The sequence below is a fragment of the Coenobita brevimanus genome, chromosome 55, assembly GCF_032717465.1.
Source record: "Coenobita brevimanus isolate Jiangsu-jjx chromosome 55, ASM3271746v2, whole genome shotgun sequence".
NCBI classification, from domain to species: Eukaryota; Metazoa; Arthropoda; class Malacostraca; order Decapoda; family Coenobitidae; genus Coenobita; species Coenobita brevimanus.
Window position 1 is genome coordinate 61,169,348 of NC_137008.1, and position 60,948 is coordinate 61,230,295.

The 60,948-nt window shown below is 40.7% G+C and overlaps 2 protein-coding genes across 6 annotated transcripts in view; both read left to right on the forward strand.

Annotated features, from left to right (window-relative positions):
• The window catches only part of Sec61alpha (SEC61 translocon subunit alpha), a 34,922-nt gene extending 14,495 nt beyond the window's left edge, over positions 1-20,427 (forward strand). Inside the window, exons 6-10 of the mRNA XM_080273751.1 lie at positions 1,178-1,276; positions 4,028-4,168; positions 9,164-9,415; positions 11,377-11,545; positions 19,788-20,427. Of these exons, the coding sequence (XP_080129877.1) occupies positions 1,178-1,276; positions 4,028-4,168; positions 9,164-9,415; positions 11,377-11,545; positions 19,788-19,882 (756 nt within the window). The 3' untranslated portion in view covers positions 19,883-20,427. The remainder of the gene's footprint in view (positions 1-1,177; positions 1,277-4,027; positions 4,169-9,163; positions 9,416-11,376; positions 11,546-19,787) is intronic.
• Positions 20,428-31,885: 11,458 nt separating this feature from the next.
• On the forward strand, positions 31,886-57,165 carry Rm62 (ATP-dependent RNA helicase Rm62). Of its 5 annotated transcripts, XM_080273578.1 has the most exons (12): positions 31,886-32,065; positions 35,116-35,376; positions 38,363-38,549; positions 40,643-40,882; positions 41,662-41,814; positions 49,278-49,450; positions 50,013-50,123; positions 50,382-50,443; positions 50,550-50,609; positions 52,689-52,925; positions 55,937-56,071; positions 56,757-57,165. In XM_080273578.1, exons 1-12 carry the CDS (start codon positions 32,046-32,048, stop codon positions 56,762-56,764), a joined length of 1,647 nt encoding a protein of 548 aa, XP_080129704.1. In that variant the 5' UTR covers positions 31,886-32,045; the 3' UTR covers positions 56,765-57,165. The 5 variants fall into 5 exon arrangements, with proteins under 5 accessions (XP_080129704.1, XP_080129701.1, XP_080129700.1 ...); XM_080273575.1 differs by lacking the exon at positions 50,013-50,123 and adding an exon at positions 49,649-49,759 and having other exon boundaries at positions 55,937-57,165; XM_080273574.1 differs by having other exon boundaries at positions 55,937-57,165.
• Positions 57,166-60,948: the final 3,783 nt, after the last annotated feature.

Sequence of the window (60,948 nt, forward strand, 5' to 3'; positions counted from 1 at the left end):
TAGCAGGTAATTACGGCTCTCTAGTTGGATTGAGCCAGTGAAGGTTTATATCCAAGGGGTGGTTGGGATTTATTGCTCACATAATGCCACTCAGGGATTAGTGAGGCTTGGCACTCTCATCTTAAATGTCAAGACCAACTTGCCTAGCCCTGGGCTGCTACACTTCTCATGGGGCAGTGTAGGATTGGATGATGGTGATGATGATGACTTCTTTCAGTCATTATTTATGCTGTACATGTTTTTCATCTCATCCAGTCCTCATCTGGGGGGGGGGGGTTCAGGATGATGATTGCATAGCTTTCAATGTGTATTTCTTGACATTTTTGTCATGTTATGCCATTCATCTGTGAAATCTGTCCAAATTGTTTCCAGTTGGATGTATCAGGACTTGTACCCATTCTTTCCATGCAACTCAACCAGATACCATTCTTTCCTAGTCCCATTTCATGTACATATTTTCTTCCCATTCACTATTACTTAAACATATACATAGTCATTCCAGCTTGTCCTTGCCTTCAACTACATAGTGAGGTGTAGTTTTCTGAAGACAGGTTTGTCAAACAGAACATTGCATCCTAGGAAAAATTTGAGTAGGGATGGGTTCATATTGGTCTGTTTATGGTGGCTACCCTTTAAAGGATGCAGGATCTTTGTACTTCCCCACCTCCCAACCCATTCCCCATTTCATTTATAAAGGCTCCAGCATGCTTGCATGTGATGTGCTTGGTCACCTAATGACAGCTACCTCTGCTGCACAGTCTGTAGCAGCCTCCTATTCAGTCCCTTTTCCCTGAGGACCTGGTCCTTAATGGGTTTGCCTTTTGCAATCCTTCCCTCATTGTTCACACCTATCATTCTGCACCCATTTGCCATAATTCTCTCTCTCTCTCTCTCTCTCTCTCTCTCTCTCTCTCTCTCTCTCTCATTGGATTTTAAATGTATCAAATAATATACAAAACCCAGTTAATTGTTTTCATAATTCTCAAATTTGTATTAATCATACAATAATACTAAATTTCTCTCAATTTTCAGTATGGTTATTGAACTTTCAAGGTGGCATTTGAGAAAATATTAAATATAGTATGGTACAGGGAAAGGGTAGAGTCAGTAACTGTATTTCACATCCTGTTTTGCAGCTGATATGAATGTGGTAGCATTAACTTTGTTATCTTAACAGGTGCGTGCCTTGCGTGAAGCGTTCTACCGCCAGAATCTGCCAAACCTCACCAACCTCCTAGCTACCGTCCTAATCTTTGGCATCGTCATCTATTTCCAGGTTGGTAGTTCCCACAAGTCTAACCTTCTTGAGCTTTTACTGTACAGTTTATCAAGGGTCTGTTGGCACATTGCTTTTTGAGAGGGGTATGGCGCGTAGTTCTCACAATGTCCATCTCAGCAGTTACTTCAGCAAACAAGGGATGAGGCAATGGCACACCTAGTGTCTGACTTGGCTCATATCTCTGACTATTTGTGAGTACGTTTAAGTACTTGGGTAGTGTGATGAGTAAGGATGGAGGTTTGGAGGGTGAAGTGCTTGAAAGGGTACAGCAGGGAAGAAAGGTTGCTGGTTCTTTGAAAGCAGTGATAAGTAACAGGGAAGTTAGCATGGAAGTGAAAAAGTTACTACATGACAGTACTGTATTGTGATACCAACTCTAACGTACGGAAGTGAAGCTTGGACATTGTTGGAAGGACACAAGTCAAGAGTGAGAGCAGTGGAAATGAGTTATTTAAGAGGAGCCTGTGGAGTCACGTGGAGAGACAGGCTGACGAATGAGGATATAAAGGAGCATTGTGGTGTGGATGTGGATGTGATAGGAAGTGTTATGAGGAACACACTGAGGTGGTTTGGCCATGTGGAGAGGATGGAGGGTAAAAGACTGACGAAGAGAGTGTATGTGAGTGAGGTGGAGGGGGGAAGAGGGAGGGGGAGGCCGAGGATGAGATGGAGGGATGGGGTGGAGAGGTATATGAGAGAGGGGGCTGTGAGTTGGGAGCAGGGCAGTGAAATGGCGGGGGACAGGGCGACTTGGAGGCGATTTGTTTGTGGCCACCCCAAACGGGATTGAGGCGTCTGGCAATAGATAGATAGATAGATATATATATATATATATATATAGTGTACAGTATATGTATGTATGTATGTACTGTATATATTGTATATGTATGTAGCTATACCCCTTTATGCGATACCGTGCCTTAGCGATGAAAGAAAATTAACATCCTTCCCTGCCCAGTGATGGCTAGGCTCCGGTTGTGATGGGCTTTTTGTGTGTGTGTGTGTGTTTAGGTTGATTTTTAACATTTTTTACTTTGATTAATGTGCTTCAGTCATAGATGGGGTGAACACTGTCATTTTTGGGTATAGTTTACTAAGTTTGTTTTTTGCCAGACATTTTTGATGATTTTCAGATTTTATTTTTGGGTTTGGGTGAGTTATAAACTGCTTTTAGGCTTGGTTTTGCCTGTTTTAAAGCTCCTTGGGAATATAGGTGAGATTAAATCTTGTTTTCGGACTCTTTTGTGTGGGTTTTGGACATTATTGGGGAGGGGGGAATCCCAAGGCTTCCAAATGTATCCTCATATTTTCTGTGTTATAACATCCCCATTTGACAATACCCCAGCTCAGTGATGGGTTTTCTCAGACACATCTCATTGTTACAGCAGGGACAACCTGTAAGCATTTTGATGAATTGGAAACTTGAAACCAGGGTGTTTGCTGTTCATACGACAGATAAACTGAGTCTTCTTTTGCAGGTGTCATTTAAATGTTTCTGTACTTGAGTACAGTATGGCTACAATTATAGCATCATAAGAATTGAGTAATGCTAAAAGTAGGATGGTTAGTAGTAAGCTGTAGATATTTTTAGGTATGGTTTTAAAATAAGTAACATGTTCTAATATGACGGAGGAGAAATTGAAGGATGGACTGAAAGTGTTATAATGGTGATAGATATTAACCCCTTCGTGCACCATGACTCAAAATGAGTTAAAACGGTGTTAGTCTGAAGAGGAACCAATGATGCACTCGTCAGTGTTGGTCTGAAGGGATGCCAATTAGGCAATTCTGAACAAAAAATCAGCAAAAATTATGTTTTAGCATGAAATGCATCAATATTTGGTGCATCATAGGGGAGGGTGTCTATTTCCAGGCCAGCGCTCTCAAATAGTCAGCATTCTCTCGGTTTTTGGTCGTGGAGGGGGAGGCTTATGATTTTTGGAGATTTACGCGAAAACTATTGGTCATATCAGAATTCCAACAACACCACGTGAAAGCTCATGAAATTCTGCTTCTAGAAACATGCTTAGCTCTTGCACTATGCATGCTAAATTTTGTGCTAGAGTGTAGGGCAGTTATTTTCACTGTTGAACAAGTGTATTCTCACCTCATTTTGGTATTTTCACGGTACTTTTACTCATCAGTTTTTGTGTTTTTTATTAGCTTATCGGATAGTATAAACATGAGAGAAGATGATGTTATACAATTTATGCCATTGTAACCAGTTTCTGGGGCAAATACATGGGAATGTTTTCCATTTTGCACGAGTCCAGCCTGCCATCTTGGCCTTTTCTCTGATCATGTCACACACACTTAAAGAAAACGTACAGTACGTGAGGGGGTTAATTACCACCTTAAGCAATTTGATTGTGTTGGTACCTACAATTGAGTCTTCAGCAGTTAGGATTACAAATGAAGAGTTGAGAAATGTCATCGGACTTGAATGTATGTGTTGTGATGAGAAGGGGTAGATTGAGATAGTTCAGGCATGTTGAGAAGATGGAGGAGGACTGCTGCATGTGGAAGGTGAGGGATGCAAATGTTGGTGTTAGGGTTGCAAGTGGCAGACTGAAGACAACCTGGTACATAGTTAATGAGTATGACCTCAGGGATAAGGGATTGAATAGGGAGCCTGCTGGAAATCAAGTAGTATAACCAAGGCCAACACATGCAAACATGTTGGAGCCTTTACAAACAAAGTGAAATGTCATGACCAGAAATTTGATAGAGACTACTAATGTATTACAGGGCTTCAGAGTAGACCTACCTATCAAGTCTGCTCGCTACCGTGGCCAGTATTCTTCCTACCCCATCAAACTTTTCTACACTTCAAACATTCCCATCATCCTACAGTCTGCTCTTGTTTCAAACCTGTATGTCATTTCACAGGTAAGGTTATTGGTTCATTGAGCCAGGTTACAGTATGATGTTCACAATATAAATTAAGCGCACATGAAATCTTTGAATGCTGTTATTCTCAGATTCAGCTTTTCATTGTTTTGTGTTTTGCTCAGCCTCAGTATGTATAATTTGATTGATTCATGAGAATGAAAAGCAAGGAAAGTAATGGCTATAAACAATCCACAAAATCAGTGAAATAAGTAAAATACCACTCAAATACAGTAGCTTATAAAATCAGTATGCAATTTTAATCAGTACGTTCATCACCATTACCATAAACTTACTCCCACTGATCTGGGTTTGATAGGCTATAGAAGTAGGAACAGGAAAGTTCATAAGAATTAATCAATGGGTCTGTATGTGCAGCGGTTCACCATTGATATTACAGCCTTAATTTGCATTACAGAAGAGTGGGTAGGGTCCATTCCCTGTGAAATGGACCACTGCAAAGGAAGCTGTCCTCTTGTGGTTTAAAAGATTAAGTTCTGGTTACGTGTGTGGGGTAGAGACCATTCCATTGATGGTCAGGTAAAGAGATGCAACTCTTTTCATCCACATCTCCCACAGTATCTATAATGAGATGCCTTAATTTGGAAGGGGATGGCAACAAAATTACCATGTCTCTGTTCTCTTTCAGGCTTCCATTCCATATTGATATAGCTCTCCACTTCATCAGTCTTCCACTTATGTGATATTCATCCATTTTGGTTTTATTTCCTCACCTCCCATGCATCACCCAGTTATATACCCATATCCAGGCATCTTTTATGGCCTTTCATGCTGGCTTTCACCATCATTTATGTGCATAAATCCCATCATCATCATCATCATCATCCAGACCACCCTTCCCACCCAAGGGGAGGGTGAGGAGCAGCAATGTCCAGACAGCCCAAATTTGCCCAATCCAATGGACCACGGCTCCATTCACTCATCATTGAAGCCCCCGGAATCCTGGCTCTATCAAATATGCCAAAAACATTCACCACGTTCTATAGCTTCACACAGACGTTTCCAATAGAGTCAATCCGGATGCTGCCACGTTAAAAAGGGGTGCCAAATCCCTGCTTATGCACTTCTTCTCACAGCATTCATCCACCCAGCTTGAACTCTTGTCAGTTCCCTAGCCTTACCAACTTCCAAACCTCTCTTCCTCACACACTCATCCACAATATCTCTCCACCTTCTCCTTGGCCTGCATCACCTCCTTCCTCTTTCAGATTTGCTCAGATGCACCTTTTTCACCACTTTGTTGTTATCCATTCTCTCCACATGACCATACCATCTCAGTACATTCTTTGACTCTGGTGTCCACCGACTTCCTCACTCCAGATCTTTCACAAATTACATTATTTCATATCTTATCCACCCTCTGTACTTCACATACATTCCTCAGCAGTCCCATCTCCACTGTTCTTACTCTTGACTTTTCATTTTCATGCCGCACCATAGTCTCACATCGTTATGTTAAATTTGGCACTCCTTCATGTAAGCCTCATGCAGCTGCAACACTCAAGCCTTTGTTTCTTATCAAGGCTTTCATTGCATCAGCTACTTTTCTTCCTTGTGTCACTCTTTCCATTTCTTTTGTACATTTTCCTCTTTTCTCTCACTATACCCAGATATTTGAACACTCTCACCAATTCCAGTCTTTCTCCATTAACTGTAACATCGCACTGGGAGTCATCTTCTGTCTCAATAATCATCACTTTACTCTTTTCTGCATTTACTGTCAAGGCACGACGCTCACAGACATCAGCAAGACTCTGCCCTAGCCTGCCAAGTTCATGTCTGGTATCTGCAAGCAGTACTGCATCATCAGCATACAACAGATATGAGATATTCCATCTGTCACCATTCATTACCAGCACCATCTCTCTCTCCCCATTATTCGTGTTTTTACTTCTCTCATCACCCCATCCATATATATATATATATATATATATTGAACAACCATGGAGACATCACACTACCTTGTCGCACACCCACATTGGTCGTGAATGTTTCACTGAGTTGCCCATTAACCCTTACACATGCTTCATTACTATAATAAAAACTCTTGACGGCACCTAGTAGCTTACCATCTGCACCGTACATGCGCAAAACCTTCCACAATCCTTCTCTGTCTGCTTTGTCATATGCTTTTTTCAGATCCATGAATGCCATAAACACCTTATGCTCTTTCTCACAGGCCTTCTCTGCTATCTGTGTCGCGGCAAATATTTGATCCAAACACCCTGTTCATCACTCACTAGGACTTCTGATATCCTATAATAAGTCCCTGTACTTTCCAGGGCTCTTGCTAACTTCCGATGGTTGCAAGCCATTTGGCTTCTAAGGTTTCAGATTTATGAGCCAAATAAATTTTTAGTAACCAAACTGACTACGAGGCGAAATATTTTATGAGCAATAAATATATTTAATTATTTACACATTTTGATTATTAGAATCATATAATGAGGTTTTGAACATTCACAGTGCCGACAAGGAAAGACTTAATAATCAATCACTAGTGCTTTCTTGTTCATTTCAGTTCAGTTTCGTTTTTAAAGGCTCCAACATGCTTGCATGTGTCGGCCTTGGTCACCTAATGGCGGCTCTCCACGCTACACAATCCATTGCAGCCTCCCTGTTCAGTCCCTTAACCCTGAGGTCGTAATGACCTCGTCCCATGTCTTTCTCGGACTATCCCTCATAACCCCACCCCAAGTATTAACACTTCTCACCTTCCTCACCCAACTATCATCCCCCATCCTCTCCACATGTCCAAACCATCTCAATCTACCTCTCCTCCTCATAACACCAATACACTCCAGTCCCATCCTACCTCTCAACTCTTCCATTGTAAACCCAGCCCCTCCAGGCCTTGGACGCAGGGACGCACTGCACATCCAGCTAATCATTGTCATTTCTGTACGTCTGAGCTGGCGGATATCTTCCTCCTTCACTGCCCAGGTCTCACTACCATACTGGGTTTTGAAGTGGATGTATTTTCTCCTCACCAAAAGGTGACTTTGTTCGCTGAAGGGAAAAAATACTCGTATTTGCGAGCTGTGGCTCGCCAAATAAGAGCCCTGCCTTCCCTACCACACTCAATAAACTTGGGCCACAGTAATTCTTGCACTCACTTCACTCACCTTTATTTTTGTGCAGGAGTACAATCACAGCCTTTTTCCATGCTGCTGGCAATGTTTCACACATCCATGCCTTCTTACATATCTCCAACAGGCACTTCATTCCACTCTCTCCACTACACTTAATCATCTCTGCATACACCTCATCAACCCCAGCTGCTTTCCCATTTTTCAGCCGCTTCACAGCACACTTCACCTGTGTGAGTGTCACGTCTCCTGGCACTGCATTCCTTCTCTGCACACCCCCACAACCAATCATGTTTACAGCCACTCTGTTCTCTCTATTCCCATTCATCAGGCTTTCAGAATATTCTTTCCATCTGGTCCTTACTTCATCTCTTTGGGTTAATAATCTACCACCTGCATCCTTCACACCATCACATTTCTTTCTGCTTTCATATCTACATTTCTGTTAATAAAGAATTTTTGCACAACTGTGTATAGCCAGAAAAAAATAGATTCAGTTGCTGTTATTGTCAGTCTGTTGCTTGATACCATATTTCTGTAAGGGGTGGCCACAAGTAAATTGGTTCCATGTCACCCTCTCCTCTGTCATCAAGGTCCCCTCTTTCCAGCATAAACCCTCCACTCTCATATCTCTCCACCCCATCCCTGCATCTCGTAACAGTAGACTTTACTACTTCACTGTTGTAACAAGTTGCAGATAAAATTTTAAATGACTTGACAAGTTGCATAATCCCAAAATCACCCCACCTTGCATGTTATAACTTCAGAAGAAACATTGCTATGTTGAGAGTACATAGTGCAAGGTTGAGAGCAGAGAAGGCCTATAGATAACATAGTTTGTTCACTCCTTTCTGCATGCTTCTGCCATTGCCACATTCTGTGGCAAATTTTTTTTTTTTTTATGCAGCACCATATCAGTTCATGTGTACCACACTTTTACTATTATCATTCTTGGTCATCAGTTTTTTCAGTGCAGCCTTTCCATCTGCTGCTTATTTCTGTGTTCCATTTATCATCATTCTTACATTTTAAGGTTTATTCACAGCCTTTTTACAGGTTAAGTTTTATCTACACTCTTGTATACAGTTTTCTTTGATGGTTTATTATTATTCAGGAAATTCACATTAACACTTTCAGCTGTGTCCTGTGATATACTATGTATTTCTGTAAGGATTCAAGTTCCACCACAAACTATGCCACAAAGGTGAAGGGATTCAGATTCAGCACTCATAAAAAATACACTTTGTATTTTGTGCTTGTCTGCCTTAAGTGTTGTCAAACCAACCTTGGAACTGCTCAGGATTTAGCTCCAAAGCTCCTTCTCTCTCTCTCTCTCTCTCTCTCTCTCTCTCTCTGACACACACACACACACACACACACACACACACACACACACACACACACACACAGAGTTTGAAGGTTTTAATTTGCTTCAATAGTTCTCTCTCTCTCTCTCTCTCTCTCTCTCTCTCTCTCTCTCTCTCTCTCTCTGACACACACACACACACACACACACACACACACACACACACACACACACAGTTTGAAGTATTTGCATCAATAGTTCTCACTCTTCTCCTTCAGTATTTTCTTTCATTATCTCAGTTCTTGAATTCTCCTATTACTGTAATTTTTCCTTCCTCATCTCTTTCTCCCTCCGGATCTCATCAGTTTGTTCTTTTCTTACCAGATAACACATTGGCAATCCTCCTTAAAAAATACAACTTTCCTAAACAGGCACTCTGTGTTTGCAAACCCAGATTTTTTAAATATCCGTGTTCTGTTTAATTATTCAGTACACCTCCCAGTTTTTCCATGTTTTTCATATACTTATTAAATTATGTGTTATTCTTGTTTAATAGCTGACTACATTATCTTTGTTCAGATGCTGGCAGTGAAATTCCAAGGGAACTTCTTCGTTGGTCTGCTGGGGGTTTGGGCTGACACTGGATCTGGTGGCCCTGGACGTGCATCATACCCAGTAGGGGGCTTGTGTTACTACATGTCCCCTCCAGAGTCCTTTGGCCATATTTTGGAGGACCCCATCCATGCAATAGTCTACATTGCCTTTATGCTTGGATCTTGTGCCTTCTTCTCAAAGACTTGGATTGAGGTCTCCGGTTCCTCCGCTAAAGATGTATGTACTGTATTTTGCTTGTTCTGTATAGTTATCATACATTAATAGGATTTAATGTGGTGATGTTTAAAGTTGTGATATTTAAAAAGGGGCACTCACCATCCACTCACTCGATGTAGTGCTGCTGTGGGTGTCTCCCCTTTCCTCCCTTCCATCCACTTCCATCTTTCATTGCTTTATTCCTTCCTCTTCCTTCTGCCTACAGGTGACTTTACACTCCCTCTTGTGTCTTTCTTTCCTTCATTCTTTCCTCTTCCTTCTGCCCATGGGTGACTACACTGAGTGACAAGCCAAGTGGCTTCCTGTACACCAGGAAACCATTTACTATGCTGGGTGATGACCATATAACCAAATTATGGTGCCATGGGTTTTAGTGGGTAATTAAGGCTCTCCAATCAGATTGAGTTTGTGTAGGTTTATATCCAACCAGTGGTTGCGGTTTATTGCCCACATTATGCCACTCATGGATGAGTGAGGCTGGTCACTCTGATCTTAAATGTCAGGGCCGATTTGCCTAGCCCTGGGTTCCTGTGGTTCTCATGGGGCAATATAGGCTTAGATGATGAATGAATGAATGATTTTCTAAAATACAGTATTAAGGTAACTCTCAATGATTGTTTTCAGTACAGTGCAGTAATATGATTTGTGAAAGGTGCAGAGTGAGGAAGTCTGTGGACACCAGAATCAGAGTGAGTGTTCTGACCTGGTACATTTATATGGAGAGAATGGATAACAACAGAGTGGTGAAAAGGTATATCTGAGTAAATTTGAAGGAGGGAGGAGGAGAGGTAGGCCAAGGAGAAGGTTGAGGGATATGGCGGATGAATATGTGAGGAAGAGGTGTACAGAAGTCGGTGAGGCTAGGGGACTGACAAGAGATCGAGCAGGCTGGATGAATTTTGTGAGAAGTCGTGCATGGTCAGGGATTTGGCACCCCTTTTTAACGTGACAGCGTTCAGATTGACTCTGTCAGATACGTTTATGTGAAGCTGCAGGGTGTGGTGAAAGTTTTTGGTGTGTCAGATAGAGCCAGGATTCCAAGGGCTTGAATGATGAGTGAATGGAAGCATGGCCCATTGAATTGGTCAAACTTGGGCTGTCTGGACATTGCTACTCCTCACCCTGCCCTAGGGTGGGAAAGGAGGTCCTGATGATGGCAATGATGATGACAACACTTCCGCATTTTAAATAAAAGAACTTTGTTCTTTGACTCGTACTGCGCTAGGGACATAGATATACGTCCGCCCCTAAACTGCCAGCGACGTAGGTCTACCTCCTGCACCGTTGAGAAGTCACTGCAAGCAACCAAAGTAAAATGGAGGGTAATAATGTGTCTCGCTAACTTCAGACATTTTTCCACTATGCTTCCTATGCTGATTTAGGAGCATGGGAGGCGAGTGACAGCCTTCCCAGGCTCGCAGCCACTCGCTCTCACAGTAACCTCGAAAATTTCAGAGGTTGAGTGGCACCAACCTGACTCAGTTCAACTAACTTTCTGGCTTTGGTGATTACTTTTATTAATGCCATGGATCTTATATTGATGTATTAAGCCCATTTAGCTACAGAGAAAAAATACAAAATCAGTTCACAGGCTCACAGCTGCTCTGCTTTCTCGGTAACCTTGAAGATTTCAGGGGTTGAGTGACACCAACCAGACTCGATTCAACTAACTTTCTGGCTTTGGTAATTATTTTTATTAATGCCAGGGATCTTATATTGATGTATTAAGCCCATTTAGCCAGAAAAAAATAAAAAAAAAAGAAAATGAGCTGACAGAGAGGGGTATCTCCCCATCCCCCCCACAACACAGTGTAGGTTAAAAGAACTCCTCAGCCTAGTCACACTCTTACCCTGTCTTTTTGCAGTTCTCCCTGTCATGTGAACATAAGAAACCAGGTTAGAGGATAACCAAAGCAGTGTTCATTACGGAAGACTATGTTATACCCAGTTTTTCAAAACAGGTTGCCAAACAACTGAAGGAGCAGCAGATGGTGATGAGAGGCCACAGAGAGAAGTCCATGATTCATGAACTGAACCGCTACATTCCTACAGCAGCTGCTTTTGGTGGCCTGTGTATTGGTGCACTGTCAGTCTTAGCTGACTTCCTTGGTGCTATTGGGTCAGGCACAGGTTAGTCATCGCTCGCCATTTTGTTTTGAATAGCTTTAATTTTAACATTGGTTTCCTCACTTCAGATGTTGAACTAAGGTTTAATGTTGTAACACATTGATGGTGTATCCTGTGTGAAAGTTTGCCTTTGCTGTCACATCTCGCAGTTTATTTTACCTACATTCCTCATTCCAAGAGTTTGATTGCAGCTTTTTGTCACTCCAGTGGTACAACTTTACTCATCCAGAAAGTTTCTTCCCTAATTTCATTTTTGGCATTAATTATACATTTGTAAACACTGACCTATTTTCAGAATTTTTTGTTTTCCTTCCATCTCAGCAGTCTGTTTTCTTTCTGTTGATGTACTCCTTGTTTATTCCCATTTTCTTAGCATCTAAGCCTCTTGCATTTTCCCTGTCACTTTTTAAGTCTTTGTTGTATCACACCATGTTATTCCATTCCATTATTGTTAGCTGATATGCTAGCAGTGCCATGCACATCTTCAGCATCCTGGATCAAACTACAGTATATTTATGCATGTTACTGAAGTGATGTAGTGCTAGATGGGGGCATTTATCATCTACCAGTTCAATATAGTGCCATCTCCTGGAGACTCTTCACTGAATGACATGACTAATGGTTTCCTTTAACCCAGGAAACCTTTTACAACACTGGGTGGTAATCATATAGCCAGATAACATGATGTGGAGCCTACTTTGGAGCCACTCATGATTGGTTGGAGGAATGCAAATGTGGCCTTCATCCAGGAACCAAATCTTCACACACTCTCCTGCACCTTATATTGGGGAGGCACTGTCTGCTGCAAACGAACATCAGTTCACTACATGGGTTGGCCTTGCAGGAGTGGGTGCTTGCCTCTGTTTGATTGGTCTCCTTGAGCAGACAGATCATAGTTGCTCTGTTATCACTACCAAATTGATGATTTGTAGTATTGTTTAGCGCCCCTATTTAGGGCAGTACTCCCGAGGTGCATGGCAAGCTGGTGATAGGGAGAGCTGGAGCTCCCGTTTCACCAGCCCTCAGGACTTGATCCTGACCATCTCCCTTTGCTGAACATTTTCAGTGCATTCATTTACACAGAGAGTAGGCCAACATGCTCTCATAATACCTCTGCCTTCAATTGTCTACACCACACCACATGCACATAACATACCACACCTTTTATTCACTCTCCTTAGCAATGGCCACTGCAGTGTTACTATCAAATGAGGTGGTACCTCGGATTGCCACCACCGGCAGGGTAGGGCTGGTGGCACGGGGTTTTCCCGGTCGCCATCAAGCGACTGTGCCAGCAGCGACTCTTGCAATTTCCAGTGATGCTCGTCAGCGTAGAAGTGAAAGTGCGGCCTTATTTTTTACCAACATCCGTGGCCTTAGAACAAATTTAAACTCAGTTCATTTTTTCCTTCATTCCATATCCCCTCTGGCCCTTTTCCTCACAGAACCACAAATCTCACCCTCTACTGATATATCCCCATTTTGTTTTCCCGGTTACCATCTCCTCACAGACTCCAGTAACAAGGGCAGCACCTGTTGTTATATCAAATCCCAAAATGCAGTTGATAAAGTTATAAACTTCACTTCATGCAGTTTTGATTACTCATTGTATAAACTAAATTGTCAAAATATTACCAAATATATCTGTGTAGTCTATCGCTCCCCCAATGCTTCTTCGGAACCCAGTGTATTTGATTCCATATCCACACAGTTGAGTAACCTTAACCTTGCCCTTAGCACTGAAATTACCCTTTTGGGTGATTTTAACATACATAATGTTGAATGGTTATTGCACTCAGACAGGACTGATGACACTGGTCTAGAGTACGAGTTGTTTGCAGAATCGTTTAATCTCACCCAGCAGGTAAAGCAACCAACCAGAATACCTGATAATCCTGACCATAATGCCCATCTCTTGGATTTATTCTTGACAAATAATCCAGATCAATACAGGATAGAGGTTCTGTCACCACTTGGATCCTTTGACCACAATCTCATCAAAGCCTCATTAGTAAACCCCCCCACACCTCCCCGTTCTGAACCTGTCAGGATGACCCGATGGCACTTTGATAGGGCAGACTGGGATGAATTTAGAAATTATCTTGCTGACATTCCACGGCAGTCTTTCTTCTCTAGTGATCCCAATTCTTCCCAGTCCCGCATTTGTGACTTAATACTATCTGGTGTGGATTTATTCATACCAAGTCAGCAGTTCACTAAAAGATTAAACTCTCCAAAATGGTTTGATGGCAACTGTGCCAGAGCAATGGCCAAAAAGTCATTAGCGTATAACTCTTACTTAAAATCAAAAACATCTGCATCACCCTCTGTTTAAAATTGCTAGAAATCATGCCAAAGCTGTAATAAATCTAGCTAAATCTAACTTTCTTCAAAAGCAAGCATCAAAACTACTTTACAACCCTAATGACAATAGAATATTCTGGTCAACTCTTAATTCTTTCAATAAAAACTTTTAACAAGTCATCATCCATTCCCCCACTAAAATCTTCAGATGGCAACATTGCAAATGACGTGTGTGCAAAAGCAGATATTTTTGCCAGTACATTTGCCAAAAATTCTACCATAGACTTTGCCAGCCAGAACGTCCCAGTACTAGAACTTCCAAAATTGTTCCACTTAAAATACAGACAAGATACATAAAATCCATCCTAGACAATTTACCTACAAATAAAGCTCCGGGCCCAGATGGAATTCTGCCAGTTGTTTCGAAAAAGTGTTCCCCTGAGCTTGCCGCTGTTCTAGCTAAATTATTCAGACTATGCATACGTACTTCTTCATTCCCAAATTCATGGAAAGTAGCCAATATCCACCCAGTTCCGAAGAAAGGAAGTTCCTCTGACCCCACTGATTACAGACCAATAGCAGTCACATCTTCTCTTGGTAAGGTATTTGAAAATTTAATTAATAAGCACACTGTTAAACATCTTGAATCCAACAACTTAATTAGTGATAGACAACATGATTTTTGCCACAAAGATCCACCATTGACATACTCAATCTCCTAACTCATACCATCCATCAATCAGTTGACCTACATGGAGAAACTCATGCAGTTGCCCTTGATATTTCTAAAGCTTTCGATAGAGTATGGCACCATTCCCTGCTGTCCAAACTCCTTTGCTGTGGACTAACGTCTTTTGTTCCTTTGATTTCCTCATACCTTAGTGACAGGAAAATAAGAGTAAAAGTAGATGATGTATATTCCAATTTCCACTCAATTAACGCCGGCGTGCCGCAGGAATCAGTTCTGGTCCCAACCCTGTTCCTGGTTCATATTAATGATCTCTTATATGTCACCCACAATCCCATCAACTCATATGCAGATGACTCAACACTACATAGTTCATTCACACTTGGACATCCATTTACAAAGTCTAATATCTCTACCTCTCAACTCAGTACAACCATCTCCAAAAATCAAGACCTATCTACGATCAGTGAATGGGGACAAAACAACCTTGTCTCATTTAATGCTAGTAAAACTAAATATATACAATGTACTAATAGACAGATATTGCCAGATTCATATATTACCTTCAGTACTACTAATATTCCCATCTCCAAAAGTATTGAAATTCTCGGCATCTCACTTACCAGTGCCCTCAGCTGGACCTCTCATGTTAGATCACTTGCTAAAACCACTTCAAAGAAACTTGGACTAATGTACAGAGTCCATAACTTCTTCACTGACGAGCAGTTAGCTGTAATTTATAAGAGTCATGTGCGCTCTTAGCTTGAATATTGCTCACCCCTGTGGAATGGATGTGGAGAGGTTGCATTAAAACAATTAGACAAAATTCAGAACAAGGCTGTTAGAATTATTAACAACCCTGCCATTACAAATAAACTACCTCCCCTACAAGTAAGAAGGAATGTTGCCTCCCTTGCATTATTTTACAGATATTTTTATGACAAATGCTCAGACGAAGTTGTGTCCATGGTGCCATCTCTCCATGCCTTCCCTCGTGCTACATGGGCATCTGGTAGGGCTCATGACCGGAATGTCACCCAGCCATATTGCAGAACTTCTGCCTATCAGAATTCTTTCATTCCCCTTGCTGAATCTCTTTGGAACTTACTTCCTGAGTTGTTTCCCTCCAAACTTCATCCTACAGCTGTTCAAGTCTAACTGTTACAGATATTTTATGAACAGAGGACACCAGTAATCTGATTTATAGATTTTTTTTTTTTTTTTTTTTTTTTTTTTTTTTTTTTTAAGGCCATTTGTATGTTCATGCTGGGATTCATAAACAGTAGAATATATCTCATGTACTATTATGACTACCCATGGTTAATTAAGATTTTTTAACCCAGATGCAAGAGATAAATCTGACAGTATTCTTTTAGAGAAAAAAATATGAGCTTAACTGGAAGTGGAAAATGTGTAACAGGTACTTATCTGGAAGCATTGATGGGAAAAGGATGTGTGTCTGCATCTGCTAGGATTTCTTCAATAAGTATGCATCTTGAGAGCATTGATTCATTATCCAATCCTACGTTGCCGCATGAGGAGCGTAGGAGCCCGAGGCTAGGCAAGTTGGTCCTGACATTTAAGATGAGTGTGACCAGCTGCACTCATCCCTGGGTGGCATTACATGAGCAAAAAATCCCAACCACTCCTTGGATAGGAACCTGCACCAACTCAATCTGATTGGAGCACCATAATTACCAACTAAACCACAAGGTGCCATAATTTGGTTATATAGTTACCACCCAGCATAGTAAATGGTTTCTGGTGTACAGGAAACCATTTGGCTTGTCACTTAGTGTAGAGTCATCAATAGGCAGAAGGAGAAGGAAATAATGAAGGAAAGACAGACAGAAGAGGGAGTGTAAAGTCACCCATTGGCAGAAGGACAAAGACAGAATGAAGAAAAGAAAGACAGAAGAGGAAGGAGAGAGGGAAGGAAAACAGGAAAGGTCAGACATCCAAGAGCAACACTACATAGTAAAGTGAGTGGATGATGAGTGCCTCCACCAACCACGTGCCAAAATAATTCATTTTTTCATCAGTTGCATTATAAACTGTTTTCTCTCTCCAAAATCATCATGGTAAAAAAAAAAAAAAAAAAAAAAAAAAAAAAGGCTTTTGCAGAAAATGTTGTCCTCCCTTGATGAAGAATGAACATGAATTATGAACCTGTTGTATGTTCTGTTTTCACATACAAATGAAGCTTACAAATGTTTCTTATGATTTAAGAATTATTGTGGATGATCAGTCATTTCTAAAAACTTTTTATTAGGGTTGGAAAACTAATGCACTACAATCCCGGATATCTGGTATCCAGGTAACCGAGATTATCAGACAACTGAGAAAATTTACGAACTAGCAGATATATAAAAATATATATATATACCAGTAACAGTATGTGCCACTTTGAATGTCCACCCCTCACAAGAGACAGAGTGAAGTCAGGAGACATGAAAGAAAGGCATTTCTGGTCAAGGTCATTTCATAGGTAATCCTCTTCCCAGCCCTCCTCCCCCCTCTATCACCTCTAATCCAGCCACCCTCCACACCTCTATAAATCACTAGTCTGTTTACTGCTTCCAGTCAGTAAACAAGTACTGTCACTGTTGTGTTTTCATGTGATACAGTGATTTGTACACGGTGATGCCTAAAGTGTAGACTAGTCTTCATTGCATGGTGCCTACCTTGAAACAGAAGCAGAACATCTGCAGTAGACATGAAAAACACTGTATGAACATTATAAGACACTTAGGTGGGTGGGGTCGCTCACCAGCCACTCACTTGATGTAGGGCTGCTTTGGGTATCTGCTCTTTCTTCTTCCTTCCCTCCTCTTCTGTCTTTCCTCTCTTCATTCTTTACTCTTCCTTCAGCCTACGGGTGACTTTACACTCCCTTTTCTTTCTTTCCATCATTCTTTCCCCTTCCTTGCATCTGTGGGTGATTCTACACGGAGTGACAAGCCAAGTGGTTTCCTGTACACCAGGAAACCATTTACTACTCTGGGTGGTAACTACATAACAAAAATATGGTGCCTGTTGGCTTTGTGGGTAATTAAGGCACTCCAGTTAGAGCCTGGTAGGTTTATATCCAAGAGGTGGTTGGGGTTTGTTGCTCATGTAATGCTACTCAGGGATGAGTGAGGCTGATCACTCTCATCTTAAATGTAAGGACCAACCTGCCTAGCCCTGGGCTCCTACCCTCCTCATGGGGCAACATAGGATTGGATGGTGGATGGATGGATAAGACACTTAGAACAGAATTTAACTTAGGAAATACCAAGGCCCAGGGACCCAAGCACAAGGAATTAAACTAAAGAAATAAATCTTGAGCATTTATTGGTGACCTGATGATTTGGAAAGAAGTGTTGTATGTTTTGCAGATGATAAATACATGGGAATTGCAAGCACAGTAATTTTATCCATCAAAACAAACCTTCATGTCTGTCAGCTAGATTTTATCTTCTCTGCCAGTGCAAATGCATTCAGAGATTAATTTATTGCTACATCTGAGAATGCATAGCTCTTGACCTAGAAGGTAAAATCTAGCTGATAAAATGAAGGTTCGTTTTGTTGGATGAAATTACTTTGCTTCAAATTCGCATGCATTTATTTTATTACTGTATTTACAAAACAGCTGAATGGAGTGAATGAGGGGATGGAGTGACTGCAGTCAGGTGAGGAAGAAATAGGTGGGCCCTGACAAGATGCACAATTGTGAGCAAGAAAATCATGAAAATTCTAGTGTACAACACTTCTTTCCAAATCATCAGTTCACCAATAATTGCTCAAAATTTATTTTTTTAGTTTATCTTTCCATGTTTTTATGAATAACGAACAATACTTCACAAAATGGACTTAACGTGTGCATACTGCATTAGTGCAATCCCGTGTGTTATGACTATCGGATGTGTTTAAGAGGAGGTAATGTTTCAGATGGAATCTGTTAATGTGGCCTTGGATGCAAGTAGTAGTATATATACTGCAGTGATACAGCCTGTTTATAAGAGTATATATCAGATATCTGGGGAAAATTGGTAACCAGGAAGGCAAATTCCCCTAGCTTCCCTGTTAACTGGGATTAGTACTGTCTTTTACTCCAGCACTAGGTAGGGGGGCGCCGTAGCACAGTGGTAACGCACTGGACTTGTGATCTGGGGATTGCAAGTTCGAGCCTCGCCCGGGCTGCCGTGCCGGGAGGGGTAGCTCCCTCCTGTAACCCTAGCGGGGCTGTATAGTCCAATACAGGGCTTAGCTCAGGGGAACTCCATTTCTCCCATTTTTTCCAGTACTAGGTCAAAACTTAAAGTAAGTCATAATTGCAAGAGCCCATTTTGAGTGTCCTCTTTTCTGATGAAAATTCAGCTTTTCAGTGCTTTTCATGATGTACTAACTTACATGAATGGTCACTCATCTATTTGGGATTCCCCCCCCCCCCAAAGTAGGTCAGAATGAATAGTAATTATTAGTAGAGTTATATACCATTTAGATTTATCTCCAGAATATATACGGGCTATTTGCCAAAAAAGTTAATGAATTGGCAGTGAATGCCACTTTTTGTAATGTTTTGACAAGGTTAGATAATGCTGTGCCAAGAAATTTGGTGCTTTTTCTCCATTGAGAACTGAATTGTTTCACAGTGAATCTCCATTATGCTAATGTATATGCTTGTGGTCAGTGGGGGCACCCATCATCCACTCATTCAGTGTAGTAGTAGTCTATTTCAGGGTAATTATACATTGAGTGACAAGCCCAGTGATTTTCTGTAAACTGGGAAATCATTTAATACCCTGGTTGGTAACCTTATAACCAACCAACAGGTGTTCTCTACGTTTAAACAAATAGGTTGGCAGAGGGTTAGTGCCCCTCCCTGGAAAATAACTAACTGAAAATACAGTACAAACAAGAATACTCAGACATGAAGGTGATTTGTTTGTGGCCATCCTTTATGGGATTAAGGCATCTGGCAATAGATAGCTAGGTAGACTCGTATGTAGTAAGGGTTGGAGTGGAGAGGTATACGAGAGTGGGGGATGTGCAACAAAATGGCCGGAGACAGGATGACATGGAGGTGATTTTTTGTGGCCACCCCTTATGGGGTTAAGACATTTGGCTAATAGATAGATAGATAGAACTGATAGACTTGTAAATAATATGTTCTTCATTTTTCTGTGTTAAGAGAACAAACTAAAGCTTTTGTGAGTAGTTACTAAGGTATATTATTCATTATTCTAAAATTTACTGTCTCTGTTTCAGGTATTCTTCTAGCCGTGACCATCATTTATCAGTACTTTGAAATATTTGTGAAGGAGCAGAGTGAAATGGGTGGCATGAGTACACTTCTGTTCTAAGCTTGCATCTCAGGAGTTTAGTTGAATATATTGTGGAGAGTGTGTATGTTTGTACATGTGACACGAATGAGAGTGGTGTATCCTTGGTGGGTCGAGAGCAAAGGAATCATTGAGAAGAACTTGGCAGTTTCATATTGCAGACTGTATTCTGGGTAAGTAATTACTGTTGTTTGGGGATGATAAAAAAGGCTGCTCGAGATGGAGTGGTTCCCTTCTCTCCAAGGTTTCACAATGTATAAACTTTTATAAAGTGTGTACGGTATGTGATTTTTGTTGAGGTTTCAAACCTTGTTTTTTTTTTTTTTTTAATTTATTTTTTTATTAAATGAATATTTATAGAGCAGGTTTGTCAGATAGACCTGTTAAACATGTTAACTACTAATTTATGTCTGTTAGTGTTAATGGAAGACGTGAGGCAGTCTTGCACTAATGATAGTGCTCTGACTCTTGGGGGGGTGAGAGAAAAAAAAAAAAAAAGGCAAGTTTTTCTGATGTTTATACTTTTTACATGTATGAAGTAGTGTAAGAACAATTATGGAAAAACATGAAACTTCTATCAATGTTGCCTATTTCTTAGCCCTTTGAGAAGAGTACTGTGAAATGACTTATTTTTATTATAAATATATATATATATATATATATATAATATATATATATATAATATATATATATTGAACTGAAGGACCAGTCAGAGCCAGGTGTTTAAGCTTTCTGTACAGTTTTACCTAGTGGTGAAACATAACACAGTAAGCACAAATGTTGCTGCATTGTTTTTTTAACACTTCATGAAAACCATTTGTCTGGAGCATAGGTCAGTCTTCAACATGTAACTGATTGGACCTATGTAGGCTAGTCTGAGGCCCCTACACCTTGATTGAAATGGGATTGGCTAACATTTTACTGCTTGAAGAACTCTCTACCAGACACATGTAGGAGTACTTATAGCTGCTAAGCATTCCATTTATTACCTAATGCATTTCAGGTGGGGAGATGTAAAAGTTAGACTGGTCTCAGGGGTAAAGAAGTCTGGTGTGCTTCTGACTGGATATGAATGTAAAGGGCATACAAGTATATGATTGCAATTAAGGGTGGAAAGAGACATTAGTAGATCAAGAAAATAGCTAGATGTATTATATGAATAAAAAAAAACAAGAGCTATGTTGGTGAAAGGAGAGGTTTAATTTGGTGGGGGTAATATAAATACTTCAGTGCAGAAAAAAAGGGGGGGGAAGTGGATAAATAAATGAAGTTAAAGTAGTATTGCATGGGGATGGAAGGTGTCTGGTGCTATGCAGGTGTTTATAATAAATGGTTGGCTTGAAAACAGGCTGCAAGAGGATTGCATGTGACTGTGACCACAGTAACATTTGGAAGGAGAAGGAAGGTGTCTGGTGCTATGAAGGCCATAATAATAAATGATGGGTGTGAGTATGGAGGCTGCAAGAGGAATGCCTGTTGTGACTGTGACCATAGTTACATTAAGGTGGGAAACTATGTGGCACGCAAGTTAAAATATCGGTAAGAGTGGTGCAAGTGGGATATATGTACTGTATGCGGAGTGCAAAGAGTGGATGGGATCAGAATAGTGATTTGCGAAAATTTTGGAGTAGGGAATTTTGTTGATAACGTGGTGGAAGTGAGGAAGTCTCTGGACACCAGAATTGAAGAGAGTGTACTGAGATGGTATGGTCATGTTGACAGAATGGATAACAATAGAGTGGTGAAAGAGGTATATCTGAGTTAATTTAAAGAAGGAAAGTGGCAAGGTAGGCCAAGGAATAGGTGGAAGGATATGGTGGATGAGTGTGTGAGTAAGAGAAGTATGGAATTTGGTGAGGCTAGGGAACTGACAAGAGATTGAGCTGAGTGGATGAAAGAAGTGTATGATCAGGGAAGGCCAAGGAGAAGGTGGAAGGATATGGTGAATGAGAGTGTGAGTAAGAGGTATGGAAGTCGGTGAGGCTAGGGAATTGACAATAGATTGAGCTGGCTGGTCGAACGTTGTGAGAAGTGTATGATAGGGATTTAGGCACCCCTTTTTATTGTGACAAGCGTCTAGATTGAGTCTATCGGATATGTTCATGTGAACCTACAGAATGTGGTGAATGTTTATGGCGTATCAGATAGAGCTAGGCTTCCAGGGGTTTCAATGATGAGTGAAAGGAAGCATGGCCCATTGGAGTGCACAAACTTAGGCTGTCTGGACGTGCTGCTTGACATCCTGCTCAGGGGTGGGAAAGGAGGTCCGGATGATGATGGTGGTGGTGGTGAAAGTGTGTTTGCTAAGACAGTATGGTCATAGGAAGAGAACAGATGAAGACAGCATGGTGGAAGGTATATAGGAGAGCTTGAAAGAGGGAGGAGGCATGGAAGGTCGAGGAGGAGGTGGGAGGTATACTGAATGTGTATGCAAAAGCAAGGTAGAGAAGTTAATAAGGTAATGAATTGTTAGAGCTTGATGGTTAAATGATCTGCATACAGAGGAGCAAATGATAGAGTAGTGAAGTAGAGCAAGGATTCTGGGGGCTTGACAGGTGTCTGTATGGTTGTCAGACCACTTTAACTGGGCATCATGTTGAAAGTTCTTACACTTCTGTATTGTCGTTTTAATGTTTGTTGGATCTACCTCACCACAGCCTTTGATGGGAAAAAAGTCCAGATATGACGTGTGAACAGTAAGATGTGTAAGTTGAGGAAATGAGGACTAGCAATGGAACTGGATGGTTGAAATATGTACATGGAACAGACAAGGGATGCACTCCCCTTTTAGCTCTTATTTCATTCACCCATCTTTGAAAATTTGTTCAGCAAGTATGATGATGGTGGTGTTGCCCCATGAGCGAATTAGCCCAGGGCTGGGCAAGTTGGTCTTGACATTGAAGATGAGAGTGACCTGCTTCATTCATCCCTGAGTGGCACTACATGAGCAATAAACCCCAACTACCCCTTGGATAGAAACCTGCACAGGCTTAATCCGATTGGAGTGCCTTAATTACCCACTAAACCACCAGGCACCATAATTTGGTTATATGGTTACAACCCAGCGCAGTAAATGGTTTCCTGGTGTACAGGAAACCATTTAGTGAAGAGTCACCCATAGGCAGAAGAGGAAGAGAGTATGAAGTCACCCATAGGCAGAAGGAAGAGGAAAGGGCAGGCATCCGAGAGCAGCACTACATCGAGTGAGTGGATGGTGAGAAAAATAATTTCAACTCAGTGCGCACGCACGCGCGCACACACAATTTAAAAAGTAATACAGGAGTTTACATGAAAGCACATCAAAGTACAGTAACGTGTGTGTGTGTGTGCTACAATATAGGCTATGGGACTTTTATTATTAATTGAAATGTATTTGTTGCTGAGGTATATTACAACATTTCACTCCCATTCAGTTACTGTTTAATGCCAAATCATACCGTCTCCTTATTAAGTAAAAAGAATTCAGCTAATCCAAGGCTTACAGTAGTCTACTGTTTGTGAAGTATCTGATGTATCATTTTATTGTATGATGTGGCTTCGATGAGAGAGAGTACAGGCTTAACTGAACTGAGAGAGCTACGGCCCCAGACTCAGTGGTGCCAGTTGTATCCATTCATTGTGTTTGTTTAACCACTATAACGTTAGTTCACGCCGCAAAAAAATAATAATAATTTCTTATGACTAACAAGTGACGCATTTTCGTGAAGATCAATGCTGTCAGATTTAACAATCGCAAGATATGTTTTGAAAACTGGCACATGAGCGTCTACGTGGCATATTGCGTAACTGTGACGTCAGAGGTGCGGAGAGGCTGGGGTGAGGGTGAAGCGAACTCGTCGAGCTGACGCAACTTCCTACGTACCAATGGAGGATTTTCCCGTATCCCTGGTTTTTCTTGAAATTCCCCTTACTCACACCATGAACTGAGTAGTTACCAGGCTAAGGCAATTCCGTATTCTTTCCCTTCCCCTTGCAAGCAGTGTCACTCTGAAAATTAAGATAACGATTAACATCCATCCATCCATCATCCAATATACTACGTTGCCCCATGAGGAGCGTACGAGCCCAGGGCTAGGCAAGTTGGTCCTGACATTTAAGATGAGAGTGACCAGCCTCACACATCCCTGAGTGGCATTACGTGAGCAGTAAACCCCAACCATCCAACCATCCCTTGGATAATTATAAACTTTCACCGGCTCAATCCGATTGCAGCGCCACAAGTACTCCAGGCGCCATAATATGGTTATATGGTTAGCACCCAGCATATTAAATGGTTTCATGGTGCTCAGGAAACCATTCGGCTTGCCACTCGGTGTAGAGTCACCCATAGGCAGAAGGACGAGGAAAGAATGAAGTGAAGAAAGACAGAAGAGGAAGGAATGGAGGGAGGAAAGGAAAGGGCAGACACGTGAGAGCAGCACTACATAGAGAGAGTGGATGGTGAGCGCCCCCACCTACCACCTTAACGATTAACACTACGATTAACAATGATTAAAATCGAATTCCTAATAAATCTCTCCACGTTATGTAGTTCCAAGGCTATCAGGTGTATCTGTATCTTGTAAAAGTCCTTGAATTGAGTACGCAGCATAACAGTCGTCGTACAGTAAAATGGTATAATACAGGCATACCTGATGCTGTTAACAATTTGGCCAGATCTTGGCGCAGTAATAATGAGAGACCGTTCATAGGTACTGGTAGGCTACTGTACAAATCTGACAGGTAGTGGTCCAGTAATAGTGGGGGCATGCAAGTACAGGTATAGTTAGAGAGTTAGTGTGAAATAATAGTGAGGCCTTGCGAGTATCGGTACCAATTAGACAGGTGCATTATGTTATAGAATGGGCTTGTGGGTTCTGATGCCAGTTGGAGAGGTGCTGTACGTACCAGTAAAGTAGCGGGGTCATGCAGGTAGTGGTACAGATTGTCAGTGACGAATCCAAGCAGTGGAATACAGGGATACTGTACAACGATCCACAGTACTCAAATAAGTAGTGTAGCTTAACCAGTGACGCAGCTATGGGGGGGTGGAGGGATCCGAGCCCCCTTTTCAGACCCTCGGTCCCCATTAAATTTTTTGTATCATTCAATGTATACACTCTGTACAAAACTGGGCCCCCATAAAACAGACCTTGGTCTGTCCGTTTATGGAGACCTGGCTAATGCTACTGAGCCAAGCCTACGAGTTTGTGGGATGTCTATCAGAAGGCTGGCAAATTCGTACTAATTATAACTACTAGGAGTTTCTCAGCAGAATGAATTCTTTTGGTATTATTCTCATAATGAAAAGTTTTGGAAAAATCTTTTATTATGAACCCTGGAAGACAATGGTGCAGTGTATAGTGATGCTTGAAGTTATAAAGTAGTGCAGTAGCTCATTATTTAATCTGGGACTCCGAGTACTGCTGGTAAAAGTTGCATTGGTTGTTCTAGAAAGGCAAGACCGATCTGTTGTCAGGTTCGAGTTTATCTTTGACCAGTATACAGTACAGTATACCTCAAGATTTCGCAGTGCACACCGTAAGGCAAGCTACATGCCGTGTGTGTAGTGTATATATATCTATATCTATATATCATATATCTAATATATATATATATATATATATATATATAGATAGATAGATAGATAGATAGATAGATAGATAGATAGATGGGTGGATGGATAGATAGATAGATAGATATAGATATATACTGTAGATAGATAGATATAGATATAGATATATACCGAGAGAGGGAGACTGGAATACTGCATATATTGGTCTGCCTCCAGTTTGTCACACCAGCCCTTACACGCATAGGTCCATCACTTTTTTTTTTTTTTTTTTTAAGCATTTTATTATAGGCTACTGTTCCTAGTCACCACCACTCTCACTGGTCTTTCCTTAGCCACTCCCTTTTAAAATGAAAAGGTTTCTCGTCCTTTTCCCTATAGAGGTCTACCCTAAGCTCAGCAAAAAGGCGTGATGGTAGCAAGAATGAAATACCAAAGCGTCCTCGTACTGACAGAGTTAATGGAGATTGTTTCTAACTCTTTCACTGCGAGATTTCTTCCATAGGCTGAACATATTCTTTGGGCGGTCCCAACAGTTAAAACAAAATTACTTGAAGTTCATGGAGTATCGTACTGTAGACTGATATGCCTGATATGCACGGAAGGCTACCTTGATCAGGAGCAGATCCACCGTAAAACAAAGGGTTAGGAAATAAATAACTTACTGATGAGTCTCGATGTTACCCTTAAACCTCGGGGGACGAAGCATTATAATACCTTTTTAACTCTGGCAGTTTAACGTCACTGGGAAACCTGAATTAGCTCCCGACGTCTGAAGGTTAAAAAAAAAAAATAATAATAATAATAAAACATTAAAAAATGTACAGTCAACGCAGTTTGGTAAGGCAGCCATATACATGAAAGATGTCTCAGCTGGATCATAAGACGTCGCAATAATAAAAGTTAAAAATTTATGAACTGGATTATATTCTTGTACAGTGTCGCGTGAAATGGGTGCCATAGTTTAGGAGGCTACTCTTGAGCTCATTCTGAGAAATGTCCCCAACTGGAGGCCCCTCCACGGGGGGAATCACACCAGCCCCGAGCCGATACATATCTACCCCGGCTCGGAATATGACCTTGACCTTGACTTACTTTCACCAATTTCGAACTCGAAGCAGATTTTCATCCCTACTACGCACCTGTAAAATTTTGTGATGATACCTTGAGCGGTTGCGAAGTTATCGTGGTAACAGGCACACAGGCAAACTGAAAATACTCGTAGATTTTCATCTCTACTACACACCTGTAAAATTTTGTGATGATATCTTGAGCGGTTGCGAAGTTATCATGATAACAGACACACAGACCTTGACCTATACTTTCTCCAATTTCGAACTCGTGATTTTTTTTTTCCCCCTTTCTACACACCTGTAAAATTTTGCGATGATGAGTGGTTGCGAAGTTATCGTGCTAACACACACACACACACACACACACACACACACACACTGAAAATACCAGCTTCACTATCGCGGTCGGTAACAAGAAATTATTAACAGTACCTAAGTGAGCTGGTAAGGAAGGGGTACCAGGAAGCCTTCTAACGAAAATATAATGGCTCACTGTCTATATGGGGCACTTTCTCATTAGCATGTGGGACTAGGTACAGCGTCTCCCTTCGCAATTTCTATGCGTATTACACTCGAACTCCATCGCCATGTTGACGCTTTTTTTATTCTTGCTGCCTTCCGACGATTGAAGGCTATTATATTCAGGAAGGATGTTTTGTACTGTAAGTGATGGATGTAGGCAATATCTAACTTTTCCCTTTCGAAAAATCTCTTATAAGCGAAATGGAATAATCTGGAGGTGATAAGTTTGAAATACAGAATACATCATGGAAGTGAAGGGATTATCTGTAATTTACATTTACTCCTGCTACCACCAGACAGTTTCATTCAGTTTCGAGGAGATATTTTGAACTGGAGAGGATCGATACAACTATCTTCAACCCCTCCACTGCTAGAGGTGCTTCCTAACTCGAATATAATTACTTTATATGATAGTAGCAAAAATATCCAGTAAATAATGCCCCCTCAATGAAAGGGCTGATATTCTCTTGCATAATATTTAAGTCACTAATATCGACAGAGATATCAAGGAGTAAAATCCAAAATAACTGATGATGTAGGGGCATTACAAACTCCCTCCAGACAACTAGAGATCGACCCTGTGGATATTTTACTCACCTCAAGGAGGACGTGTTGCTGTATGGTAAAAAAAAAAAAAAAAAAAAGTGAAGCTCTACATTATAATATCCTTGAGAAAAAGTAAATAATTACCGTCTTTCCTACTCTGATTATAATCAGACTAGGAAAGGAGGCTCGTAGCATAGGAATTGAAGTCTGTAAAGTTGGGAAGTGGTGTGACGCCATATTATCAAAACAGAGATGGTAAAAGTATTTCTAAGATGTTTCTGAAACTCATGATAGGATCCACACATTTGCAGTATTGCTAGGTGTTACAATATATATATATATATATATATATATATATATATATATATATATATATATATATATATATATATATATATATATCAGAAGCACTAGACACACTCGGAGGAAGAAAAGTACAAAAACAACAGATACCGCACATCACAAGTGATTTAGTTGACACAAGAAATTTACGGTATCTACAAAAACAAAAGATACCGCACATCTCAAGCTATTTAGTTGACACAGAAGAAGAAGTTTACGGTATCTGCATCTTCCACATATAGGCCTAAGGTTACATTCCACCATAGGCAGCCACACACACACACAAAATGCACCTACATCTTCAGACTCCCATTCCTTCCTTATTTCTTGCAAGAATTCAATCACCTCCCATCTCATGTACTTAATAGTTCCTATATTTAACGTTTTAAAACCTAGAATTATCACTCGTTAGCCTATATTCCTATCCCCAATCACCCTTGCAAGGTCTCCGCTCACTCTACAGTCAGTGAACAGTCTTTTCAGGATCCCTAAATCAAGAACAAGAATTAGTTTCAGAAACTGGAGCTCGCATGTACTTTCATATTCTCAGTTTTATGAATAAGGCTGTAAATTTGTAGGGAAGTGTGTTGAGAGGGGATGGTTAGGTGAATGAGCAGGGGAGGAGACCGTGCAATAGGGTAAGGGCGCCGTCACACGAAGGCCGGAACCAGACTTATTCTGACGTGAATTGTCTGATTATGTACGTTAAGAGGAATGTTGGAATAAGAACACCTGGTTTCACTGTGTCAAATTCTGACCAATCTATTTCACACTGTTAGACATGATGCAGGTAACAGTGAGAAGCATTTGGTTCAAAATGTGACCCAGTGAAACCAAGCGTTCTTCCTCCAACATTATTCCTTACGAACTGTACATAATCGGGCAATTCGCGTCAAAATTAGTCTGGTTCCAGCCTTGGTGTGGTGGCGCCCTAAAGCCTTGTACACACCGAGATACAAAGTCTAGAGACAGTCGAGCGACTATTTATCTCGACTTTTGCGAGACAATCCAGATACAGACGGGCGACAGTCCAGAGACACTTTGGAGACAAGGCAACTTTGTCTCTGGACTGTCTAGAGACTGATGCGAGACAGTCTCTAGACATTTCTGCTTCTTTCTCGCTGGTCTGTTGCTAGACAATCGAGAGACAGTCCATAAGGTGTATACGGTATATATATATATATATATATATATATATATATATATATATATATATATATATATATATATATATATATGAATAATTGCCAAAACCAACAGAGGAATCACGCCATCCATCCATCATCCAACCCTACGTCGCCCTACGAGAAGCGCAGGAGCCCGGGGCCAGGCAAGTCGGTCCCGACATCCAAAATGAGAGTGACCAACCTCACTCATCCCTGAGTGGCATTACATGAGCAATAAACCCCAACCACCCCTTGGATAAAAACCTTCACAGGCTCAATCCGATTGGAGTGCCGTAATTACCCACCAAGCCACCAGGCACCAAAATTTAGTTATATGGTTACCACTAAGCGTAGTAAATGGTTTCCTGGTGTACAGGAAACCATTTTGGCTTTTCATTCAGCGCTGAGTCACCCACAGGCAGAAATAAGAGGAAAGAATGAAGCCTTGAAGGAAAGAAAGATAGAAGAGGGGGGGTAAAGTCACCCGTAGGCAGAAGGACGAGGAAACAATGAAGGAAAGAAGGACAAGAGGATGGAAGGAAAGAAGGACGGAGAAGAGGAAAGAGTAGATACCGAAGAGCAGCACGACATCGAGTGAGTGGATGGCGAGCTCCCCCACCTACCACTAGGGGAATCACTAAAGCTAATAATTATGTCGTGACAACCATATACGTACATAATTATTCAAGGATGTATGTAAAGCGTGTTAATATACCATAATTATTATATGTGTGTGTGTGTGTGTGTGTGTGTGTGTGTGTGTGTGTGCGTGTGTGATTTTTGTTTCTGTTCCGTCCACTCCATTTAATATGTACAGTATATAGGAATATGACTTAAGGCGAGGGCGATCTCTCTCTCTCTCTCTACCTACCTACCTACCTACCTACAGTACCTATCTGCCCGTCTATCAATCTCTGTCTTTATCTGTCCATCCATCCATCTCTCTCTCTCTCTCTCTCTCTCTCTCTCTCTCTCTCTCTCTCTCTCTCCAACAGAGTGTAGGCCCCCCAAAATAACATCGAAGGGATATACTGTAGTTGGGGTTTATTGCTCACATAATACCACTCAGGATAGCAACTGATCGCTCTCCTTAAGCGTATATATATATATATATATCAATTGATAGGTCTATTTTTTTAGAGCCAGATACACACCACGATGAATGCTTGACGAAGCGATCATTGCATCAGATGCAACCTGCATAGTCGCAGGAGTGGGATGTGTGTACAGGTTGAGAGCAGTGATCTAACCTCTCGGGTATGTGAACGCACTCTTTATGGGGCATGGATGGTGTCTGGGTAGCCAGTGAACCACTGTCACTCAACCCCTCGTCCCTTGACGGCTAGAAATTCTCACGGCAGAATGAAACTCATTTGGGGTTAGCTGAAATAAAATACTTGTAGCTATACCAACAACAGAGTAAGTTACTCAAGAGAGTTAGGTGTACCAGTAGTAGAGTAAGTTACTCAAAGTAATTTTTAGCTTTTAACTGCTAGGATTTCGTACATTTGAAACAAGTTCTGAAATAAAATATCGAAATACACCGGCGTACCGCAAGGAAAGGTTGCATCTGAAAAGTGAAGGACGAGGAGGTGCATAGTATAAGATTTAATAGTGTCCATTCAGCCGAAAACTGGCTGGAATGGTTGTGAGTGGGACAGGGGTTGGGCAGAGTAGCTAATTAATACTTTGAAAATATTGCAGTATAAAAAGGAGTAAGCACACGCTGCTCTCGTATGTTTCGTCTTGCGGCCGAGATGCAAAGGATATGATTTGTTGATTGAAATGTAAAGGTATTGAGTACACATACAACAAACTTGTCACGCACCTCCATCAGCACGTACTGTAGTTAGGCCATAATACTGTACAACATATATTAAACTATATCTTAATTACAGAACAAGGCAGGCCAAAAGTTTACACGGTACTGTATATGTTTATATCTATTTGTCTATCTTTGTATCCATGTATCTATGTGTGACGACTGCAAAACCTAATATTTTGTCTCAGGATCTGAATAAGTGTAGCTTTGTCTAAAGAGAGAGAGAGAGAGAGAGAGAAAGAGAGAGAGTACCAACATATGAGGTCGAAATAAATGTTGATATGTGTACTTGAGCCGATGGCAATAATTAATATTCGAGACTGCACTTAACTCTTCAGCCGTTAAAAATGTCTTTCAGCTATTGAAGATCATCAGTCTCCAACCCCGCAGAAGGAAAGCATCAATGGATTCAAGGGTAACATGGCTGAAGACGTTACGCAACAACTAAACCATAATTCTGGTTCTGTATTGGACATTATGAGCTCTCTCTTCTTGCCTTTTGTAGTCCATAGGGCAATAAAGAGTAGCCCAGCTGTGTGTAATTACAAAATATATTTGAACAATTTTTGAAGAATATCGTTGTGGATTTAGTCATTTTAGACTGCCTAGCCCTGTCGCATATCAATATCTGTGAAGTTTCTCGGTGCAGGTAACTGCTGCTACACATACTGAACTAGAGCAACTAACTGTGCCGTTTCAGTTCTTTGTACTATAACAATTTAATGTTAAGAATCTGCAATACTTAAGCGCTTGTGACAATTCAATTGTTTCTTTTACGGTTGCCATATACGATATATATATATTAATTAAAAGAATACAAGGGTATAGTTAATTATTCATATAGCATACCTGAAAAATGCAATATATAACTATCTTTCCATGGCTTCAATCAATTAATCGAACAAACTATCTATACAGTAGAAATATATTTTTAAAACGTGTCAACAGTCAAAGAGGATTGGGACGACGCCTGGCCGCGCAGACACCCCGTACGCTCTTTCTACGCAGGACGCTGGAAGTGAAGGTTGTGGGGGCTCGGTTCCTCGACGTTAAGTTATATTTTGTTGTATTTAACTAACTCCTCGTACAAAGGAGCGAGAAACCAGTGCCCACATAGATATTATTATCTTCACCAGCTAACACAGGAAGGAAGAACTCCAGAATGTCTTACAGAAGTCGCAGGTGAGTGGAGTGAACAAAGTGTCAATATGGCGATTCGGCCAGTCTAATCGATATACTTACAAAACCTATATGCTTTGAGTCCTTTCTTTATAATGCGTTGTGCAGAGTCTGTATAATTTTTGGAAGATCCTGTTATCAGGTAACTTCATTTCTGGTTAATTTCTATGTATTAGAAAGTGGATGAGAACCGATAAGAATTGTGTAGGAAAAAGGTAGCAATATTCCGTCGCCATTTTGTTGCGCCTTTGTAGCTACGTGGCAAAGGAGATTATGGTGTATGAATTGTATTTGCATCGTCAGTTTTCTGGGTTTGGTCGTTTAGTCGGTTGACCGTGGGTTTATAGACTGATAAGGTGTGAGTGGTTGTGTTGCAGCTTCATACCATGGTTTTAATTGTTGGGGTGTGTTCAAAATTTCTAATTCCTTTGGTGGGATCGTAAAATAGATCAGCTAACGTAGGGGGTAGCTTACAAACGTACTAATTTAAGTATAAATTTTTGGGATGAATACATTATTTCACGTGCTGTAAGTTTGAATTGGATATTATGGATCTACTGTTCCCGCTGCTACTTCCACCCACCCAGGAATTTCCTGTACGGTAGGCATTTCCTGGAATGGCGGGAGTGAACATTCACCATGCTTGGCTGTGGAAGCTTACAGACGTGGGTTTTTAATTTGGATCAGATATCCTCTTTGCATTTTACTCCGTGTTTAGTGTCGAGAGTAAGCTTGTGCAAAGATTGCTACTGGTAGTGTCTGGTGTGGCTAGAGAATGACTACAGCAAAATGGCAGGTTGTTGAAATATATTTCTCAAGGACAGTATTTACATTTGTAGTAAATGCAGGTACAGTATACCATTTATTGATGTTGCACATTGTGTTAGTGGGTTGTATGCTAGATTTGGTATACCAAAAAATTTGCTAATCCTGCTGTAGACCAGTGTTTCTAGATTACTCAGATCTTATAGTGGATAATTATTGATTATAGATTACACTAGGTGGAACAATGTTAGTGGGCAGGCACGTTGGTTCATGTATTCCATTGATGTGCAGTTATTTGTTGTTCTATCTGTGCAACTTATGGTTGAACAGCATACATAAGGGTGACCAAGGGTGCTGGTTGGCAAGTAATGGAGGGGGGGGGGATTTGACCTTGGAAGATGGTGAGAATTATCCAGTGTATGGTACCTGTAGTATAGCATGCAACTGTTAAGAGGGCACTCCTTTGATACTGGCATTGTGTGCTTCACCTGTAGTAGTTTTTTGTGATCAGACATAATCAGTACATCAAATCAACTGTTAACCTAACCTGTTGGTATTAGGCTAAAATAGCGCCCTTCATTTAGGACTTGAATGTTGACTAAGATTTTAAGGGAAATAAAGCTGATTTGCCAGACAAGTGTAGAGAAAATTACATACACTGCATAGTAGCTATAAAAATAAAATCCATGAATGTACTTTACAAAAAATATTTTCATGCTGCTCGATCTCTAGCAGCTTCCCTTTTCAGTCCCTTATTCCTGAGTGTGACTGTTAAAGAGACTGAATAGGGAGGTTGCCAGAGGTTGAGCTGCATGAAGAGAGCCGCCTTTAGGTGGCCAAGGCCGACACATGCAAGCCTTTATTAACCAAATGAATTGATTGTTGTGCTGGAGTCTGAGGGTCATTTACAGTACAGTATTTACATTGCAAAGTTGCACTTAGAGATACTTTTTTTCACTGTCTATGCCTCACTGTATTTCCTAAGATTAGTAAATAACAAATAGATGTTTTATGTTTAGAGCACAAGAAACTTGTTAACCTCTTGGGAATGATGAATGTACCCAAACATGTCAGTATCTGGTCATTTCTCATCCTTGTGAGTTTGGAACAAATGTGCCTCACAGTATTCTGGGGAGAACCACATTTCTTATTATTTTCCGTTAAAATTGCCTTCTTAGTACAGTATATGCTACCTATATATATATATATATATATATATATATACACACACACACACACACACAAGGCAGGACCACTTTTAATGAAGAGACGAGCATATTAAAGCTATGATTATCTACAGTTCGAAATATTTGTTAAGAGCACAGTCTGGTGGTGTCAAGAATTAAAGGGGGGGGGGGAATGAGACTGACAGGAAGCCACCGTAAGTTAATGACCAATAGAATGAATTGAGCATTGTTGCATACACCGCTGCCTAATTGTGTATGCAAGACATCTGTTCTGTGATTTATGTTTACAGTAGCAACACGTGAGTTATTGGATTGTTTAAAAGATAATTAATAGAAGCTGTCAAACTTAGACCATTTCTTATCACTGCAGTGAATGCTGGTAGAGGATATGCTGTGACTAGCTAGTTCACTGTGGTATGTGAAATTCTGAATGCAGTACATTTAACATTATATGGAAACTTGCCAACTTAGCTACATCTTCACATTAAGAGGAGGATAACTGCAGTAGGCCAATTGGTCCATGGTATGCAGCTGTAAGTGTGACTAAACTACTGTAATAAGAAGACAATGATAGCAAAATTAAGTTTGCCAATGGGATAATTTAAATTTTGCAATAACGTCTTACTACTCTTGAACAATAATCTATCTTCATATTAGTAATTTTAAGCCAAGGAGGAGGGCTGAACTTGGAAGTGGAATTCACTGTAAAACAGTATGGCAATGGATCACTTTGTAGTAGAAAACATTAGTCTGATTGAATGCAAACCAGAGCATTTTAATTTATATGGTACAGTATCATTGATGATAGTGGAAAATCATGATTGGTGACTACAAAATTTTTTCAGGTACACTTTAAAGACATCACAGAAACGTGAATAATGTCTGAGTGTAGGCTTTAAATCCATCTCTGATTTGGCATCACAGATTTTTTTTGTGTTGTGTTCTGGGGAAGTATGCCTGTTTCCAAAGAGGTTGGAAGTTGAGTGTTTTTCAGCCTCTGGATTTATTTTTTATTTCTTTATTTTTATTTTTATTTAATAATGACTAACGATTTTGTTTCAGGTTCATCTATAATTAGTTAATCCTAAGATCCCCTTTTAGGTCTCGGTCCCGTTCTCGTTCTCGCTCTCGTGACCGCGATCGCGATCGGCGCCGTGACCGTGATAGGGATGATTGGGGTCGTGGAGGATGGGGCTCTGGTGGTGGAGGTGGTGGCCGCCCGTCGCTGAAGGGTCGTCAGCCAGGGGAGCGTCTTCGAAAGCCCAGATGGGACCTGTCAAAGCTGACACCCTTCGAAAAGAACTTCTATCAGCCAACTCCAACTGTACTCAACCGACCAAGTTACGAAGTTGAAAAGTACAGGCAAGTAATTGTGGTAACCTTTTGTACCTTTTGACTATTTCATTCATTAACATATTAGTGTCTTTTTGTGGCACTGAAATATGTACATTATATGTAAAGAACAATTTAATGGTCTCTTAATATGTTATTTTTAGATAGTGATATTGGTAAGGTGCCATGTCAGTAATTTGTTACCAGTACATCATGGTGTCATGATGACCAGGCTGATCATTTTATTATAAATATTTGTTCCTGGTTAGGTGTAGCACTGTAAAATAATAACTGTCTAGCCCAGTTTGTACTGGAGATATTTACTTTATACAATTTTATTCCCTCAAATATTAGCTACACTATTGTAGAATTTTGCTTGAGAAAACTTTAGGCTGAAGAAGAAAATATCCTCATTAACACCTTCAGACACTGACAGCATTCCTAAGTATGGTTATCAACGTGAATTTCTACTTGAGCTCTTAACCACCATTGCCACACTTTCTAAACTACGCTTCTTGAATGGCGCCAGTGGAGAGATTCCCCAAAAAGAACCACAATTGTAACAGTAGACAAAGCTTTTGACAGTAAAAAGACATGATCAGTATCCTGAACATAGATAAGCAAGACAAATAACAATTAGGTAGTTGAATTCCTCAACTCTTATTATTTATTTTTTATTTATTATTAGCTCGTGGCCCCCTTCTGGGGATCATTTACTTCTCTGGCCCTCTCTTAATTGCTGTGAGTTAAACGGGGGGGGGGGGAGTGGTACTGCACCATTTGCTACTCTTGGCTGTATTATATAGTATTTCAATTAGGTACCAAAAAATGACCAGTTTTGTGCAGACAGAATTCAGTAAACATAAATTGTTTGGTAGCAGTGTTACAGCATAAATTGTTTGATAGCAGTGTTACGGCCTTCTGATGCAAAATTACTCTAATACAGTCTATCTATTTTGCCAGATGCCACAATCCCGTAAGGGGTGGCCCTTTGACGTTTGAATTATTTGTTTTTTGGGGAGGGGCACTAACCCTCCACCAACCCACTTGTTGACACGTAGGGAGAGCACGTATGGTTTGGTTATGTGATTACCACCCAGCGTTGTAAATGGTTTCTTGGCTCTTTTAAGTAGCAAAGTTCTTTTAAGATGTCAGTGTACAGTAGCAATGTAAGGTTTGTAACAAAAGGATCGATACTTTGTTTTTTAAGTTGCAGGGAAAATCCTTATACATTAAATATATAGTAGCAGTATATATAATGTCTACTGACAAAAAAATCTGATTGGCATAAAGTAAAATTCTATAAAGACAAAATTCTTAGTAACAGCATATGGTCTTCTAATGAAAAGTATTCTAATGGTCAGTACTTATTTTCAGATAGCAAAGAAAATTCCTGATGACAAATGTATAGTACCAGCATAAGATCTGCTAGCAAAAGTTATTCTGATATGGAATTCATTATGTTTGCTGCTGAAATTAGCACAGAATGAAATGTGAGGACTGAAAAAATGATCATGAACTTGGTTTGGGTGACCCTCTCAGAAACTTACTGTGATCACCCCCTCTTTTTTTTATTTTATTATAATTATTATTTTTATTTTTGAGGCCCCCTGGAAATATTGCATGACTCCCTGGGTGGTCACATGGCTCAGCGTTGGGAACCTCTGTGCTAGTGAGCTTTTTCTCATATTGACAGTTCATATTATGCAATCAAAGCTCTCAGATTTCAAACACTTGTGACCCACAGTCAGAGTACTTAGTCCCCTGCCCTCAATAACATTTTCCTCAAACCTACTAACTCTGGGATACTATGGTCACATCAGAACTGACTTCATTGTGCTTTTTCCCCAGATACCTCTCCCAGATAATGTACTGCTTTTTTCTGTTCCACATAGTCTTCTTCGACTAACAGTACCCACATTCATAATTTCAAAGATATTCTTTGGCTCCTTTACGTGTTCATTCTTTTAGGTTTCATATTGTCTTTGTATTCCCTTTCATCCACCAAATAATTCCATGTCACATTGCCCTCAAGGACAACCTAAATTTTTGGACCTGCATAATGTTTTCCACTTGCATTGTCATTGCAGAGGAATCACTACTTTGCAACAGAAGGAATAATTGAAGTCTGCAAACATTTCATTGTAAGCCCAAGCTGGGCCCTTACCATAGGAACCACAAAAATACTGTATACCAGTATGTTGAGATTATACAGAGTTGAGTAACCCCAGTCTGTCTGGCCAAACAGGCAAGCAACTGCCATGAAAGTGGTTATCCCTTGCAGCAAGCTGATGTTCCCATTTTAGTAGGTAGTGCAAGGTATGGGGAAGTGTGTAGAAGTTTGGTTCTCAGGTGGACTCTCTCTCTCTCTCTCTCTCTCTCTCTCTCTCTCTCTCTCTCTCTCTCTCTCTCTCTCTCTCTCTCTCTCTCTCTCTCTCTCTCTCTCTCTCTCTCTCTTACACACACACACACACACACACACACACACACACACTACTAGGCTCCACATACCTGTTAATTCATTATATGGTTACCACCCAGTGTTATCAGTGGTTTCCTGGATTGTCAGATTATCACCATGGAGCAAGAGTAGTCAGTCAAGGACCACATGAACATTTAGTCAGTTCATATAGTTTACTGCTAAAGCACAGGATCCATCCCATCCTTTTAATTTTCATGCTTTATTGCTATCAAAGGAGGATATATTCGCTATGAGGCACAAACGTTTACTAGTGCAGCCACCATCAAGGTAGTATATCAAACTGCATCAGACTTCACCTCATGTAAACTGTCCATTCCAAAGAAAAAGTGAAGTTAGTAGTGGTGTTAGTTGGTGTTAATGGAAGAACAAAAGAGGCCATTATATCTAGAACAGGTTGCTGATTGATGGTCTTAAGCAAAATGGTTTATATTTTGGGGTTGCCATAAGTTAAATTATGGCACATACTTGCATATATGGGAAACTGAAATGCTGTTCCAGTGATAAGATCCAGAAACAGCTTATCCTTTTCCTTAGGACCGAGAAGGAAATCACTCTTCGAGGAAGAAACATCCCCAACCCCATCCAGTACTTCACAGACTACAACTTCCCTGACTATGTAATGGCAGAAATCAGACGTCTTGGGTATGAGCAGCCAACTCCTATTCAGGCACAGGGTTGGCCGATCTCTCTCCAAGGAAGGGATTTTGTAGGCATTGCACAGGTAAGCATTGTTTGCCATGGATTTGTGAAATAAGAAAATTATAGATAAGCAAGATGGAATTTTTAGAAAGATGAAGTCATGTAAGCATAGATGATTGAAAATTCATTATATGAATTCTGTTGTAGCGGTTTCATAGGAGAAAATTGTCATTTTGCCCACTGTTGGGTGTGTTTGCACGAACTGGAGTTTTTGAATGCATGTTATATTACACATTACCTACACTTAGATTCGATTTACCCATACTGTTAAGGCTGTAACTTTCCTGAATGCGCTGTCAGTGCATTCCAGAATAGGACAGAAGTTATCAGTTCAGAGGTGCCAGGTCTTTCTCCCTATTCAGTTAATCATATGATTACTAAAAAGTAAATGCTGGTAAAGTTCCTTCTGTGAGTAACATTATGTATTATATAATCTGTACATTTTTATACTGTAAGTTTGTGTATGGTATATTCTGTACAGATTACGTACGTAAGTATTCTTTTGGTGACCACTTTAATTATTCTTAGGTTCATTTATTTTTCATTAAAAACAACCTGAGACGTAATATTTTGTAGGTATCCCTTGCTTGACAGTCATTCACTGTAATTATTTTATATCTATATCTATCTATCTATGTATATACTGTGTATGTATATATATATATATATATATATATATATATATATATATATATATATAGAATACACACAAACCTCGATTTAAGGGACCTCCATTTAAGGGACCTCCATTTAAGGGATTTCGTATTTATGGGACTTCATATTCTACCCGACGAACGGACAAGACCGTTAAAAAATGATACAAAATGTCTGGGTTATATACATTAATGTGTTTCTTTATACAGTACACACAATATAATCATATAAGTAAGTTAAGTGAAACAATCATTGCATCTTATAATAAGATTGTCTTTATATGTGGTAGAACAACGGACATTTGCAAGTAAAGGACACGTTGATTCCCCATTTAGTCCCTTAAATCGAGATTTGAGAGTGTATGCAGTTCATGCATGTGGGTCTTGTAATAGATGTGGTGGAAGATGCTCAATGGAGGATTGCTCAGATAGCAGAAACTCGTATAATGGATTAAAGGGGGGGGGTCATGACACATAAGAATACATAACTTAGCCCTTCCACATACAGTAAGTTTAGGTAAGTTTTCTGGATCACAGTGTTATTACACCCCTCTCGTGCCTATGAAAACATGTACACCAAAGGGGAAAATGTGAATTTTACAGCTCCTTCATTATTCCCCCCACACACACACAAAGAAACTATTCACATCGTAAACACACCTGACTCATTTTGTCTGATCGTTTGCATATAAGCTCCCACACCACACGCCACTTTGTTCAATAATTTTACGTTTTCCTTTGGAATAAATGCTTTTCTTGTGTTCATAGCACCTTTAGGGTGTTATAACTAAAGTTAGTTTGGAACCATGTGCCCAGAGTTCTGAGAGGAAATGAGGAGCAAGGAAATAAATATACACTTATCACAGCAACGATACACACAACACAGAGGCAGTCAGTGGCAGATGGTATGGGATATGGGTTGTGTGGGTCAGGTCCGGTCGAGGAAGCCAATCAGTGACCGACAAAAGCATGACATGAGTTACAAACAAAAGCACTCATCTGGAAATCCATTACCGTAACACATCCACTTACCACCCAGTTTCCCTCGCGCATTTGAGTGAAATTACCGTGCTATTAAGTAATTATGGGAAAATAAATGCCCATGTTATTGTAAGATCATTTTCTTTGTCTTAAGTTGTGACTCTACTGTATATATGTATAGGTACATATCTACGTCTATTTCTATCTATCTATCTATGTATATATACCACATACATATATATATATATATATATATATATCTGTATATCTATCTATCTATTGCCAGGCGCCTCAATCCCGTTTGGGGTGGCCACAAACAACTCGCCTCCACACACACTCTATCCTATGTTGGGAATTAGAATCTAGATGATTGGTTGGAATAGTAGTAGTATTTTTGTAATGAGTATTTCCTTGAAGTTAATTGAAAGTTTGGATAGTGGTTGAAGGCATAAGCTTCATTAGTTGATTAATTATTTTTCAGACTGGGTCTGGGAAGACACTTGGCTACATCCTGCCAGCAATTGTTCACATCAATCACCAGCCCTATTTAGAACGTGGAGATGGTCCCATAGCACTGATCTTGGCTCCTACCAGAGAACTTGCACAGCAGATTTTAACTGTTGCCCAGGACTACGGTGCATCATCAAAAATCAGGTCTACGTGTGTTTTTGGAGGCGCTCCAAAGGGACCACAGATTCGAGATCTGGAAAGAGGAGTAGAGGTAAGTTTGAAATGTGGTTGAAGGCACAGATTACTTTGGTGAATGTAATTTGTGCATGATTAATGATTGCACTGCCCCTGAAGGTTTGGACTTAGTTGCCAACCCCTGGTTCCCTTTACTCATGGTGCTTTAGCAGAGGATTGGAAGATAAGTTGATGAACATTGCAAGCAAAGTTCTAGACTAAGGAGAGCTGTGAGTTTGGTTGGAGATGGTGGAAAAATACACATTCATTGTACTCAACCATCGGTCCTACGGCACTTATGTTCAAGAGTTGTACGCTGATTGCCTCTCCCCACACCAAAACCATTTCCCCCGCACACATGCACATTATTATTATTACTGTATTATTGTTATTATCATTATTTGAGGTGATTTGGAAATAAACCATTTAAAATACTATCCTGCAACACCCATTTCTGTAGGGAATACAACACTATTAACCCCCAGCACAAGTGCTTACCTACTTTTCAATCCATCCCACCCATTCCTTTGCTCATGATCATTTCTTTCCCCACACTGCTTCCATTCTAGGACGATAAAAATTGAGAAATACATTCAACCCATCATTTCAACTGCATCTGTTCCCACAGTGTGAACATTCTTGTCCCAGCTTCACCACCCACAAACCTTTTAGTCCATCCCACCCATGCCTTTGCTGACGACTCCCATTTTTGTAAAACGTTGGCAGTTTCGTGATTCAATCATGCCATGCTGTTCATGAACACACTTGTTCTTTTTATGGCTTCAGATACTGATTTATACATTGGCCTGTTTTCAGATTGCAATCGCTACACCTGGGAGGTTAATTGATTTCCTTGAAGCTGGCAAAACCAACCTTCGACGTTGTACATATTTGGTACTTGACGAGGCTGATCGTATGCTGGATATGGGCTTTGAACCACAAATCAGAAAAATTGTAGACCAGATTCGTGTAAGTATTATTAAGGTTCTGATGATTTTCAAACATATGGTATGTTGGATGAGTGTGTGAGGAAGAGAGGTTTGGAAGTCGGTGAGGCTAGGGACTGACAAGAGATCGAGCTGGCTGGATGAATGTTGTGAGGAGAAGTGCGTGATCAGGGATTGGGCACCCCTTTTTAACGTGGCAGCATCCTGATTGGCTCAGTCGGGTACGTTTATGCAAAGCTACAGAACGTGGTGAATGTTTTTGGCTTATCCAATAAATCCAGGATTCCGGGGGCTTGAATGATGAGTGAGTTGATGCAGGGTCCATTGGATTGGGCAGATTTGGGCTGTCTGGACATTGCTACTCCTCATTTGGCTGTCTGGACATTGCTGCTACTCACCCTGCCCTAGGGTGGGAAAGGAGGTCCGGATGATGATGATGGTATTACTTCTGACAGAAGTCAGTTGGGCCAGGAACTAGGGTTCCAAAAAAAAGCGATATAGTTGATTTCTATTTACAGACTAAATTCCCTTGGCCACAAACTCCCAAGAGTTGCTAGTGCTCATGTGATTACTCAGTTGAAGTTGGTCACCTCTTCTGAGCTCACACTGTTGCATACTTTCTAATATCCATTCCATGATAATTAGTGAACAGTACATACATTCTGCGAGAATTCATCATTAGTTATTATACTGGTTTTCTGGACATGATTTACTAAGAAAAATATTGCAGAACGGCTACAAAAATACATAAAATGACAAGTGGTGCAATAGCATTCTCATATAGTGTTACAAGTCTCACTGCATATTTATTTTGAGTGCCTGTCATGGAGTTTTCAAATAGATTAATGCTTCATCTAGCAGTTGCTGAAGTGAATGTAGTGAATGTTACTGAAGAAAAAAGGATAATTTTCATAACCTGATAAATGGGAAGATGAAATAGGAGACCGAAATCACAGGCGCTGAATAAACCTAACATATGGCATGTGAGGTTGGTTCAGATGATCTTAAGTTGATCTGTGCTGATATTTTGCATTCATACAGCTTTATGTTGCTTTTGTACATAGATATATGAATGTAAATTTTTCTCATTAAAATAGTAAGGAAAGAATACGAGTCAATGGTTAATTGTTGTTAGAGCTAAGAAAAATATTCGTCCTGGAAGTGAGACGGTATGCTAATGTTTGCACACCAACCACAATACCTTTCGCAGGATGAGAACATCATTGCTTACAGGCTTCACCTGAGGTCTGCTAACAACTTGCAATCAAATTACTTTAAACCCATATCTCGTCCAGTTCTATGGTGCCTTATGAGGAGCCTGGGGTTAGGTGAGTTAGTCTTGACATTTCTAATTAGTAACCAACCTTACTCATCCCTGAGTAGCATTATGAGAGCAGTAAACCCCAACCACCCCTTGAATATAAGCCTACACAGGATCAATGCAATTGGAGCACCTAAACTACCTACTAAACCACCAGATGCCACAATTTGGTTATTTGGTTACCACTGAACGTAGTAAATTAATAACCGTTTAGCTTGTCACTCAGTGTAAAGTCACCCATAGGCAGAAGGAAGAGGAAAAAATGAAGGAAAGAAAGACAGAAGAGGGAGTGTAAAGTCACCTGTAGCTAGAAGGAAGAGAAAAAAATGAAAGATATAAGAGGAAGGGAGAAAAGGGCAGACACCCAAAGCAGCACTACATAGAGTGAGTGGATGACGAGTACCCTCACCTACCACATACGTTATTAGTTTCATATATACTGTAGATATAGGGATAGGATTTTTTCATTTCATTCAAATAATGTGAGAACATGAACATCGATGGATTGAGCTAACTTGGTCCCAGACATGAGACTGTATGCAAACTTACTTTGGTGATTTCCTTTTATTTATCATAATGGAGCATCTTCTCCTCATTATAGTGAGTAAATATGTTAGGTAATTGTTACTACAGTGATACATGAAGCACAAAAGAAAGTAGTTTAGTTGACCAGCTTTAATGTATTCAATTATCAGGTAGGAATTGGCAACTTTTGGGGGTATGTGGCTAAGGCAACTGGGTGGGAAGCCTGATTTGAAAAAGCTGATAAGCACATGCTTAAAAATGAACAAGTTCAATAACACATTCAAGTACTAAAAATGAAAACTATACACATTTTACACTAACAGTCCGTAATTATGTCCTTTTGTAGTTTATTTCACATCCTTGTCATTGCACTTATGAGACATGTATTGTGCCCCATTTAATGAACTTTGTTCATAATAGCTGACAGAAGTGTGATGACATGGTAGTGTGTTAAGCCCAATATCCGGTCAGTGTAGGTTAATCAGATTAGGTTTGCTATTGTATATCTCTAATATAGCTGAATAGTGTCTGGTCCATTTTTAACCTGTGGGCTGTGGCAAGGGGTCATGCAGAAGTCCTCCATGGTGCGGCAAAATGACAATTTTGGCCACTCTTACAGATTTCCATGAAGTGTATATCAGTGGCTAGGAAATTGCATTGTGCCGGTACCCAGAGAATTTTTTAAAATTGAAATCGGCTTAGTTTTTGAAGAAATAACAGTCAGAAATCACATTTGTGGCAGAAACATGAAAACTATGCTTTGAGAGAAAGTAATGCATATGTGTGCAGAAGAGACAGGCTGTAAACAGGTTTTTGCCAGTCTCCCCACTTACCTGGTGGGTTGCCAGATCGCTCTGCTTGCTGCAGTACGAGCCTACTGCGCTACTTTTACACTCACTATTTACCACCCTGCTTCTGTTCCATACCTCCTATTGACCTTACATTTGATTTTGTTATTGTAAGCAATTTTGTCACACGATTGCCTTTCGTGGGGTGGTAAAATTGTGGAAGATGCATTATACTTTTGGGTTATTGTTGCTGGTGCAACAGGGGGTGGGATTGAGAGATACCAGTTACCTTAATACCCCATAAATTTTGTCATGGTGATCCTTCTAGAACCTTTTTGGTGTGTTGATGAAAATCTCGCTCATAAGGGGTACAGTATGTTGCAGCTTTACGAGACATCCCCAATGAGGTACAGTATATCGTAGTCCACAGGTTAGTTGGACTTACTTTTAAGGATTGACAGTAAATTGAAAGTTTCATCATTATGAATCCTGTAAAATTAGGATTGCAGAGGAAGTGTTTGGAGTGCAAAAGAACAAAAATTGCCTAAAGATTGCATATGCCAATTGCAGAATTAATGAAAAACATTCCTAGTTGTAGTGATAGGTGGTAGTGCCCATTATACTAATGATGTAGCACTATCTTTAAAGGGAGTGACAAGGCAAATGGCTTTAGTGGCCCAGGGAGCCATTTTTTGTGTTGGATGGTAACCAAGTTACTGAGTGGACAGGTGGTAGTCTAATGGGTTACCTTTACAATGATGACATATATTATGGCTATTTCAGCATTTTATAGCATGGTAAAGCAAAAGGAAAAAGATGCACAATTTTTTGAGTTGGCCAAATATTTGCTTCATGATCTTTTTCTTTGATCAGTCAATGTAAATACACTTTCCATGATATGACGCTGATTGTGGTGTTACTTTGAAGCTGAAGAGTTGTACTTTATCATAGTACCATATATTCAAGAAAGGAAAGAACAAAAAGTCAAAATGATGAGTTGAATTTAGGTGAAAACCAAATATTTTATTTCTTGCTGTAGAGAAATATTAAGCAAAAAAAAAAAAAAAAAAAAAAAAAAAAAAAAAAAATAGATGGCATATAAGTCTGGTTTAAACCATGCAGAACTACAATAAATTACAATGATGTATAGATTGTTTTTTTCTGCATTTCATTGCATGGTAAAGCAAAAAGATAAAGATGCGCAATTTTTAATGAGTCTCGGCAGCATATTTGCTTCACGATCTTTTTCTTTCATCAGTCAGAGTAAGTACTCGGTTGTGGTGTTATTTTGAAGCTGAATAGTTGTCATCATCATCCGGACCTTTCCCACCGTAGGGCAGGGTGAGGAGTAGCAATGTCCAGACAGCCCACATTTGCCCAATTGAATGGGCCACACTTCCATTCACTCATCATTCAAGCCCCCGGAATCCTGGCTCTATCGCAGGGGTTCTTAACCTGGGGTCCATGGACCCCCAAGGGGTCCATGGATGAGCTTCAGGGGATCCATGAAGGTCAGAATAATTGAGAACAATTTCATGATGTTGTTTGGCATCATTAACTGACAAAAAAAAAAAAAAGCGAGACTTGAAGAATTCTGGTGTTCATTGACACAACCCTACCCCTGTCTGGCAAAGCGAGCTATGGATGCTGTGATTCCATTTGCTACTTCATACCTTTGTGAGTCAGGGTTTTCAGCACTTGTTTCTATCAAAATGAAAAGTCTAACTCAACTGGATGTCAACAATGACATGCGTGTTTCCTTGCCATAGACCCTCCACAAATTCATCTTTTTATTCAAGCCAAACAACAAACACTGAAATGAACTTCTGAGCAGAATTAATGTTTTGTTTTGATCAGTTTGCACACGTTGAATGTACAGTATTTCATTTTTTCATCGAGTGGCCATTAGTTTTTCCATGAAAGAGTGGGAAACAGTTCTTTGTAAAGACAGTTTTACACACTGCGTGAGGCAGTTTTCAATAAAATAAAGTACATTCATTTTATGCAAAATGCTGTGTGTGTGCTTATGTGGATTTTTGTAGGGAAGGGGTTCATAGCTTTCACTCGATTCGTGAAGGGGTCTGTGACTCAAAAAAGGTTAAGAACCACTGCTCTATCGGATGCGCTACAAAACATGGTGAAGGAATAATTGTACTTCGTCATAATACTTTCAAGAAAGAAAGTTGAAGAAAATAAAAAATCAAAGTGACGAGTTGAATTTAGTTGGAAAAAAATATATATATTATACTGTACCTTGCCTTAGAAAATATTCAGCAAGATGAAAAGATATATAAATCCAGTTCAAACTATGCAAAAGTACAAAACTACTGTCTGCCATGCACAGAGCAAACATTCTGCAACATCATGCCTCTCTTATGTCATGTAAATGTGATTTATGGTGAATATTATACAAAACTTAAAATACCACATAAATGAGTCACTGGAATCTGAGGTTGGATTTGAAATGACTCTAAAATGAGTTGTCTGAATCTCAGATTCTTTAAAGTTGTTAAAAGGGAGAAAGGTAAATCAGTGCCTTACGACCTGTGTTGTAAAAGTGCGAGCAGTTGGATTTTTTTTACCGAGCCCTCGTGGATGAGGGTTAATAATCGCATGTGGACTCTTCCTAAACTGAGATAGACGCAAATGACAACCTTCCATTTCTGTTATATTGACAAATAAGCTATATTTTTCTCTAGTATTATACTGTATGTAGATAAATCAGTTAATATCCTATATTCAGTAAAGTAACAAAAATTGTTTAATAGAGGTACTTCAAGTTGACCACATGCGTACTTACATCTAATCTTGTGTTGCCTCATGAGCTAAGGAGCCCAGGGCTAGGGAAGTTGGTCCTGATGTTTACGATGAGAGTGACCAGCCTCACACATCCCTTAGTTCCCTTAGTGGTATTACGTGAGCAGTAAACCCCAACCTCCCCTTGGATGTAAACCTACACAGGCTCAGATCAGTTGGAGTGCCTTTATTACACAACCACCAGGTGCCCTAGTTTGGTTACATCATCATCATCTAATCCATGATTATGCTTGCATTGTACATTAAGTTATCAGGTGAGCAGTGGCATCTTTTTCCAGTTTGTGGAGGCTCCTATTACTAATTAAGGACTCGTGAGTTTATCACTCAGCTTGCAGACAAACTGAACACAGACGGGAAAACAGGCTGAAACTGAGTGTTGGCACTGGTGTTGCCGTGGTGAGAGTTTGAATCTTGTAGTGCCGGAATGAATTTGTGTGTGTGTGTCATGAATGCTCACTCATGGGAATATTTGATGGCTGTCACAAAAGTACGTTTTGCCAAACTGGATGTTGCAAAACCTGGTGCCCAACTGTACCTGTATTAGGAGTATATGCAGTATAGCAATGTTTCATTAATTAGAAGTGAAAAGCATTGCTTTATTGTATACAGTTTGAGGTATGGAGGGGAAAGCTGAGGTGCCCTATAGATAATCTGCACATTTGCATGCTTACACCTGTCCATGGTTTGTGATGTATAGATGATTGCCTGTGGCATTGGTCTTACACAGTCACCCATGGATGCCAATAGCAGTGAATTGGTTAAATGACTGTGTTGCTCCTGTCATTTGGTGTGTTACTGGTCTCCCATCTTTGTACTTTTTCTTATGCATGGATCCTGCCTACTCTTGTTTTTAGAATGCAGTAATCTTCATAAGACCTTAACTTTGACACTGTAACTATGACTTTAGCCACAAAAGAAACTGTCCAGAATCATAATAGGTCAAGCTCTGTGCTATTTTTTGGGATAACTTTTTTACTTATTCTCATTTGCAAAAGCTGTATAGAATGTAATGTGTATTTAAATGCTGTGGTGCAAAGACGTTTGTTGGTCAGGTGAGTTCTTAGGTGGTTTGATCACAAGAGAAGGGATGCAAAATCTGTGACAAAATTCATGCAAGCAAGTCTGTGGGTGAGTGATTGGTCATTTAAGTAATTGTGAGGGAGGTATAATTGGAGGTAAATGAATCAGGTCTTTTGATAATGTTTTGAATATGTAGGAAATGGATATGAATGTTTGCACACTGTTTTTCAGCTGGGCCTTTGGCAGTGATTTCTCTCTCATTTACATTGCAAAATGACTTAATCTCCCAAGTTCATAAAAAAGTGCCTGCCTTTTAGCTGAGAAGTTGAAAGGTTTGAATATTTAATTACGGCGAGCTAATGGGTGTGTGGGCTCTTTCATTGGGCACTTGTAAGTCTCCTGTTTCTGGATCCCAACCATTGGAGTTGTAAGTGATAAAAAGCAGGGGAGGATGAATTATAGTGTTTTCATTTTTAGTGGTAGGTGGGGGCACTCACATTCCACTCAGTGTAATGCTGCTCTCGGGTGATTGCCGTTTCCTCTCTTCCTTCCTTCTTTCCTCTTCTGTCTTTTTTACTTTATTTTTTTTCTCATCCTTTTGCCTACAGGTGACTCTACACTCCCACAACTGTCATTGTTTCCATCATTCTTTCCTCTTCCTTTTGCCTATGGGTGACTCTACACTGAGTGACAAGCCAAACGGTTTCCTGTACACCAGGAAACAAGTTACTACGCCAGTTGGAAACCATATAACGAAATTATGGCGCCTGGTGGTTTAGTGGGTAATTAAGGCACTCCAGTTGGATTGAGCATGTGCAGGTTTCTATCCAAGGGGTGGCTAGGATTTATTGCTCACATGATGCTGCTTAGGGATGAGCAAGGCTGGTCACTCATCTTAAATGTCAAGACCAACTTGCCTAGCTTCGGGCTCCTGCGCTTCTTGTGGGGCAGCACAGGATTAGATGATGACATTTTTTGTTTGATACTTGTTTTCTAAAAAGAAAAATATTTCAGCCTGACAGACAAACGTTGATGTGGTCTGCAACCTGGCCAAAGGAAGTAAGGAATTTAGCAGAGGACTTTCTGAAGGACTATATTCAGCTTAATGTTGGCTCATTGTCCCTGGCTGCCAATCACAACATCCTCCAGATTGTTGATGTGTGCCAGGAAATTGAAAAGGATACAAAGTGAGTAATTCTGTTATTTTAAGATTTCTTTATCGCCTCAGGTTTGATGCCGTTACATATATTTTTTCAATGTAATTATCAGTTGTACGGTACTAAATTCAAATTGTCACTTTTTATTAGTTTTTAAAAATGGATTTCATACATAGCTCTTAGTTGGTTGCTCAGAAATAAAGATTTATGATTTGCCTTGTCCCATAGACTCCGGCAGCTCCTTGAAGAAATCATGGCTGAAAAGGAAAGCAAGATCATCGTGTTTGCTGAAACCAAAAGAAAGGTCGACGATTTGACTAGGCGAATGAGACGCGAAGGGTAAAGAAAATGCACTTGTACAATAGATCCTAAGGATCTAGGTGTCATTCTTCTACCTGAAGCTACCTCAGGCCTTTGGGACACAACAGACTTTGCATTTTTCTGATACTGTAGCCTGTTTTATCTTGAGGGAATATTTTCCCCAACACTTCTATATTATCTATTGATTAGGTTTATGTATCCTAAAGAAAGCAAAGTCTGTAATGCCTGTGTGAATAAATGCGCTTCATCCCCCTTTCCTTGTTTTCTGTAGGCTGCGCCAGTTACTCAATGAGATGGCGCAAGAGAGGGCTAGCAAGACTATAATCTTTATCGAAACGAAGAGGAAGGTGGAGGATGTTACTCGTGGGTTGAGGAGTACTGGGTAAGATGAGAGGCATCTTGCATGCTGTCATTTCAGTCTAGATGCCTCCGAAGTGTCGCTGGTTACCAGCTTAGGAATGACTGGTTATGTAGATGTTGAGGTCTTTCCCCATAGTAAAGTGCTAAATTACATTGCTTTAATGAAGAAGTGTCCCTTAGGTCTGCTTAATGTAGCTAGCTTTTGAATTACATTGTAAACATGAACTATATATTATAGATTTTAACTGCTGGGCATTAACTAATTTGCATTTTTGTTCAGGTGGCCAGCAATGTGTATCCATGGAGATAAATCTCAACAAGAAAGGGACTGGGTTTTGAGTGGTGAGTTTTTTTTGCATCACATTACAACCAGTACGGTATGATTTTGTTGATATATTGCATAGAAGTGTTGTATTATGTTCATTACTTAAGTGATTCTGAATTTCAGAGTTTCGATCAGGGAGGGCTCCCATCTTGGTAGCCACAGATGTTGCTGCTCGTGGCTTAGGTAAGTGTTCTTTCTTTCATTAAAAGCTTGTGGAGTCTATATTATTGACATTAGGGTTGGGGCACCAGGATTAAGTCCAGACTGTACATTTAGTGGTTTCATTCTGTGGGAAAAAGCCATTGGCTTAATCATTACTGCAGGTGATCACGTATGCTGACAATGGCGCCGCTTTGCACCTGCATGATGTAAGACGTGCTCCACACCTGTGGCAGTGTACAGCTTCTTAAGGCTCTGGAGTGTTAGTCTGGTCATGATGCAGGTGTAAACATGCATCATCGTCCAGACTTGCTGTGACACCTATGTGTGAATATACAGTACTCTTTATCCTATTTCATTCATATGTCTTTAACCCATTCTGCTACAGTAATACAGTTGGATGAACGCAGTCAACCCAAGTTATTGCTAGATCCCGTAGAATATGAAATTTTGTGTAAGCTAGAAATAAAGTTATCAAGGTAATACAGTACATTGTCCCAATTCATTTAACTACTGATATTGGTTAAAAAGTGAAAACAAATATATGGAATGGAAAATAGTCATCAGCTAGTTATCTGGGGTGTAATGAAGTGTGTGATGATGAATTTTAAAGATTTGGTAATTTCTTATCCTTAATATTTCTTTTGAACTGTGCAGATCTCACTACGTGTATAGTTATTTTGTGGTACAGTTTTAAAGTCTCATTTGTGTGAAATTGCTTCACCCCTGGCTAGATATCTTAGTGTAGGGCATATATTTGTTTTCAGCATTTTTCTTGTACTTAAAATAAATTGTTTATGCAAGTTGTATCAGAGTGGGTTAAATTTTCCATATTTAGGAATTAACTCCACAGAGGGAGACAAGGTGCTTTGCCTTTATGTAAATGATTAACAGTTAGTGAGATGTGCAAAGCTGAGGGTCTCCCTGTGAAGGAAGTACCAAAATGTGGATTTAGAGCTTTAGGATATTTTTGAGTTAATGGGAAATTGTTCTAATGGGTAAAAGACACCATTGAATTCATATAGTCTAAGATATATAGGTGCATCCAGAGGGTTAAGGAAGGGCCTCCAGAGGTTAAGGAAGCAGTTCCCCTTACATGGAGCCACTGTTAATTCAGTCTGGTCTTCTCTTTTGCAGAGGCACTGATAGAGAGATAATGCACGGAGGATGTTTCGTTGCATTAGGCTCCGGTGCCTCTGAGACGCATCGTGTATCACTGAGTGCGAATCCTCTTTGGTGCCAAGTGTCCACTGGTGCCTAACTGGTGGTCATGTTCCTGTGGCCATCAGGAGGCGGCAGAGGTCAGCGCTGACCAAAGTTTGCGGTCGCCTGCAGCCTGTGTTGGTCCTCTTCGACCGACTCCGGCCTGCAGCAGTCCGCGCTGGTTTCACCTGGCGTGCCCACCCTGGAACAGCCAATTCATTCACTACTGTAGCATCGACAAGCCCAAGCCCCTCCTGACCTGTGGTTAATGGGGCCCACGCAGGCCCTTGTTAGGCTCCGCCCCCACACAAAGGGCCCTCAGCCCAGGGAATGGATGTCCTTAGAGGTCCACCCCGGCCCCCACTTGCCGCTGCCTCTCCCGCTCTGCCACACGTAGGTATCTCTGCGGGAAGCAGTGGTTGCTGGGGGCATGTGGGGTGCATGCTCGCAATTATTTTTAGCTCTTAGTGATAAATTTTCTCAGTCTTAAATTTTAATTTTTAAAAATAAAGTAAAGCTATAACTGGAGTGTGCACCCATTGAGGGCTCGTGTGTATTCGGCCACAGGTGGTTGTGGATGAGGCTTGTTTAGTGAAAATATGATGCACAGTTCAGCTTCCATAGAATATATTTAAGGGGCCATTTCATTTAACTTCTTATCCTCTTATGCATGCACTTTTTGGCTTGTTCTGTCTTAGTACTTTGAAAGTATTTTATTTGCTAATACTGAAATGGCCCAAAGAACTGCCAAGTTTTCAATTTCTTAATATCCATGAACCATCTTGCAATACTGTACTTAACATTTGTATTTGAGTATCAGTGTTTGTCTTATTTAAACTTGGTAGTTTTTAAAATCTTATTGGAAATTTAAAATGTTTTAACGCTGCTCTCATCATCTAGATGTGGATGATGTGAAGTTTGTCATCAACTACGACTACCCCTCATGCTCTGAAGATTATGTCCATCGTATTGGCCGTACTGGTAGATCTGACAAGACAGGTACAGCCTACACATTCTTCACAGCGGACAACTGCAAGCAGGCAAAGGATCTGATTGATGTGCTGAAGGAGGCAAACCAAGTTGTTAATCCGCGACTGTATGAAATCATGGATATGGCACGAGGTGGTGGTGGCAAAGGTAATTACTGGGGGGCCAGTTTTTCTTGCATGGAAAGAGTATTGCCGTGTGAAGAGATTGAGAGTAGAATTTTTAATTACTTAACTGATGGGTATCTTCTAAGCTGAATGAAGTTGGGAAGTTGTTGGTACAGTAGAATTAAATGACTTAAACCCTCGTGGCTGATTATGTGTAAATTATTAGGACCCACTGGCTGGCCCCAGGGCTGATTTCTTAAGTTTCAAAAAAAAAAAAAAAACATTGAAGAGGAACATCAGATGCACCCTGCATTGCAATTTTGAGCATCCTAGACCCATCCTGAGCCATGCAGTTGAACATGGAAGTTGTGTACTTGTGATATCTTTCCTACTCTATGATAATTCTCCCTTGTACTTTCCCCACAATGCTCGGTAGACGTATGCCACAATAATTCTTGCACTCACCTCACTCGCCGTTATTTTTGTACAGGAGTACAATCACACCTATTTTCCACCCGGCTGAACAGTTTCACTCATGCTATCTTACTTATCTCCATCAAGCGCTTCATTCTGCTTTCTCCACTACACTTTAATCATCTCGGCATACACCTCATCAACCTCAGCTGCTTTCCCATTTTTCAGACGCTTGACAGTGTTCTTCACCTGTGCGTGTGTTGCATTTCCTGACACTGCATTCACTCTTTGCACACCCCCAAAACCAGTCATGTTTACAGTTGCTCTGCTGTCTCTATTCCCATTTATCAGACTTTCAGAATATTCTTTACATCTGATCCTTACTTCATACCTGTGGGTTAATAATCTACTGCTTATATCAGTCACACTTTAACATTTCTTTCTGCTGTCACTTCTGCATTTCTGTACCACCTTCCAGAATAACATCCTATTTTCAGAGCATTTTTTTTTTTTTTTTTTTTTTTTTTTTTTTTTTTTTTTTTTTTTTTTTTTTTTTTACCGAGATCATCATTTACCTCCCCTTTTCTCTTCACTAGTCTCTTTACGTGCTTCTTGCTGTCAGTATATTCGTTTATTTCAACTGAAGCCCTGTTCTGTAACCACCGTAGCCACTTTTTCCTCTTTTGCTCCAGTGCTCTCTTAACCCGCGCTGTCCCGGCGACGTGAATAAATGTCCGCACGTGATGTGCACTCATGTCCCGGCAACGTGAATTAACGCGGCAACATTGCAAGGTCCCTAATTTGCACAATTTTCAATTTTTGTGAGTGATTTTTGGCACGTATACACGGGACACCTTCCTCTATTCCTCTACAAGATGCCAAGCAGGGACAATGCCTTACACTGCATAACCTCTCCTACCCCCCTTCACGCCATTGTCTCGGCAATTTACCTGTTACCAGTGACCTGGCCAATAAAGACATTCAGGGCCAGAGTGATTCCCCAGTCGATGACAATGTGGAGGACAAAGTTTACATAGCATTAGAGGAAGAAACAGTCAGAAATGATTATCAGGTAATGTGGGCAAAAAAAAGGTCATGAATGGTGATGAGTTAGTGAGTGAAACAATGCTTATAATGCCTATATTACTGTTTGAAAACCAATATACTCTTGTACTACATATAAATTCGTACCAAGTAAATAAATAAAAACTGTTTATGAGTGGATAAAATAGTTACCCTCCCATAGAACTCGTTTTCTTTGGTGCCAGCCTGTTAGAAAACCCAGTCAGGTAAGGAAGTACTCGTACCTAAATCGAGTACTTTAAACCTCAGGTGAGCGATTTTTCTATGAATTTTTGATGTTTCTCACCAAAAGTGGATGTTTGAGCAAAAAAAAAAAAAAAAAAAAATGTCGGGACTGGGGCGTACCACTGCCCAGAAAACGTCGGGATGGGGCGGGTAAACCTCATCCCACCATCCCGTACCTTTCTTCTTTGTTGTTACTCTTACCACACAACACACCACTTTAACATTCCTCACTAGCAGTCCTTATATGCATTCCACAGGCTGTCCAGATCCATTTCATTCCAATTCCTTCCCTACTTAGGTCCTGTATTCATCTGCCATTTCTATGATCCTCAGCTTCTTGACTCTTTCTCCCTGACTGCTTCCCCCCATCCACCTCACTCCCCTCATCTTAATCATGCATACCTGAAACTTATGACCTGACAGACCTTCACATTGTCCCCTCACGGCCCTCGTATCAGCAACCTTTCCCAGCATTGACCTCTCTATGAGCACATAATCAATCAGGCTCATTTCAACACGATCCCCATTCCCTGTATACCATGTATATTTATGTGCATCTTTGTGTTTGAATTACGAGTTGCAAATGCACAACAAAGTAGGTTGTACAGTAAATATGATTGGGAATTAAATCCAAGAAGATGAAGTTAACTGTGTCTCGTATTGTTGTACCCTCTTGGCCTAGCAAGGATTGTATGAATGAGCTGATCTGAATGAGTCATTTTGGTAATAACTCAGCAGAAGAGGAGGTTGACTGACTGAATGACTAATAATCATTAGGAATGTATAATGGTGTTCTTGTAAACAGATTTAGTTTAAGCTGTGACTTCTCGCATGTTACATCATAAACTTTGGGACCAATGTATTAACAAGGCTTGGAAAAGCTAATTTCAGATATCAGAACTGGTTTTTGGAAGACTTCATGACAGTAGAATTTACCCAAAAATTTAACAATAATGAAAGAGAGAAATTAATCTTTTCAGCTTTTGATAAAGTACTGTGTGTGTTGATGTATTTGATGTTAAATATATCCCAGTAGATCTCAGTAAGGCTTGATGCATGGGTGAGACAAGTAGCCATGATTTGTGGGTTAGGAGGGCTCATTAACTGAACTCTTGGCAGGGTAATATTCTCATTAGGTCTTCAGTAATTTTCCTCCCCTGTTAATTTGTCAGCTGTTGCTCTATGTTGTCTTGTTAACTTGAGACATTTACTTATAATCTCAGTTGAAGGTCTTCAGTAATTACTCTTCTTTGTTTGTCAGTTTGTAACCTGTCTTCTGCTATATGCTGTAATTTAATCTGGTGGCTTAAAAGACAATTCCTTCATCCCCAGGTCGCAATCGTTGGAGGGGACGTGATGATGACAGGAGGGGAGGATTTGGACGTGATCGTGATCGCGGCCGAATGGGTGGTAGTAGTAGTGGTGGTAGTGGTGGAAGGAACGGCTACAGCAATGGAAATGGATATGGTACGTCACAAATGCTTGGAAGAAATGACCAGTTTAGAGGCGGAGGCAACAGCAATGCTGTGCCCAATGGGTTGGGTACTGGCCAGTCTCGGCTCAACGGGCCACCTCCACTCATGGGTGCTGGCCCATTGAAGGGCTCAATGGGCCAGGCAAACACTCAGGGCCATTTAAATGGTCCCCATCGTCCACCCGTCCAGAATGTGGGAGCCAACATGGCCATGGGCATGTTCAACCAGGCAGCCTCCGTAGCTGGTTCTGTTGGTGGCCTAGGGATGATGGGGGCCATGCCTGGTGCACTGTCATGGCCGCGGCAGTGACCTCGCGGCAGCCCTAGTCAACTTCCTGCCTCCTGCTCTCCAACTGGGGCCTTGCCAAGTGGCCGCCTCAACTCATGCTTCGGCGACTCATCACCGTAACAAGCGTCAAGCGATCCTCTCAGTCTTCATAAAAAACTGAACTGATGATGGGGCCTCACTTGGCAAGGTTTCTCATCTTAGGTGTATCTAAAATATTTCATGGCCTTTAGTAATTATGTATGCACAGAATTGGAATTTCCCCATTCCAACATGCTGATGTAGTCTGCTAAGTAATTTATTATGGCATGTTTGGCAAGTGAGGTGTTCTATTCAGTAGATATCAGTAGTTAGTTTTTGGTTTACTATTGACGTGTTGGTATCTATTACAGCTTACTGAAGCCCGGACCGGAGGTGACTGCTTACCACTGCACCATCCCCTTTCTAGGAGATTAGAGGTTGCGCACGTTACCACTAAGTACTTGACAGGCCTGAATGTCAAGGGTAGGGAAAGTTCGGCTCCCATAAGTGCGGATCCCTGCTCCATTCCTCCTTGTCTACGAGACTGCTGTCAGCTAAGCCAACGACGTCAATGTTAGTAAACCTCACTGTCCAAATGCCGGTTGAGTTAGTCAGCATGTCGTTTAGTTTCAAATATATTTCCTTTTAACCAAATATTCCATTGTACTTTAGGTAGCATTTCTCATTTTCTTTACACAAAGATATTTTTCATTATCATTTTCAAGGAATATGTTTATGGACCAAAAACATTTGTAATCCTCTAAATAAAAAAAAAATAGCTATTGTGTTTTCCTTAATTCAGGTTAGCATGCTGTACAGTAGAGTAGGATTTCGAGTTTACCGTATATCTAGAACTCGTAGCATAGCTTGTTCAAATCGGTTTTACCCATTTACTTCGTCGCTTCATGCCTGACTGTTCAGCAGTGGTGGTATATACATTGACAAATTATGAAACTGGATAACTTCGTCGCTTCATGCCTCGGACTTTGGCAGTGGTGATCTACAAGTTGACAAATTATGATACTAATGTGCTTGAAAATCAACCACAACCTAAGCAGTTGTGGATGCTGTGTTATCATCTCTGCCCTAGTGCTGAAAATAGGGGGTAGTAGGATGTAGAAGGAAGTACAGAAGTATGGCACCATCAAATGGCAAGCCTAGTGTATTGGGCCTCACTAATGAAAGTCCTGACTTCAGTGTATCTGCAAGATCTGAATGTGAAGTTGTTGCAGCACTGAACTTTATCCTTTTCATTGGTAGGAATTTCCGAGATCCGAATTTATTGTACAGTACTAATTAGAATACAATGTGATTACCAGCGAGAGTTAAACCTTGCGGCCCTGGGAGGTCTTAAACTGAAGTTAGCCAAACCCCACACCTAAGGATAGTAAAACTAAATAGAGCTTGGCAAGGTCCAGTATCTTACGGGGCAACCTTTGTTCCTAAGGCACTTCGTGAGATTAGGGACAATCTGACAGGTTCTGGAGGCGTACTGGTCCGTATTGTTCCAAAGTTTCTACACATCCCTCACCAGGAGTGGGTCTGAGGAAGTGTCAACTCTTCCTTGATGGGGTCTTACAAGTTCTCCATTGCTTAGTTTGGAGAATCACCAGATCACTTATCCAGCACCTCAACCAGAATCCCTGAACTTTGAGCCAGGTAGTGAGATCTCGACTGTGTGGTAAGGGGCACCGTCATCTTTGAAATGCCTGGCAACATGCAAAACAGTTGGGAAGGTGTCCACACAGCAATCCCAGATAGTTGCATCTATTCATTACTACACCGTTATTGTACCACAGCAAGATTTCCCTATCCATATTATCTGAAAGTGCCCCAAGCCATCACACTGTCCAGGGATTTAATACTCTCGGGTTGAGAGTTGATGGGTCTCTGCCACATCTGCGATAAGTGTTGCCACCTCGGATCTCTGTCACTGTGAAGGTCAGCTCGTCCATCTACAGCTTGTGCTGCTCCCATCCAGTATGTGTGAGGCAAAACTCGACCGTACTATGCAGATGCTGACATGTGAAGATGGTTCAGTCAAAGCAGTGATACCCAAGACCTTGGCAGATTATCTGGAACATTTTTTACACGACAAAATGCAAAGGTCTCTAGCCTGCGTTTGTGTGAATACACGTGGGTTGGCATTTGGATGACTGCACGTAGTGTACCGTATGCTCAGAAGTCTTGTGCAGTTTACCAGTCTGAGAAGAGTGGGCCAGAACTCCGTGGCCGCGAAGTCTTGAAGGTTGATTACAAATTTGTATCGTCAGCACAGCAAGTGTAACAGCTCTAATTGGTTACTTCAACTTCCAACCATCCGACTTCAGCACTTAATATGAAGGCCCTAAATAGCCAACAATTGCTTTCGAGTTACACCCGATTGTGGTCACAGTCGGTAGCAAGCCTGTTAGGCAGCATTCCCAAGGTTCCCTCTCAAACCGAATGCGTTGCCAGCAGTCTGAATAATGGAATTTAAGTTCTGTTTTATAATTTATAGCTATGTTACAGATATATTAATTTGTTTATTTTTGTTATTGTTTACAGTTTCTCTTTACTGCGAAATACAGTTTGCAACTAAGGATGCACTCGTTTTATCTCAAACCTAAGCCTACAGCCTGTTTTTATCATGCTAAATGAACGGCGTGCCGTGATTGTGATGTGCAGTTTCATGCTAGTCATGACTGGTTTATGTGGTTTAGAAATCATTTTTCCTAACATAACAACTAGGTGATTGGTGAGGCTGCTAGTGCCGATGTGAGGGCAACTTAAGTTTTCGTAGATGAAAATTTTTGTTATTGCTGCTCCTCACCCTGCCCTAAGATGGGAAAGGTCCAGATGATGATAACAGTTATATGCAAGACTATTTGTTAGAGTATTTGGACATGTTTTGTTAACGTGCACTGTATATCTGACTATTGTGTATGCATTTCAACTTACAGCAATCATCGGAGTGCAACCCCGTCGTAAGTCAAGGACTGTTTTTATAATAATTTCTAACTCACCTATGCTGTTAGTAGAGGTATATTACGAGGTAATGATTTTGTGTGTGCGCGGACGTCTGTCGGGGAGAGCATGTGGGGGTTGTCAGGTGTGAAAGAGTTGATCTTTCTGGCGAGTCCCTGGAGAGTGTGGAGTTTATTTGGGGAACATACGTGCTGGTGGTGGGGCTGGTCTGTGGTTGGAGGAAGTTCGGGGAGCTGTTGCTTTCCCTGACAGTAGGAGGGCTCTCCCTCTGTGATAGGTATCATTGTATGCGGCATGTGTTAGGAGTGTAATGCTGTATGCTAGTGTGACTAGGGCAGTAGAGGAAGAGGATATTCATAGGCTCATGTACAGAAGTGACTGATTAGATGGATGTGTGGAGTGTCCTTGAATGTGAGGCTTGGTGAGGCTAAGATTGCGATTGAAGAGAGGACAGTGGGACTTTAATGTACTGATATGATGAGGGGTAGATTGAGGTGGTTTGGGCATGTTGAGGCGATGGAGGATGACAATTGAGTGCCGGAGGTGAGATGTATAAACGTCGAATGTAGGGGTTCGAGGGGGGGGGGGAATGAAAAGACCTGGGATGTGGTTATATTACGTGACCTCATGGATAAGGGACTGAATACGGAGGCTGCTAGAGATCGGGGAGTGCGGAGAGGTGCCGGTAGGTGACCAAGTCCGACGTATGCAAGCATGTTGGAGCCTTCATAAACAATACGAATTTCACATTGCCATCACCCAAAGGTGAGCCCAGAAACGGGGGTAATTGCTACTGTGAAAAAAGAGCATGCACTTCCTGATCTATTTACCATGGCATTAGCATCAGAGGAGGTCTAAACCTATCCTAGAAAAGAATTTATGATAAACTGAGCGGGAGGCTGTCTGACACACTCCCACATGCTCTTTACTGCATCTAAGGCCTGCTTCACGAATGGATTTTTTCTGCGCGGAAGCTTGGTAAGAAGTCCACTTTTTTTTTCTTTTCTTTTTTTTCCGCGTGGTCATTATTATTAATTCATGATAATTATAAGTAATAATATGGTCTATCTATTGCCATTATACGGGGTGGCCACAAACAAATCGTCTTCACATCACCTTGTCCCCCGCCATTTCACTGCCCTGCTCCCAATTCACACACACCCCATATATCTCTCCACTCCATCCTCCATCTCATCCTTGGCCTTCCCCTCCGTCTCTCCCCCTCCATCTCGCTCACATACACTCTCCTCGTCAGTCTCTCACTCTCCATCCTCTCCACATGGCCAAACCACCTCTGTGTTTCTCCTAACGCTTCCTATCACATCCACACCACAACGCTCCTTCACATCCTCATTTGTCAGTCTCTCTCTCCATGTGACTCCACAGGCTCGTCTTAAATAACTCATTTCCACTGCTCTCACTCTTGACTTGTGTCCTTCCAACAAAGTCCAAGTTTCACTTCCATACGTTAGAGTTGGTATCACAATACTGTTATGTAATAACTTTTTCACTTCCATGCTCACTTCCTGTTTCTTATCACTGCCTTCAAGGAACCAGCAACCTTTCTTCATTGTTGTAGGGGAGGGCGGTGATAGT

Coding starts and splice junctions, on each gene's coding strand:
- Rm62 (XM_080273575.1), top strand. CDS start 32,046: ATGTCTTACAGAAGTCGCAG. Junction 49,760..50,381: donor AGGCGAATGAGACGCGAAGG/GTAAAGAAAATG, acceptor ATTTTTGTTCAG/GTGGCCAGCAATGTGTATCC. Junction 50,444..50,549: donor AAGGGACTGGGTTTTGAGTG/GTGAGTTTTTTT, acceptor TCTGAATTTCAG/AGTTTCGATCAGGGAGGGCT.